The sequence below is a fragment of the Oncorhynchus nerka genome, linkage group LG10, assembly GCF_034236695.1.
Source record: "Oncorhynchus nerka isolate Pitt River linkage group LG10, Oner_Uvic_2.0, whole genome shotgun sequence".
Taxonomy (NCBI): domain Eukaryota; kingdom Metazoa; phylum Chordata; class Actinopteri; order Salmoniformes; family Salmonidae; genus Oncorhynchus; species Oncorhynchus nerka.
The window spans coordinates 64,925,186-64,996,211 of record NC_088405.1 but is presented as its reverse complement, the minus strand read 5'-3'; the positions used below and the strand labels follow the sequence as shown (position 1 = coordinate 64,996,211).

The window sequence follows — 71,026 nt, the reverse complement described above, 5'->3', positions numbered from 1 at the left end:
AGACAGTATAGTGGTTGTCTATAGGTCTGTAGTTTGGTTTAGACAGTATAACTGAATGTAACGTAGCCTGAGTGGTTGTCTATAGGTCTGTAGTTGGGTTTAGACAGTATAGTGGTTGTCTAATCTGTAATTGTAGACAGTAGTGGTTGTCTATAGGTCTGTAGTTGGGTTTAGACAGTATAACTGAATGTAACGTAGCCTGAGTGGTTGTCTATAGGTCTGTAGTTGGGTTTAGACAGTATAACTGAATGTAATGTAGCCTGAGTGGTTGTCTATAGGTCTGTAGTTGGGTTTAGACAGTATAGTGGTTGTCTATAGGTCTGTAGTTGGGTTTAGACAGTATAACTGAATGTAATGTAGCCTGAGTGGTTGTCTATAGGTCTGTAGTTGGGTTTAGACAGTATAGTGGTTGTCTATAGGTCTGTAGTTGGGTTTAGACAGTATAACTGAATGTAATGTAGCCTGAGTGGTTATCTATAGGTCTGTAGTTTGGTTGTATAGTGGTTGTCTATAGGTCTGTAGTTGGGTTTAGACAGTATAACTGAATGTAACGTAGCCTGAGTGGTTGTCTATAGGTCTGTAGTTGGTTTAGACAGTATAGTGGTTGTCTATAGGTCTGTAGTTGGGTTTAGACAGTATAACTGAATGTAACGTAGCCTGAGTGGTTGTCTATAGGTCTGTAGTTGGGTTTAGACAGTATAACTGAATGTAACGTAGTCTGAGTGGTTGTCTATAGGTCTGTAGTTGGGTTTAGACAGTATAACTGAATGTAACATAGCCTGAGTGGTTGTCTATAGGTCTGTAGTTGGGTTTAGACAGTATAACTGTGTAACATAGCCTGAGTGGTTGTCTATAGGTCTGTAGTTGGGTTTAGACAGTATAACTGAATGTAATGTAGCCTGAGTGGTTGTCTATAGGTCTGTAGTTGGGTTTAGACAGTATAACTGAATGTAACGTAGTCTGAGTGGTTGTCTATAGGTCTGTAGTTGGGTTTAGACAGTATAGTGGTTGTCTATAGGTCTGTAGTTGGGTTTAGACAGTATAACTGAATGTAACGTAGCCTGAGTGGTTGTCTATAGGTCTGTAGTTGGGTTTAGACAGTATAGTGGTTGTCTATAGGTCTGTAGTTGGGTTTAGACAGTATAACTGAATGTAACGTAGCCTGAGTGGTTGTCTATAGGTCTGTAGTTGGGTTTAGACAGTATAACTGAATGTAGTATAGTGGTTGTCTATAGGTCTGTAGTTGGGTTTAGACAGTATAACTGGTTGTCTATAGGTCTGTCTATAGTGGTTGTCTATAGGTCTGTAGTTGGGTTTAGACAGTATAACTGAATGTAACGTAGCCTGAGTGGTTGTCTATAGGTCTGTAGTTGGGTTTAGACATAACTGAATGTAACGTAGTGAGTGGTTGTCTATAGGTCTGTAGTTGGGTTTAGACAGTATAACTGAATGTAACATAGCCTGAGTGGTTGTCTATAGGTCTGTAGTTGGGTTTAGACAGTATAACTGAATGTAACGTAGCCTGAGTGGTTGTCTATAGGTCTGTAGTTGGGTTTAGACAGTATAACTGAATGTAACGTAGCCTGAGTGGTTGTCTATAGGTCTGTAGTTGGGTTTAGACAGTATAACTGAATGTAACATAGCCTGAGTGGTTGTCTATAGGTCTGTAGTTGGGTTTAGACAGTATAACTGAATGTAACATAGCCTAGTGGTTGTCTATAGGTCTGTAGTTGGGTTTAGACAGTATAACTGAATGTAACGTAGTCTGAGTGGTTGTCTATAGGTCTGTAGTTGGGTTTAGACAGTATAGTGGTTGTCTATAGGTCTGTAGTTGGGTTTAGACAGTATAACTGAATGTAATGTAGCCTGAGTGGTTGTCTATAGGTCTGTAGTTGGGTTTAGACAGTATAACTGTATGTTAGACAGTATAACTGCCTGAGTGGTTGTCTATAGGTCTGTAGTTGGGTTTAGACAGTATAGTGGTTGTCTATAGGTCTGTAGTTGGGTTTAGACAGTATAACTGAATGTAACGTAGCCTGAGTGGTTGTCTATAGGTCTGTAGTTGGGTTTAGACAGTATAACTGTCTATAGGTCTGTAATTGGGTAGCCTGTAGTGGTTGTCTATAGGTCTGTAGTTGGGTTTAGACAGTATAACTGAATGTAACGTAGCCTGAGTGGTTGTCTATAGGTCTGTAGTTGGGTTTAGACAGTATAACTGAATGTAATGTAGCCTGAGTGGTTGTCTATAGGTCTGTAGTTGGGTTTAGACAGTATAGTGGTTGTCTATAGGTCTGTAGTTGGGTTTAGACAGTATAACTGAATGTAATGTAGCCTGAGTGGTTGTCTATAGGTCTGTAGTTGGGTTTAGACAGTATAGTGGTTGTCTATAGGTCTGTAGTTGGGTTTAGACAGTATAACTGAATGTAACGTAGCCTGAGTGGTTGTCTATAGGTCTGTAGTTGGGTTTAGACAGTATAACTGAATGTAATGTAGCCTGAGTGGTTGTCTATAGGTCTGTAGTTGGGTTTAGACAGTATAGTGGTTGTCTATAGGTCTGTAGTTGGGTTTAGACAGTATAACTGAATGTAACATAGCCTGTGGTTGTCTATAGGTCTGTAGTTGGGTTTAGACAGTATAGTGGTTGTCTATAGGTCTGTAGTTTGGTTTAGACAGTATAACTGAATGTAACGTAGCCTGAGTGGTTATCTATAGGTCTGTAGTTGGGTTTAGACAGTATAGTGGTTGTCTATAGGTCTGTAGTTGGGTTTAGACAGTATAACTGAATGTAATGTAGCCTGAGTGGTTGTCTATAGGTCTGTAGTTGGGTTTAGACAGTATAGTGGTTGTCTAAGGTCTGTAGTTGGGTTTAGACAGTATAGGTCTGTAACTTAGACAGTATAGTGGTTGTCTATAGGTCTGTAGTTGGGTTTAGACAGTATAACTGAATGTAACGTAGCCTGAGTGGTTGTCTATAGGTCTGTAGTTGGGTTAAGACAGTATAACTGAATGTAATGTAGCCTGAGTGGTTGTCTACAGGTCTGTAGTTGGGTTTAGACAGTATAACTGAATGTAACATAGCCTGAGTGGTTGTCTATAGGTCGGTAGTTGGGTTTAGACAGTATAACTGAATGTAACATAGCCTGAGTGGTTGTCTATAGGTCTGTAGTTGGGTTTAGACAGTATAACTGAATGTAATGTAGCCTGAGTGGTTGTCTATAGGTCTGTAGTTGGGTTTAGACAGTATAACTGAATGTAACGTAGTCTGAGTGGTTGTCTATAGGTCTGTAGTTGGGTTTAGACAGTATAGTGGTTGTCTATAGGTCTGTAGTTGGGTTTAGACAGTATAACTGAATGTAATGTAGCCTGAGTGGTTGTCTATAGGTCTGTAGTTGGGTTTAGACAGTATAGTGGTTGTCTATAGGTCTGTAGTTTGGTTTAGACAGTATAACTGAATGTAACGTAGCCTGAGTGGTTGTCTATAGGTCTGTAGTTGGGTAGACAGTATAGTGGTTGTCTATAGGTCTGTAGTTGGGTTTAGACAGTATAGTGGTTGTCTATAGGTCTGTAGTTGGGTTTAGACAGTATAACTGAATGTAACGTAGCCTGAGTGGTTGTCTATAGGTCTGTAGTTGGGTTTAGACAGTATAACTGAATGTAATGTAGCCTGAGTGGTTGTCTATAGGTCTGTAGTTGGGTTTAGACAGTATAGTGGTTGTCTATAGGTCTGTAGTTGGGTTTAGACAGTATAACTGAATGTAATGTAGCCTGAGTGGTTGTCTATAGGTCTGTAGTTGGGTTTAGACAGTATAGTGGTTGTCTATAGGTCTGTAGTTGGGTTTAGACAGTATAACTGAATGTAACATAGCCTGAGTGGTTGTCTATAGGTCTGTAGTTGGGTTTAGACAGTATAACTGAATGTAATAGCCTGAGTGGTTGTCTATAGGTCTGTAGTTGGGTTTAGACAGTATAGTGGTTGTCTATAGGTCTGTAGTTGGGTTTAGACAGTATAACTGAATGTAACGTAGCCTGAGTGGTTGTCTATAGGTCTGTAGTTGGGTTTAGACAGTATAACTGAATGTCTATAGGTCTGTAGTTGGGTTTAGACTATAGTGGTTGTCTGTGGTTGTCTGGTCTGTAGTTGGGTTTAGACAGTATAACTGAATGTAACGTAGCCTGAGTGGTTGTCTATAGGTCTGTAGTTGGGTTTAGACAGTATAACTGTGTAATGTAGCCTGAGTGGTTGTCTATAGGTCTGTAGTTGGGTTTAGACAGTATAGTGGTTGTCTTAGGTCTGTACAGTATAACTGAATGTAATGTAGCCTGAGTGGTTGTCTATAGGTCTGTAGTTGGGTTTAGACAGTATAGTGGTTGTCTATAGGTCTGTAGTTGGGTTTAGACAGATAACTGAATGTAACGTAGCCTGAGTGGTTATCTATAGGTCTGTAGTTGGGTTTAGACAGTATAGTGGTTGTCTATAGGTCTGTAGTTGGGTTTAGACAGTATAACTGAATGTAACGTAGCCTGAGTGGTTGTCTATAGGTCTGTAGTTGGGTTTAGACAGTATAGTGGTTGTCTATAGGTCTGTAGTTGGGTTTAGACAGTATAACTGAATGTAACGTAGCCTGAGTGGTTGTCTATAGGTCTGTAGTTGGGTTTAGACAGTATAACTGTGGTTGTCTATAGGTCTGTAGTTGGGTTTAGACAGTATAACTGAATGTAACATAGCCTGAGTGGTTGTCTATAGGTCTGTAGTTGGGTTTAGACAGTATAACTGAATGTAACATAGCCTGAGTGGTTGTCTATAGGTCTGTAGTTGGGTTTAGACAGTATAACTGAATGTAATGTAGCCTGAGTGGTTGTCTATAGGTCTGTAGTTGGGTTTAGACAGTATAACTGAATGTAACGTAGTCTGAGTGGTTGTCTATAGGTCTGTAGTTGGGTTTAGACAGTATAGTGGTTGTCTATAGGTCTGTAGTTGGGTTTAGACAGTATAACTGAATGTAATGTAGCCTGAGTGGTTGTCTATAGGTCTGTAGTTGGGTTTAGACAGTATAGTGGTTGTCTATAGGTCTGTAGTTGGGTTTAGACAGTATAACTGAATGTAACGTAGCCTGAGTGGTTGTCTATAGGTCTGTAGTTGGGTTTAGACAGTATAACTGAATGTAATGTAGCCTGAGTGGTTGTCTATAGGTCTGTAGTTGGGTTTAGACAGTATAGTGGTTGTCTATAGGTCTGTAGTTGGGTTTAGACAGTATAGTGGTTGTCTATAGGTCTGTAGTTGGGTTTAGACAGTATAACTGAATGTAACGTAGCCTGGTGGTTGTCTATAGGTCTGTAGTTGGGTTTAGACAGTATAGTGGTTGTCTATAGGTCTGTAGTTTGGTTTAGACAGTATAACTGAATGTAACATAGCCTGAGTGGTTGTCTATAGGTCTGTAGTTGGGTTTAGACAGTATAACTGAATGTAACGTAGCCTGAGTGGTTGTCTATAGGTCTGTAGTTGGGTTTAGATAACAGTATAGTGGTTTGTCTATAGGTCTGTAGTTGGGTTTAGACAGTATAACTGAATGTAACATAGCCTGAGTGGTTGTCTATAGGTCTGTAGTTGGGTTTAGACAGTATAACTGAATGTAATGTCTATAGGTCTGTAGTTGGGTTTAGACAGTATAACTGAATGTAACGTAGTGGTTGTCTATAGGTCTGTAGTTGGGTTTAGACAGTATAGTGGTTGTCTATAGGTCTGTAGTTGGGTTTAGACAGTATAGTGGTTGTCTATAGGTCTGTAGTTGGGTTTAGACAGTATAACTGAATGTAACGTAGCCTGAGTGGTTGTCTATAGGTCTGTAGTTGGGTTTAGACAGTATAACTGAATGTAATGTAGCCTGAGTGGTTGTCTATAGGTCTGTAGTTGGGTTTAGACAGTATAGTGGTTGTCTATAGGTCTGTAGTTGGGTTTAGACAGTATAACTGTGGTTGTGGTTGTCTATAGGTCTGTAGTTGGGTTTAGACAGTATAGTGGTTGTCTATAGGTCTGTAGTTTGGTTTAGACAGTATAACTGAATGTAACGTGGTTGTCTATAGGTCTGTAGTTGGGTTTAGACAGTATAGTGGTTGTCTATAGGTCTGTAGTTGGGTTTAGACAGTATAACTGAATGTAACGTAGCCTGAGTGGTTGTCTATAGGTCTGTAGTTGGGTTTAGACAGTATAGTGGTTGTCTAATCTGTAGTTGGGTTTAGACAGTATAGTGGTTGTCTATAGGTCTGTAGTTGAGTGGTTGTCTATAGGTCTGTAGTTGGGTTTAGACAGTATAGTGGTTGTCTATAGGTCTGTAGTTGGGTTTAGACAGTATAGTGGTTGTCTATAGGTCTGTAGTTGGGTTTAGACAGTATAACTGAATGTAACGTAGCCTGAGTGGTTGTCTATAGGTCTGTAGTTGGGTTTAGACAGTATAACTGAATGTAACGTAGTCTGAGTGGTTGTCTATAGGTCTGTAGTTGGGTTTAGACAGTATAGTGGTTGTCTATAGGTCTGTAGTTGGGTTTAGACAGTATAACTGAATGTAATGTAGCCTGAGTGGTTGTCTATAGGTCTGTAGTTGGGTTTAGACAGTATAGTGGTTGTCTATAGGTCTGTAGTTTGGTTTAGACAGTATAACTGAATGTAACATAGCCTGAGTGGTTGTCTATAGGTCTGTAGTTGGGTTTAGACAGTATAGTGGTTGTCTATAGGTCTGTAGTTGGGTTTAGACAGTATAGTGGTTGTCTATAGGTCTGTAGTTGGGTTTAGACAGTATAACTGAATGTAACGTAGCCTGAGTGGTTGTCTATAGGTCTGTAGTTGGGTTTAGACAGTATAACTGAATGTAATGTAGCCTGAGTGGTTGTCTATAGGTCTGTAGTTGGGTTTAGACAGTATAGTGGTTGTCTATAGGTCTGTAGTTGGGTTTAGACAGTATAACTGAATGTAACATAGCCTGAGTGGTTGTCTATAGGTCTGTAGTTGGGTTTAGACAGTATAACTGAATGTAATGTAGTTGTGGTTGTCTATAGGTCTGTAGTTGGGTTTAGACAGTATAGTGGTTGTCTATAGGTCTGTAGTTGGGTTTAGACAGTATAACTGAATGTAACGTAGCCTGAGTGGTTGTCTATAGGTCTGTAGTTGGGTTTAGACAGTATAACTGTCTATAGGTCTGTAGTTGGGTTTAGACAGTATAGTGGTTGTCTATAGGTGTAGTTGTTTAGACTATAGTGGTTGTCTATAGGTCTGTAGTTGGGTTTAGACAGTATAGTGGTTGTCTAAGGTCTGTAGTTGGGTTTAGACAGTATAGTGGTTGTCTATAGGTCTGTAGTTGGGTTTAGACAGTATAGTGGTTGTCTATAGGTCTGTAGTTGGGTTTAGACAGTATAACTGAATGTAACGTAGCCTGAGTGGTTCTCTATAGGTCTGTAGTTGGGTTTAGACAGTATAGTCGTTGTCTATATGTCTGTAGTTGGGTTTAGACAGTATAGTGGTTGTCTATAGGTCTGTAGTTTGGTTTAGACAGTATAACTGAATGTAACATAGCCTGAGTGGTTGTCTATAGGTCTGTAGTTTGGTTTAGACAGTATAACTGAATGTAACGTAGTCTGAGTGGTTCTCTATAGGTCTGTAGTTGGGTTTAGACAGTATAGTCGTTGTCTATATGTCTGTAGTTGGGTTTAGACAGTATAGTGGTTGTCTATAGGTCTGTAGTTGGGTTTAGACAGTATAACTGAATGTAACATAGCCTGAGTGGTTGTCTATAGGTCTGTAGTTTGGTTTAGAGAGTATAACTGAATGTAACGTAGCCTGAGTGGTTGTCTATAGGTCTGTAGTTGGGTTTAGACAGTATAACTGAATGTAATGTAGCCTGAGTGGTTGTCTATAGGTCTGTAGTTGGGTTTAGACAGTATAGTGGTTGTCTATAGGTCTGTAGTTTGGTTTAGACAGTATAACTGAATGTAACATAGCCTGAGTGGTTGTCTATAGGTCTGTAGTTGGGTTTAGACAGTATAACTGAATGTAACGTAGCCTGAGTGGTTGTCTATAGGTCTGTAGTTTGGTTTAGACAGTATAATGGTTGTCTATAGGTCTGTAGTTGGGTTTAGACAGTATAGTGGTTGTCTATAGGTCTGTAGTTGGGTTTAGACAGTATAGTGGTTGTCTATAGGTCTGTAGTTGGGTTTAGACTGTATAACTGAATGTAACGTAGCCTGAGTGGTTGTCTATAGGTCTGTAGTTGGGTTTAGACAGTATAACTGAATGTAATGTAGCCTGAGTGGTTGTCTATAGGTCTGTAGTTGGGTTTAGACAGTATAGTGGTTGTCTATAGGTCTGTAGTTGGGTTTAGACAGTATAACTGAATGTAATGTAGCCTGAGTGGTTGTCTATAGGTCTGTAGTTGGGTTTAGACAGTATAGTGGTTGTCTATAGGTCTGTAGTTTGGTTTAGACAGTATAACTGAATGTAACATAGCCTGAGTGGTTGTCTATAGGTCTGTAGTTGGGTTTAGACAGTATAGTGGTTGTCTATAGGTCTGTAGTTGGGTTTAGACAGTATAGTGGTTGTCTATAGGTCTGTAGTTGGGTTTAGACAGTATAACTGAATGTAACGTAGCCTGAGTGGTTGTCTATAGGTCTGTAGTTGGGTTTAGACAGTATAACTGAATGTAATGTAGCCTGAGTGGTTGTCTATAGGTCTGTAGTTGGGTTTAGACAGTATAGTGGTTGTCTATAGGTCTGTAGTTGGGTTTAGACAGTATAACTGAATGTAATGTAGCCTGAGTGGTTGTCTATAGGTCTGTAGTTGGGTTTAGACAGTATAGTGGTTGTCTATAGGTCTGTAGTTTGGTTTAGACAGTATAACTGAATGTAACATAGCTTGAGTGGTTGTCTATAGGTCTGTAGTTGGGTTTAGACAGTATAGTGGTTGTCTATAGGTCTGTAGTTGGGTTTAGACAGTATAGTGGTTGTCTATAGGTCTGTAGTTGGGTTTAGACAGTATAACTGAATGTAACGTAGCCTGAGTGGTTGTCTATAGGTCTGTAGTTGGGTTTAGACAGTATAACTGAATGTAACGTAGCCTGAGTGGTTGTCTATAGGTCTGTAGTTGGGTTTAGACAGTATAGTGGTTGTCTATAGGTCTGTAGTTGGGTTTAGACAGTATAGTGGTTGTCTATAGGTGTAGTTTTAGACAGTATAGTGGTTGTCTATAGGTCTGTGGTTGTCTAGGTCTGTAGTTGTTTAGACAGTATAACTGAATGTAACGTAGTCTGAGTGGTTCTCTATAGGTCTGTAGTTGGGTTTAGACAGTATAGTCTTGTCTATATGTCTGTAGTTGGGTTTAGACAGTATAGTGGTTGTCTATAGGTCTGTAGTTGGGTTTAGACAGTATAACTGAATGTAACATAGCCTGAGTGGTTGTCTATAGGTCTGTAGTTTGGTTTAGACAGTATAACTGAATGTAACGTAGTCTGAGTGGTTCTCTATAGGTCTGTAGTTGGGTTTAGACAGTATAGTGGTCTATATGTCTGTAGTTGGGTTTAGACTATAGTGGTTGTCTATAGGTCTGTAGTTGGGTTTAGACAGTATAACTGAATGTAACGTAGCCTGGTGGTTGTCTATAGGTCTGTAGTTGGGTTTAGACAGTATAACTGAATGTAACATAGCCTGAGTGGTTGTCTATAGGTCTGTAGTTGGGTTTAGACAGTATAGTGGTTGTCTATAGGTCTGTAGTTGGGTTTAGACAGTATAACTGAATGTAATGTAGCCTGAGTGGTTGTCTATAGGTCTGTAGTTGGGTTTAGACAGTATAACTGAATGTAATGTAGCCTGTGGTTGTCTATAGGTCTGTAGTTTGGTTTAGACAGTATAACTGAATGTAATGTTGGGTTTAGACAGTATAGTGGTTGTCTATAGGTCTGTAGTTGGGTTTAGACAGTATAGTGGTTGTCTATAGGTCTGTAGTTGGGTTTAGACAGTATAACTGAATGTAACGTAGCCTGAGTGGTTGTCTATAGGTCTGTAGTTGGGTTTAGACAGTATAACTGAATGTAACGTAGCCTGAGTGGTTGTCTATAGGTCTGTAGTTGGGTTTAGACAGTATAGTGGTTGTCTATAGGTCTGTAGTTGGGTTTAGACTGAATGTAATGTAGCCTGAGTGGTTGTCTATAGGTCTGTAGTTGGGTTTAGACAGTATAGTGGTTGTCTATAGGTCTGTAGTTTGGTTTAGACAGTATAACTGAATGTAACGTAGCCTGAGTGGTTGTCTATAGGTCTGTAGTTGGGTTTAGACAGTATAGTGGTTGTCTATAGGTCTGTAGTTGGGTTTAGACAGTATAGTGGTTGTCTATAGGTCTGTAGTTGGGTTTAGACAGTATAACTGAATGTAACGTAGCCTGAGTGGTTGTCTATAGGTCTGTAGTTGGGTTTAGACAGTATAACTGAATGTAATGTAGCCTGAGTGGTTGTCTATAGGTCTGTAGTTGGGTTTAGACAGTATAGTGGTTGTCTATAGGTCTGTAGTTGGGTTTAGACAGTATAACTGAATGTAACATAGCCTGAGTGGTTGTCTATAGGTCTGTAGTTGGGTTTAGACAGTATAACTGAATGTAATGTAGCCTGAGTGGTTGTCTATAGGTCTGTAGTTGGGTTTAGACAGTATAGTGGTTGTCTATAGGTCTGTAGTTGGGTTTAGACAGTATAACTGAATGTAACATAGCCTGAGTGGTTGTCTATAGGTCTGTAGTTGGGTTTAGACAGTATAACTGAATGTAATGTAGCCTGAGTGGTTGTCTATAGGTCTGTAGTTGGGTTTAGACAGTATAACTGAATGTAACGTTGAGTGGTTGTCTATAGGTCTGTAGTTGGGTTTAGACAGTATAACTGAATGTAACATAGCCTGAGTGGTTGTCTATAGGTCTGTAGTTGGGTTTAGACAGTATAACTGGTTGTCTATAGGTCTGTAGTTGAATGTGGGTTTGTCTATAGGTCTGTAGTTGGGTTTAGACAGTATAGTGGTTGTCTATAGGTCTGTAGTTGGGTTTAGACAGTATAACTGAATGTAATGTAGCCTGAGTGGTTGTCTATAGGTCTGTAGTTGGGTTTAGACAGTATAGTGGTTGTCTATAGGTCTGTAGTTGGGTTTAGACAGTATAACTGAATGTAACGTAGCCTGAGTGGTTATCTATAGGTCTGTAGTTGGGTTTAGACAGTATAGTGGTTGTCTATAGGTCTGTAGTTGGGTTTAGACAGTATAACTGAATGTAACGTAGCCTGAGTGGTTGTCTATAGGTCTGTAGTTGGGTTTAGACAGTATAGTGGTTGTCTAATCTGTAATTGTTTAGACAGTATAGTGGTTGTCTATAGGTCTGTAGTTGGGTTTAGACAGTATAACTGAATGTAACGTAGCCTGAGTGGTTGTCTATAGGTCTGTAGTTGGGTTTAGACAGTATAACTGAATGTAATGTAGCCTGAGTGGTTGTCTATAGGTCTGTAGTTGGGTTTAGACAGTATAGTGGTTGTCTATAGGTCTGTAGTTGGGTTTAGACAGTATAACTGAATGTAATGTAGCCTGAGTGGTTGTCTATAGGTCTGTAGTTGTTTAGACAGTATAGTGGTTGTCTATAGGTCTGTAGTTGGGTTTAGACAGTATAACTGAATGTAACGTAGCCTGAGTGGTTGTCTATAGGTCTGTAGTTGGGTTTAGACAGTATAACTGAATGTAATGTAGCCTGAGTGGTTGTCTATAGGTCTGTAGTTGGGTTTAGACAGTATAGTGGTTGTCTATAGGTCTGTAGTTGGGTTTAGACAGTATAGTGGTTGTCTATAGGTCTGTAGTTGGGTTTAGACAGTATAACTGAATGTAACGTAGCCTGAGTGGTTGTCTATAGGTCTGTAGTTGGGTTTAGACAGTATAACTGAATGTAACGTAGTGAGTGGTTGTCTATAGGTCTGTAGTTGGGTTTAGACAGTATAACTGAATGTAACATAGCCTGAGTGGTTGTCTATAGGTCTGTAGTTGGGTTTAGACAGTATAACTGAATGTAATGTAGCCTGAGTGGTTGTCTATAGGTCTGTAGTTGGGTTTAGACAGTATAACTGAATGTAACGTAGTGGTGGTTGTCTATAGGTCTGTAGTTGGGTTTAGACAGTATAACTGAATGTAACATAGCCTGAGTGGTTGTCTATAGGTCTGTAGTTGGGTTTAGACAGTATAACTGAATGTAACGTAGCCTGAGTGGTTGTCTATAGGTCTGTAGTTGGGTTTAGACAGTATAACTGAATGTAATGTAGTCTGAGTGGTTGTCTATAGGTCTGTAGTTGGGTTTAGACAGTATAGTGGTTGTCTATAGGTCTGTAGTTGGGTTTAGACAGTATAACTGAATGTAATGTAGCCTGAGTGGTTGTCTATAGGTCTGTAGTTGGGTTTAGACAGTATAGTGGTTGTCTATAGGTCTGTAGTTTGGTTTAGACAGTATAACTGAATGTAAAGTAGCCTGAGTGGTTATCTATAGGTCTGTAGTTGGGTTTAGACAGTATAGTGGTTGTCTATAGGTCTGTAGTTTGGTTTAGACAGTATAACTGAATGTAACATAGCCTGAGTGGTTGTCTATAGGTCTGTAGTTGGGTTTAGACAGTATAGTGGTTGTCTATAGGTCTGTAGTTGGGTTTAGACAGTATAGTGGTTGTCTATAGGTCTGTAGTTGGGTTTAGACAGTATAGTGGTTGTCTATAGGTCTGTAGTTGGGTTTAGACAGTATAACTGTATGGGTTTAGACTGTATAACTGTAACGTAGCCTGAGTGGTTGTCTATAGGTCTGTAGTTGGGTTTAGACAGTATAACTGAATGTAATGTAGCCTGAGTGGTTGTCTATAGGTCTGTAGTTGGGTTTAGACAGTATAGTGGTTGTCTATAGGTCTGTAGTTGGGTTTAGACAGTATAACTGAATGTAATGTAGCCTGAGTGGTTGTCTATAGGTCTGTAGTTGGGTTTAGACAGTATAGTGGTTGTCTATAGGTCTGTAGTTTGGTTTAGACAGTATAACTGAATGTAACATAGCCTGAGTGGTTGTCTATAGGTCTGTAGTTGGGTTTAGACAGTATAGTGGTTGTCTATAGGTCTGTAGTTGGGTTTAGACAGTATAGTGGTTGTCTATAGGTCTGTAGTTGGGTTTAGACAGTATAACTGAATGTAACGTAGCCTGAGTGGTTGTCTATAGGTCTGTAGTTGGGTTTAGACAGTATAACTGAATGTAATGTAGCCTGAGTGGTTGTCTATAGGTCTGTAGTTGGGTTTAGACAGTATAGTGGTTGTCTATAGGTCTGTAGTTGGGTTTAGACAGTATAACTGAATGTAACATAGCCTGAGTGGTTGTCTATAGGTCGGTAGTTGGGTTTAGACAGTATAACTGAATGTAACATAGCCTGAGTGGTTGTCTATAGGTCTGTAGTTGGGTTTAGACAGTATAACTGAATGTAACGTAGTCTGAGTGGTTGTCTATAGGTCTGTAGTTGGGTTTAGACAGTATAGTGTTTGTCTATAGGTCTGTAGTTGGGTTTAGACAGTATAACTGAATGTAATGTAGCCTGAGTGGTTGTCTATAGGTCTGTAGTTGGGTTTAGACAGTATAGTGGTTGTCTATAGGTCTGTAGTTGGGTTTAGACAGTATAACTGAATGTAACGTAGCCTGAGTGGTTGTCTATAGGTCTGTAGTTGGGTTTAGACAGTATAACTGAATGTAATGTAGCCTGAGTGGTTGTCTATAGGTCTGTAGTTGGGTTTAGACAGTATAGTGGTTGTCTATAGGTCTGTAGTTGGGTTTAGACAGTATAGTGGTTGTCTATAGGTCTATAGTTGGGTTTAGACAGTATAACTGTGGTTGGTCTATAGGTCTGTAGTTGGGTTTAGACAGTATAACTGAATGTAACATAGTCTGAGTGGTTGTCTATAGGTCTGTAGTTGGGTTTAGACAGTATAACTGAATGTAACATAGCCTGAGTGGTTGTCTATAGGTCTGTAGTTGGGTTTAGAGTATAACAGTATAGTGGTTGTCTATAGGTCTGTAGTTGGGTTTAGACAGTATAACTGAATGTAACGTAGTCTGAGTGGTTGTCTATAGGTCTGTAGTTGGGTTTAGACAGTATAACTGAATGTAACATAGCCTGAGTGGTTGTCTATAGGTCTGTAGTTGGGTTTAGACAGTATAACTGAATGTAATGTAGCCTGAGTGGTTGTCTATAGGTCTGTAGTTGGGTTTAGACAGTATAACTGAATGTAACGTAGTCTGAGTGGTTGTCTATAGGTCTGTAGTTGGGTTTAGACAGTATAGTGGTTGTCTATAGGTCTGTAGTTGGGTTTAGACAGTATAACTGAATGTAATGTAGCCTGAGTGGTTGTCTATAGGTCTGTAGTTGGGTTTAGACAGTATAGTGGTTGTCTATAGGTCTGTAGTTTGGTTTAGACAGTATAACTGAATGTAAAGTAGCCTGAGTGGTTATCTATAGGTCTGTAGTTGGGTTTAGACAGTATAGTGGTTGTCTATAGGTCTGTAGTTTGGTTTAGACAGTATAACTGAATGTAACGTAGCCTGAGTGGTTGTCTATAGGTCTGTAGTTGGGTTTAGACAGTATAGTGGTTGTCTATAGGTCTGTAATTGGGTTTAGACAGTATAGTGGTTGTCTATAGGTCTGTAGTTGGGTTTAGACAGTATAACTGAATGTAACGTAGCCTGAGTGGTTGTCTATAGGTCTGTAGTTGGGTTTAGACAGTATAACTGAATGTAATGTAGCCTGAGTGGTTGTCTATAGGTCTGTAGTTGGGTTTAGACAGTATAGTGGTTGTCTATAGGTCTGTAGTTGGGTTTAGACAGTATAACTGAATGTAATGTAGCCTGAGTGGTTGTCTATAGGTCTGTAGTTGGGTTTAGACAGTATAGTGGTTGTCTATAGGTCTGTAGTTGGGTTTAGACAGTATAACTGAATGTAACATAGCCTGAGTGGTTGTCTATAGGTCTGTAGTTGGGTTTAGACAGTATAACTGAATGTAATGTAGCCTGAGTGGTTGTCTATAGGTCTGTAGTTGGGTTTAGACAGTATAGTGGTTGTCTATAGGTCTGTAGTTGGGTTTAGACAGTATAGTGGTTGTCTATAGGTCTATAGTTGGGTTTAGACAGTATAACTGAATGTAACGTAGCCTGAGTGGTTGTCTATAGGTCTGTAGTTGGGTTTAGACAGTATAACTGAATGTAACGTAGTCTGAGTGGTTGTCTATAGGTCTGTAGTTGGGTTTAGACAGTATAACTGAATGTAACATAGCCTGAGTGGTTGTCTATAGGTCTGTAGTTGGGTTTAGACAGTATAACTGAATGTAACGTAGCCTGAGTGGTTGTCTATAGGTCTGTAGTTGGGTTTAGACAGTATAGTGGTTGTCTATAGGTCTGTAGTTGGGTTTAGACAGTATAACTGAATGTAACATAGCCTGAGTGGTTGTCTATAGGTCTGTAGTTGGGTTTAGACAGTATAACTGAATGTAATGTAGCCTGAGTGGTTGTCTATAGGTCTGTAGTTGGGTTTAGACAGTATAACTGGTTGTAACGTAGTCTGAGTCTATAGGTCTGTAGTTGGGTTTAGACAGTATAGTGGTTGTCTATAGGTCTGTAGTTGGGTTTAGACAGTATAACTGAATGTAATGTAGCCTGAGTGGTTGTCTATAGGTCTGTAGTTGGGTTTAGACAGTATAGTGGTTGTCTATAGGTCTGTAGTTTGGTTTAGACAGTATAACTGAATGTAAAGTAGCCTGAGTGGTTATCTATAGTCTGTAGTTGGGTTTAGACAGTATAGTGGTTGTCTATAGGTCTGTAGTTTGGTTTAGACAGTATAACTGAATGTAACGTAGCCTGAGTGGTTGTCTATAGGTCTGTAGTTGGGTTTAGACAGTATAGTGGTTGTCTATAGGTCTGTAGTTGGGTTTAGACAGTATAGTGGTTGTCTATAGGTCTGTAGTTGGGTTTAGACAGTATAACTGAATGTAACGTAGCCTGAGTGGTTGTCTATAGGTCTGTAGTTGGGTTTAGACAGTATAACTGAATGTAATGTAGCCTGAGTGGTTGTCTATAGGTCTGTAGTTGGGTTTAGACAGTATAGTGGTTGTCTATAGGTCTGTAGTTGGGTTTAGACAGTATAACTGAATGTAATGTAGCCTGAGTGGTTGTCTATAGGTCTGTAGTTGGGTTTAGACAGTATAGTGGTTGTCTATAGGTCTGTAGTTGGGTTTAGACAGTATAACTGAATGTAACGTAGCCTGAGTGGTTGTCTATAGGTCTGTAGTTGGGTTTAGACAGTATAACTGAATGTAATGTAGCCTGAGTGGTTGTCTATAGGTCTGTAGTTGGGTTTAGACAGTATAGTGGTTGTCTATAGGTCTGTAGTTGGGTTTAGACAGTATAACTGAATGTAATGTAGCCTGAGTGGTTGTCTATAGGTCTGTAGTTGGGTTTAGACAGTATAGTGGTTGTCTATAGGTCTGTAGTTTGGTTTAGACAGTATAACTGAATGTAACATAGCCTGAGTGGTTGTCTATAGGTCTGTAGTTGGGTTTAGACAGTATAGTGGTTGTCTATAGGTCTGTAGTTGGGTTTAGACAGTATAGTGGTTGTCTATAGGTCTGTAGTTGGGTTTAGACAGTATAACTGAATGTAACGTAGCCTGAGTGGTTGTCTATAGGTCTGTAGTTGGGTTTAGACAGTATAACTGAATGTAATGTAGCCTGAGTGGTTGTCTATAGGTCTGTAGTTGGGTTTAGACAGTATAGTGGTTGTCTATAGGTCTGTAGTTGGGTTTAGACAGTATAACTGAATGTAACGTAGCCTGAGTGGTTGTCTATAGGTCTGTAGTTGGGTTTAGACAGTATAACTGAATGTAACATAGCCTGAGTGGTTGTCTATAGGTCTGTAGTTGGGTTTAGACAGTATAACTGAATGTAGTCTGATTGTCTATAGTAGCCTTTAGACAGTATAGTGTTGTCTATAGGTCTGTAGTTGGGTTTAGACAGTATAACTGAATGTAATGTAGCCTGAGTGGTTGTCTATAGGTCTGTAGTTGGGTTTAGACAGTATAGTGGTTGTCTATAGGTCTGTAGTTGGGTTTAGACAGTATAACTGAATGTAATGTAGCCTGAGTGGTTGTCTATAGGTCTGTAGTTGGGTTTAGACAGTATAACTGAATGTAATGTAGCCTGAGTGGTTGTCTATAGGTCTGTAGTTGGGTTTAGACAGTATAACTGGTTGTAGGTCTGTAGTTGGGTTTAGACAGTATAGTGGTTGTCTATAGGTCTGTAGTTGGGTTTAGACAGTATAACTGAATGTAATGTAGCCTGAGTGGTTGTCTATAGGTCTGTAGTTGGGTTTAGACAGTATAGTGGTTGTCTATAGGTCTGTAGTTGGGTTTAGACAGTATAGTGGTTGTCTATAGGTCTGTAGTTGGGTTTAGACAGTATAACTGAATGTAACGTAGCCTGAGTGGTTGTCTATAGGTCTGTAGTTGGGTTTAGACAGTATAACTGAATGTAACGTTGTGGTTGTCTATAGGTCTGTAGTTGGGTTTAGACAGTATAACTGAATGTAACGTAGCCTGAGTGGTTGTCTATAGGTCTGTAGTTGGGTTTAGACAGTATAACTGAATGTAACGTTGTCTATAGGTCTGTAGTTGGGTTTAGACAGTATAACTGAATGTAACAGTAGTGGTTGTCTATAGGTCTGTAGTGGTTGTCTATAGGTCTGTAGTTGGGTTTAGACAGTATAACTGAATGTAATGTAGCCTGAGTGGTTGTCTATAGGTCTGTAGTTGGGTTTAGACAGTATAGTGGTTGTCTATAGGTCTGTAGTTGGGTTTAGACAGTATAACTGAATGTAACATAGCCTGAGTGGTTGTCTATAGGTCTGTAGTTGGGTTTAGACAGTATAACTGAATGTAGTTTGGTTTAGACAGCCTGAGAGTGGTTGTCTATAGGTCTGTAGTTGGGTTTAGACAGTATAACTGAATGTAATGTAGCCTGTAGTGGTTGTCTATAGGTCTGTAGTATAACTGAATTTAACGTAGCCTGAGTGGTTGTCTATAGGTCTGTAGTTGGGTTTAGACAGTATAACTGAATGTAATGTAGCCTGAGTGGTTGTCTATAGGTCTGTAGTTGGGTTTAGACAGTATAGTGGTTGTCTATAGGTCTGTAGTTGGGTTTAGACAGTATAACTGAATGTAACATAGCCTGAGTGGTTGTCTATAGGTCTGTAGTTGGGTTTAGACAGTATAGTGGTTGTCTATAGGTCTGTAGTTGGGTTTAGACAGTATAGTGGTTGTCTATAGGTCTGTAGTTTGGTTTAGACAGTATAACTGAATGTAAAGGTTGTCTATAGGTCTGTAGTTGGGTTTAGACAGTGGTTGTCTATAGGTCTGTAGTTGGGTTTAGACAGTATAGTGGTTGTCTATAGGTCTGTAGTTGGGTTTAGACAGTATAACAATGTAACGTAGCCTGAGTGGTTGTCTATAGGTCTGTAGTTGGGTTTAGACAGTATAACTGAATGTAACGTAGCCTGAGTGGTTGTCTATAGGTCTGTAGTTGGGTTTAGACAGTATAACTGAATGTAATGTAGCCTGAGTGGTTGTCTATAGGTCTGTAGTTGGGTTTAGACAGTATAACTGAATGTAACATTGTGGTTGTCTATAGGTCTGTAGTTGGGTTTAGACAGTATAACTGAATGTAATGTAGCCTGAGTGGTTGTCTATAGGTCTGTAGTTGGGTTTAGACAGTATAACTGAATGTAATGTAGCCTGAGTGGTTGTCTATAGGTCTGTAGTTGGGTTTAGACAGTATAACTGAATGTAACATAGTCTTGAGTGGTTGTCTATAGGTCTGTAGTTGGGTTTAGACAGTATAACTGAATGTAATGTAGCCTGAGTGGTTGTCTATAGGTCTGTAGTTGGGTTTAGACAGTATAGTGGTTGTCTATAGGTCTGTAGTTTGGTTTAGACAGTATAACTGAATGTAAAGTAGCCTGAGTGGTTATCTATAGGTCTGTAGTTGGGTTTAGACAGTATAGTGGTTGTCTATAGGTCTGTAGTTTGGTTTAGACAGTATAACTGAATGTAACGTAGCCTGAGTGGTTGTCTATAGGTCTGTAGTTGGGTTTAGACAGTATAGTGGTTGTCTATAGGTCTGTAATTGGGTTTAGACAGTATAGTGGTTGTCTATAGGTCTGTAGTTGGGTTTAGACAGTATAACTGAATGTAACGTAGCCTGAGTGGTTGTCTATAGGTCTGTAGTTGGGTTTAGACAGTATAACTGAATGTAATGTAGCCTGAGTGGTTGTCTATAGGTCTGTAGTTGGGTTTAGACAGTATAGTGGTTGTCTATAGGTCTGTAGTTGGGTTTAGACAGTATAACTGAATGTAATGTAGCCTGAGTGGTTGTCTATAGGTCTGTAGTTGGGTTTAGACAGTATAGTGGTTGTCTATAGGTCTGTAGTTGGGTTTAGACAGTATAACTGAATGTAACGTAGCCTGAGTGGTTGTCTATAGGTCTGTAGTTGGGTTTAGACAGTATAACTGAATGTAATGTAGCCTGAGTGGTTGTCTATAGGTCTGTAGTTGGGTTTAGACAGTATAGTGGTTGTCTATAGGTCTGTAGTTGGGTTTAGACAGTATAACTGAATGTAATGTAGCCTGAGTGGTTGTCTATAGGTCTGTAGTTGGGTTTAGACAGTATAGTGGTTGTCTATAGGTCTGTAGTTTGGTTTAGACAGTATAACTGAATGTAACGTAGCCTGAGTGGTTATCTATAGGTCTGTAGTTGGGTTTAGACAGTATAGTGGTTGTCTATAGGTCTGTAGTTGGGTTTAGACAGTATAACTGAATGTAACGTAGCCTGAGTGGTTGTCTATAGGTCTGTAGTTGGGTTTAGACAGTATAGTGGTTGTCTATAGGTCTGTAGTTGGGTTTAGACAGTATAGTGGTTGTCTATAGGTCTGTAGTTGGGTTTAGACAGTATAGTGGTTGTCTATAGGTCTGTAGTTGGGTTTAGACAGTATAGTGGTTGTCTATAGGTCTGTAGTTGGGTTTAGACAGTATAGTGGTTGTCTATAGGTCTGTAGTTGGGTTTAGACAGTATAACTGAATGTAACGTAGCCTGAGTGGTTGTCTATAGGTCTGTAGTTGGGTTTAGACAGTATAACTGAATGTAATGTAGTCTGAGTGGTTGTCTATAGGTCTGTAGTTGGGTTTAGACAGTATAGTGGTTGTCTATAGGTCTGTAGTTGGGTTTAGACAGTATAACTGAATGTAATGTAGCCTGAGTGGTTGTCTATAGGTCTGTAGTTGGGTTTAGACAGTATAGTGGTTGTCTATAGGTCTGTAGTTTGGTTTAGACAGTATAACTGAATATAACATAGCCTGAGTGGTTGTCTATAGGTCTGTAGTTGGGTTTAGACAGTATAGTGGTTGTCTATAGGTCTGTAGTTGGGTTTAGACAGTATAGTGGTTGTCTATAGGTCTGTAGTTGGGTTTAGACAGTATAACTGAATGTAACGTAGCCTGAGAGGTTGTCTATAGGTCTGTAGTTGGGTTTAGACAGTATAACTGAATGTAACATAGCTTGAGTGGTTGTCTATAGGTCTGTAGTTGGGTTTAGACAGTATAGTGGTTGTCTATAGGTCTGTAGTTTTGTTTAGACAGTATAACTGAATGTAACGTAGCCTGAGTGGTTGTCTATAGGTCTGTAGTTGGGTTTAGACAGTATAGTGGTTGTCTATAGGTCTGTAGTTGGGTTTAGACAGTATAACTGAATGTAACGTAGGTTTGTCTATAGGTCTGTAGTTGGGTTTAGACAGTATAACTGAATGTAACAGTAGCCTGACAGTATAGTGGTTGTCTATAGGTCTGTAGTTGGGTTTAGACAGTATAACTGAATGTAATGTAGCCTGAGTGGTTGTCTATAGGTCTGTAGTGACAGTATAGTGGTTGTCTATAGGTCTGTAGTTGGGTTTAGTTATAACTGAATGTAACAGCCTATAGTGGTTGTCTATAGGTCTGTAGTTGGTTTAGACAGTATAGTGGTTGTCTATAGGTCTGTAGTTGCCTGACAGTGGTGGTGTCTATAGGTCTGTAGTTGGGTTTAGACAGTATAGTGGTTGTCTATAGGTCTGTAGTTGGGTTTAGACAGTATAACTGAATGTAACGTAGCCTGAGTGGTTGTCTATAGGTCTGTAGTTGGGTTTAGACAGTATAACTGAATGTAATGTAGCCTGAGTGGTTGTCTATAGGTCTGTAGTTGGGTTTAGACAGTATAGTGGTTGTCTATAGGTCTGTAGTTGGGTTTAGACAGTATAACTGAATGTAATGTAGCCTGAGTGGTTGTCTATAGGTCTGTAGTTGGGTTTAGACAGTATAGTGGTTGTCTATAGGTCTGTAGTTTGGTTTAGACAGTATAACTGAATGTAACGTAGCCTGAGTGGTTGTCTATAGGTCTGTAGTTGGGTTTAGACAGTATAACTGAATGTAACATAGCCTGAGTGGTTGTCTATAGGTCTGTAGTTTGGGTTTAGACAGTATAACTGAATGTAATGTAGCCTGAGTGGTTGTCTATAGGTCTGTACAGTATAACTGAATGTAACGTAGCTGAGTGGTTGTCTATAGGTCTGTAGTTGGGTTTAGACAGTATAGTGGTTGTCTATAGGTCTGTAGTTGGGTTTAGACAGTATAGTGGTTGTCTATAGGTCTGTAGTTGGGTTTAGACAGTATAGTGGTTGTCTATAGGTCTGTAGTTGGGTTTAGACAGTATAACTGAATGGTTGTCTATAGGTCTGTAGTTGGGTTTAGACAGTATAGTGGTTGTCTATAGGTCTGTAGTTGGGTTTAGACAGTATAACTGAATGTAACGTAGCCTGAGTGGTTGTCTATAGGTCTGTAGTTGGGTTTAGACAGTATAACTGAATGTAACGTAGTCTGACAGTATAGTGGTTGTCTATAGGTCTGTAGTTGGGTTTAGACAGTATAACTGGTTAACGTCCTGAGTGGTTGTCTAGGTCTGTAGTTGGGTTTAGACAGTATAACTGAATGTAATGTAGCCTGAGTGGTTGTCTATAGGTCTGTAGTTGGGTTTAGACAGTATAGTGGTTGTCTATAGGTCTGTAGTTTGGTTTAGACAGTATAACTGAATGTAATGTAGCCTGAGTGGTTGTCTATAGGTCTGTAGTTGGGTTTAGACAGTATAGTGGTTGTCTATAGGTCTGTAGTTGGGTTTAGACAGTATAACTGAATGTAACGTGCCTGTGGTTGTCTATAGGTCTGTAGTTGGGTTTAGACAGTATAACTGAATGTAATGTAGCCTGAGAGGTTGTCTATAGGTCTGTAGTTGGGTTTAGACAGTATAACTGAATGTAATGTAGCCTGAGTGGTTGTCTATAGGTCTGTAGTTGGGTTTAGACAGTATAGTGGTTGTCTATAGGTCTGTAGTTGGGTTTAGACAGTATAACTGAATGTAATGTAGCCTGAGTGGTTGTCTATAGGTCTGTAGTTGGGTTTAGACAGTATAGTGGTTGTCTATAGGTCTGTAGTTTGGTTTAGACAGTATAACTGAATGTAACATAGCCTGAGTGGTTGTCTATAGGTCTGTAGTTGGGTTTAGACAGTATAGTGGTTGTCTATAGGTCTGTAGTTGGGTTTAGACAGTATAGTGGTTGTCTATAGGTCTGTAGTTGGGTTTAGACAGTATAGTGGTTGTCTATAGGTCTGTAGTTGGGTTTAGACAGTATAGTGGTTGTCTATAGGTCTGTAGTTGGGTTTAGACAGTATAGTGGTTGTCTATAGGTCTGTAGTTGGGTTTAGACAGTATAACTGAATGTAACGTAGCCTGAGTGGTTGTCTATAGGTCTGTAGTTGGGTTTAGACAGTATAACTGAATGTAACGTAGTCTGAGTGGTTGTCTATAGGTCTGTAGTTGGGTTTAGACAGTATAGTGGTTGTCTATAGGTCTGTCAGTATAACTGAATGTCTGAGTGGTTGTCTATAGGTCTGTAGTTGGGTTTAGACAGTATAGTGGTTGTCTATAGGTCTGTAGTTTGGTTTAGACAGTATAACTGAATGTAACATAGCCTGAGTGGTTGTCTATAGGTCTGTAGTTGGGTTTAGACAGTATAGTGGTTGTCTATAGGTCTGTAGTTTGGTTTAGACAGTATAACTGAATGTAACGTAGTCTGAGTGGTTGTCTATAGGTCTGTAGTTGGGTTTAGACAGTATAGTGGTTGTCTATAGGTCTGTAGTTGGGTTTAGACAGTATAGTGGTTGTCTATAGGTCTGTAGTTGGGTTTAGACAGTATAACTGAATGTAACGTAGCCTGAGAGGTTGTCTATAGGTCTGTAGTTGGGTTTAGACAGTATAATAGGTCTGAGTTTGGTTTATATAACTGTGTAATGTAGCCTGAGTGGTTGTCTATAGGTCTGTAGTTGGGTTTAGACAGTATAGTGGTTGTCTATAGGTCTGTAGTTGGGTTTAGACAGTATAGTGGTTGTCTATAGGTCTGTAGTTGGGTTTAGACAGTATAACTGAATGTAACGTAGCCTGAGTGGTTGTCTATAGGTCTGTAGTTGGGTTTAGACAGTATAGTGGTTGTCTATAGGTCTGTAGTTGGGTTTAGACAGTATAGTGGTTGTCTATAGGTCTGTAGTTGGGTTTAGACAGTATAGTGGTTGTCTATAGGTCTGTAGTTGGGTTTAGACAGTATAACTGAATGTAACGTAGTCTGAGTGGTTCTCTATAGGTCTGTAGTTGGGATTAGACAGTATAGTCGTTGTCTATATGTCTGTAGTTGGGTTTAGACAGTATAGTGGTTGTCTATAGGTCTGTAGTTTGGTTTAGACAGTATAACTGAATGTAACATAGCCTGAGTGGTTGTCTATAGGTCTGTAGTTTGGTTTAGACAGTATAACTGAATGTAACGTAGTCTGAGTGGTTCTCTATAGGTCTGTAGTTGGGTTTAGACAGTATAGTGGTTGTCTATAGGTCTGTAGTTGGGTTTAGACAGTATAGTGGTTGTCTATAGGTCTGTAGTTGGGTTTAGACAGTATAACTGAATGTAACGTAGCCTGAGAGGTTGTCTATAGGTCTGTAGTTGGGTTTAGACAGTATAACTGAATGTAATGTAGCCTGAGTGGTTGTCTATAGGTCTGTAGTTGGGTTTAGACAGTATAGTGGTTGTCTATAGGTCTGTAGTTGGGTTTAGACAGTATAACTGAATGTAATGTAGCCTGAGTGGTTGTCTATAGGTCTGTAGTTGGGTTTAGACAGTATAGTGGTTGTCTATAGGTCTGTAGTTTGGTTTAGACAGTATAACTGAATGTAACAGCCTGAGCTATAGGTCTGTAGTTGGGTTTAGACAGTATAACTGAATGTAGCCTCTATAGGTCTGTAGTTGGGTTTAGACAGTATAGTGGTTGTCTATAGGTCTGTAGTTGGGTTTAGACAGTATAGTGGTTGTCTATAGGTCTGTAGTTTGGTTTAGACAGTATAACTGAATGTAACATAGCCTGAGTGGTTGTCTATAGGTCTGTAGTTGGGTTTAGACAGTATAGTGGTTGTCTATAGGTCTGTAGTTGGGTTTAGACAGTATAGTGGTTGTCTATAGGTCTGTAGTTGGGTTTAGACAGTATAACTGAATGTAATGTAGCCTGAGTGGTTGTCTATAGGTCTGTAGTTGGGTTTAGACAGTATAACTGAATGTAACGTAGCCTGAGTGGTTGTCTATAGGTCTGTAGTTGGGTTTAGACAGTATAACTGAATGTAACGTAGCCTGAGTGGTTGTCTATAGGTCTGTAGTTGGGTTTAGACAGTATAGTGGTTGTCTATAGGTCTGTAGTTGGGTTTAGACAGTATAGTGGTTGTCTATAGGTCTGTAGTTGGGTTTAGACAGTATAACTGAATGTAACGTAGCCTGAGAGGTTGTCTATAGGTCTGTAGTTGGGTTTAGACAGTATAACTGAATGTAATGTAGCCTGAGTGGTTGTCTAATGGTCTGTAGTTGGGTTTAGACAGTATAGTGGTTGTCTATAGGTCTGTAGTTGGGTTTAGACAGTATAACTGAATGTAATGTAGCCTGAGTGGTTGTCTATAGGTCTGTAGTTGGGTTTAGACAGTATAGTGGTTGTCTATAGGTCTGTAGTTTGGTTTAGACAGTATAACTGAATGTAACATAGCTTGAGTGGTTGTCTATAGGTCTGTAGTTGGGGTTAGACAGTATAGTGGTTGTCTATAGGTCTGTAGTTGGGTTTAGACAGTATAGTGGTTGTCTATAGGTCTGTAGTTGGGTTTAGACAGTATAACTGAATGTAACGTAGCCTGAGTGGTTGTCTATAGGTCTGTAGTTGGGTTTAGACAGTATAACTGAATGTAACGTAGCCTGAGTGGTTGTCTATAGGTCTGTAGTTGGGTTTAGACAGTATAGTGGTTGTCTATAGGTCTGTAGTTGGGTTTAGACAGTATAGTGGTTGTCTATAGGTCTGTAGTTGGGTTTAGACAGTATAGTGGTTGTCTATAGGTCTGTAGTTGGGTTTAGACAGTATAACTGAATGTAACGTAGTCTGAGTGGTTCTCTATAGGTCTGTAGTTGGGTTTAGACAGTATAGTCGTTGTCTATATGTCTGTAGTTGGGTTTAGACAGTATAACTGAATGTAATGTAGCCTGAGTGGTTGTCTATAGGTCTGTAGTTGGGTTTAGACAGTATAATTGAATGTAACGTAGCCTGAGTGGTTGTCTATAGGTCTGTAGTTTGGTTTAGACAGTATAACTGAATGTAACGTAGCCTGAGTGGTTATCTATAGGTCTGTAGTTGGGTTTAGACAGTATAACTGAATGTAACGTAGCCTGAGTGGTTGTCTATAGGTCTGTAGTTGGGTTTAGACAGTATAGTGGTTGTCTATAGGTCTGTAGTTGGGTTTAGACAGTATAGTGGTTGTCTATAGGTCTGTAGTTGGGTTTAGACAGTATAGTGGTTGTCTATAGGTCTGTAGTTGGGTTTAGACAGTATAGTGGTTGTCTATAGGTCTGTAGTTGGGTTTAGACAGTATAACTGAATGTAACGTAGTCTGAGTGGTTCTCTATAGGTCTGTAGTTGGGATTAGACAGTATAGTCGTTGTCTATATGTCTGTAGTTGGGTTTAGACAGTATAGTGGTTGTCTATAGGTCTGTAGTTTGGTTTAGACAGTATAACTGAATGTAACATAGCCTGAGTGGTTGTCTATAGGTCTGTAGTTTGGTTTAGACAGTATAACTGAATGTAACGTAGTCTGAGTGGTTCTCTATAGGTCTGTAGTTGGGTTTAGACAGTATAGTCGTTGTCTATATGTCTGTAGTTGGGTTTAGACAGTATAGTGGTTGTCTTTAGGTCTGTAGTTTGGTTTAGACAGTATAACTGAATGTAACGTAGCCTGAGTGGTTGTCTATAGGTCTGTAGTTGGGTTTAGACAGTATAACTGAATGTAACATAGTCTGAGTGGTTGTCTATAGGTCTGTAGTTGGGTTTAGACAGTATAGTGGTTGTCTATAGGTCTGTAGTTGGGTTTAGACAGTATAACTGAATGTAATGTAGCCTGAGTGGTTGTCTATAGGTCTGTAGTTGGGTTTAGACAGTATAACTGAATGTAACGTAGCCTGAGTGGTTGTCTATAGGTCTGTAGTTTGGTTTAGACAGTATAATGGTTGTCTATAGGTCTGTAGTTGGGTTTAGACAGTATAGTGGTTGTCTATAGGTCTGTAGTTGGGTTTAGACAGTATAGTGGTTGTCTATAGGTCTGTAGTTGGGTTTAGACAGTATAGTGGTTGTCTATAGGTCTGTAGTTGGGTTTAGACAGTATAGTGGTTGTCTATAGGTCTGTAGTTGGGTTTAGACAGTATAACTGAATGTAACGTAGCCTGAGTGGTTGTCTATAGGTCTGTAGTTGGGTTTAGACAGTATAGTGGTTGTCTATAGGTCTGTAGTTGGGTTTAGACAGTATAGTGGTTGTCTATAGGTCTGTAGTTGGGTTTAGACAGTATAGTGGTTGTCTATAGGTCTGTAGTTGGGTTTAGACAGTATAACTGAATGTAACGTAGTCTGAGTGGTTCTCTATAGGTCTGTAGTTGGGTTTAGACAGTATAGTCGTTGTCTATATGTCTGTAGTTGGGTTTAGACAGTATAACTGAATGTAATGTAGCCTGAGTGGTTGTCTATAGGTCTGTAGTTGGGTTTAGACAGTATAATTGAATGTAACGTAGCCTGAGTGGTTGTCTATAGGTCTGTAGTTTGGTTTAGACAGTATAACTGAATGTAACGTAGCCTGAGTGGTTATCTATAGGTCTGTAGTTGGGTTTAGACAGTATAACTGAATGTAATGTAGCCTGAGTGGTTGTCTATAGGTCTGTAGTTGGGTTTAGACAGTATAGTGGTTGTCTATAGGTCTGTAGTTGGGTTTAGACAGTATAACTGAATGTAATGTAGCCTGAGTGGTTGTCTATAGGTCTGTAGTTGGGTTTAGACAGTATAACTGAATGTAATGTAGCCTGAGTGGTTGTCTATAGGTCTGTAAATCAAATCAAATCAAATTGTATTTGTCACATACACATGGTTAGCAGATGTTAATGCGAGTGTAGCGAAATGCTTGTGCTTCTAGTTCCGACAATGCAGTGATAACCAACAAGTAATCTAACTAACAATTGCAAAACTACTGTCTTATACACAGTGTAAGGGGATAAGGAATATGTACATAAGGATATATGAATGAGTGATGGTACAGAGCAGCATACAGTAGATGGTATCGAGTACAGTATATACATATGAGATGAGTATGTAGACAAAGTAAACAAAGTGGCATAGTTAAAGTGGCTAGTGACATAAGAATGCAGTCGATGATCTAGAGTACAGTATATACATATGCATATGAGATGAATAATGTAGGGTAAGTAACATTATATAAGGTAGCATTGTTTAAAGTGGCTAGTGATATATTTACATCATTTCCCATCAATTCCCATTATTAAAGTGGCTGGAGTTGGGTCAGTGTCAATGACAGTGTGTTGGCAGCAGCCACTCAATGTTAGTGGTGGCTGTTTAACAGTCTGATGGCCTTGAGATAGAAGCTGTTTTTCAGTCTCTCGGTCCCAGCTTTGATGCACCTGTACTGACCTCGCCTTCTGGATGATAGCGGGGTGAACAGGCAGTGGTTCGGGTGGTTGATGTCCTTGATGATCTTTATGGCCTTCCTGTAACATCGGGTGGTGTAGGTGTCCTGGAGGGCAGGTAGTTTGCCCCGGTGATGCGTTGTGCAGACCTCACTACCCTCTGGAGAGCCTTACGGTTGAGGGCGGAGCAGTTGCCGTACCAGGCGGTGATACAGCCCGCCAGGATGCTCTCGATTGTGCATCTGTAGAAGTTTGTGAGTGCTTTTGGTGACAAGCCGAATTTCTTCAGCCTCCTGAGGTTGAAGAGGCGCTGCTGCGCCTTCTTCACGACGCTGTCAGTGTGAGTGGACCAATTCAGTTTGTCTGTGATGTGTATGCCGAGGAACTTAAAACTTGCTACCCTCTCCACTACTGATCCATCGATGTGGATAGGGGTGTTCCCTCTGCTGTTTCCTGAAGTCCACAATCATCTCCTTAGTTTTGTTGACGTTGAGTGTGAGGTTATTTTCCTGACACCACACTCCGAGGGCCCTCACCTCCTCCCTGTAGGCCGTCTCGTCGTTGTTGGTAATCAAGCCTACCACTGTTGTGTCGTCCGCAAACTTGATGATTGAGTTGGAGGCGTGCATGGCCACGCAGTCGTGGGTGAACAGGGAGTACAGGAGAGGGCTCAGAACGCACCCTTGTGGGGCCCCGTGTTGAGGATCAGCGGGGAGGAGATGTTGTTGCCTACCCTCACCACCTGTGGGCGGCCCGTCAGGAAGTCCAGTACCCAGTTGCACAGGGCGGGGTCGAGACCCAGGGTCTCGAGCTTGATGACGAGCTTGGAGGGTACTATGGTATTGAATGCCGAGCTGTAGTCGATGAACAGCATTCTCACATAGGTATTCCTCTTGTCCAGGTGGGTTAGGCAGTGTGCAGTGTGGTTGAGATTGCATCGTCTGTGGACCTATTTGGGCGGTAAGCAAATTGGAGTGGGTCTAGGGTGTCAGGTAGGGTGGAGGTGATATGGTCCTTGACTAGTCTCTCAAAGCACTTCATGATGACGGAAGTGAGTGCTACGGGGCGGTAGTCGTTTAGCTCAGTTACCTTAGCTTTCTTGGGAACAGGAACAATGGTGGCCCTCTTGAAGCATGTGGGAACAGCAGACTGGTATAGGGATTGATTGAATATGTCCGTAAACACACCGGCCAGCTGGTCTGCGCATGCTCTGAGGGCGCGGCTGGGGATGCCGTCTGGGCCTGCAGCCTTGCGAGGGTTAACACGTTTAAATGTCTTACTCACCTCGGCTGCAGTGAAGGAGAGACCGCATGTTTTCGTTGCAGGCCGTGTCAGTGGCACTGTATTGTCCTCAAAGCGGGCAAAAAGTTATTTAGTCTGCCTGGGAGCAAGACATCCTGGTCCGTGACTGGGCTGGGTTTCTTCTTGTAGTCCGTGATTGACTGTAGACCCTGCCACATGCCTCTTGTGTCTGAGCCATTGAATTGAGATTCCACTTTGTCTCTGTACTAACGCTTAGCTTGTTTAATAGCCTTGCGGAGGGAATAGCTGCATTGTTTATATTCGGACATATTACCAGACACCTTGCCCTGATTAAAAGCAGTGGTTCGCGCTTTCAGTTTCACGCGAATGCTGCCATCAATCCACGGTTTCTGGTTTGGGAATGTTTTTATCGTTGCTATGGGAACGACATCTTCGACGCACGTTCTAATGAACTCGCACACCGAATCAGCGTATTCGTCAATATTTCCATCTGACGCAATACGAAACATGTCCCAGTCCACGTGATGGAAGCAGTCTTGGAGTGTGGAGTCAGCTTGGTCTGACCAGCGTTGGACAGACCTCAGCGTGGGAGCCTCTTGTTTTAGTTTCTGCCTGTAGGCAGGGATCAGCAAAATGGAGTCGTGGTCAGCTTTTCCGAAAGGGGGCGGGGCAGGGCCTTATATGCGTCATGGAAGTTAGAGTAACAATGATCCAAGGTTTTACCACCCCTGGTTGCGCAATCGATATGCTGGTAAAATTTAGGGAGTCTTGTTTTCAGATTAGCTTTGTTAAAATCCCCAGCTACAATGAATGCAGCCTCCGGATAAATGGTTTCCAGTTTGCAAAGAGTTAAATAAAGTTCGTTCAGAGCCATCGATGTGTCTGCTTGGGGGATATATACGGCTGTGATTATAATCGAGGAGAATTCTCTTGGAAGATAATGCGGTCTACATTTGATTGTGAGGAATTCTAAATCAGGTGAACAGAAGGATTTGAGTTCCTGTATGTTTCCTTCATCACACCATGTCTCGTTAGTCATGAGGCATACGCCCCCGCCACTCTTCTTACCAGAAAGATGTTTGTTTCTGTCGGCGCGATGCGTGGAGAAACCCGTTGGCTGCACCGCATCGGATAGCGTCTTCCCAGTAAGCCATGTTTCTGTGAAGCAGAGAACGTTGCAGTCTCTGATGTCCCTCTGGAATGCTACCCTTGCTCGGATTTCGTCAACCTTGTTGTCAAGAGACTGGACATTGGCAAGAAGAATGCTGGGGAGTGGTGCGCGATGTGCCCTTTTTCGGAGTCTGACCAGAACACCGCCTCGTTTCCCTCTTTTTCGGAGTCGTTTCCTTGGGTCGCTGCATGCGATCCATTCCGTTGTCCTGTTTGTAAGGCAGAACACCGGATGCGTTGTGAGGGCCCTCGGAGACAGTATAGTGGTTGTCTATAGGTCTGTAGTTGGGTTTAGACAGTATAATTGAATGTAACGTAGCCTGAGTGGTTGTCTATAGGTCTGTAGTTGGGTTTAGACAGTATAACTGAATGCAATGTAGCCTGAGTGGTTGTCTATAGGTCTGTAGTTGGGTTTAGACAGTATAGTGGTTGTCTATAGGTCTGTAGTTGGGTTTAGACAGTATAACTGAATGTAATGTAGCCTGAGTGGTTGTCTATAGGTCTGTAGTTGGGTTTAGACAGTATATTGGTTGTCTATAGGTCTGTAGTTTGGTTTAGACAGTATAACTGAATGTAACGTAGCCTGAGTGGTTGTCTATAGGTCTGTAGTTGTGTTTAGACAGTATAGTGGTTGTCTATAGGTCTGTAGTTGGGTTTAGACAGTATAGTGGTTGTCTATAGGTCTGTAGTTGGGTTTAGACAGTATAACTGAATGTAACGTAGCCTGAGTGGTTGGTTATAGGTCTGTAGTTGGGTTTAGACAGTATAGTGGTTGTCTATAGGTCTGTAGTTGGGTTTAGACAGTATAGTGGTTGTCTATAGGTCTGTAGTTGGGTTTAGACAGTATAACTGAATGTAACGTAGTCTGAGTGGTTCTCTATAGGTCTGTAGTTGGGTTTAGACAGTATAGTCGTTGTCTATATGTCTGTAGTTGGGTTTAGACAGTATAGTGGTTGTCTATAGGTCTGTAGTTTGGTTTAGACAGTATAACTGAATGTAACGTAGCCTGAGTGGTTGTCTATAGGTCTGTAGTTTGGTTTAGACAGTATAACTGAATGTAACATAGCCTAAGTGGTTGTCTATAGGTCTGTAGTTGGGTTTAGACAGTATAGTGGTTGTCTATAGGTCTGTAGTTGGGTTTAGACAGTATAGTGGTTGTCTATAGGTCTGTAGTTTGGTTTAGACAGTATAACTGAGTTGGACTGATGTGCGTGTGTCAGCACTGGACTGCAGTGTGTTGTGTAACCTGATCCTGAGCGCCTAGCAGGGGAGCTGACCCACAGCTCTGGGGTTCTGCATCAGAGTGTTCACAGTGCATGCCTGTGGAACTGTGACAGTGGGACACACACAGCACAGAGTCCTGGCAGTAATGAATGACTTTGTCAGCTGTGTGCCGGTCGTTAACCAGGCCATTTAACATTGATCCTGCAGAACTCTCTCCATCCCTCCATCTCTCTATCCCTCCATCCACTCCTCTATACCCTCTATCCCTCCATCCACTCCTTTATACCCTCTATCTCTCCATCCACTCCCCTATACCCTCTATCCCTCCATCCACTCCTCTATACCCTCTATCCCTCCATCCACTCCTCTATACCCTCTATCCCTTCATCTTTCTATGCCTCCATCCACTCCTCAATACCCTCTATCCCTCCATCCACTCCTCTATACCCTCTATCCCTCCATCCTCTCCTCTATACTCTCTATCCCTCCATCCACTCCTCTATACCCTCTATCCCTCCATCTCTATATGCCTCCATCCACTCCTCTATACCCTCTATCCCTCCATCCACACCTCTATACCCTCTATCCCTCCATCCACTCCTCTATACCATCTATCCCTCCATCCACTCCTCTATACCCTCTATCCCTCCATCCACTCCTCTATACCCTCTATGCCTCCATCCACTCCTCTATACCATCTATCCCTCCATCTAATCCTCTATACCCTCTATCCCTCCATCTCTCTATGCCTCCATCCACTCCTCTATATCCTCTATCCACTCCATCCACTCTATCCCTCCACCCACTCCTCTATACCCTCTATCCCTCCATCCCATACCCTCCCCTCCATCTAATACCCTCTATCCCTCCATCCACTCCTCTATACCCTCTATCCCTCCATCTAATCCTCTATACCCTCTATCCCTCCATCCACTCCTCTATACCCTCTATCCCTCCATCCCTAACCCTCCCCTCCATCCATATACCCTCTATCCCTCCATCCACTCCCCTATACCCTCCCTCCATCCCTCCATCCCTCTATCCCTCCATCCCTCTATCCCTCCATCCACTCCCCCTATACCCTCTATCCCTCCATCCACTCCTCTATACCCTCTATCCCTCCATCCCTCCCCTCTAATACCCTCTATCCCTCCATCCACTCCTCTATACCCTCTCCCTCCATCCCTCTATCCCTCTATCCCTCCATCCACTCCCTCTATACCCTCTATCCCTCCATCATCCTCTATCTCTATCCCTCCATCCACTCCTCTATACCCTATCCCTCCATCCCTCCATCCACTCCTCTATACCCTCTATCCCTCCATCCACTCCTCTATACTCTCTATCCCTCCATCCACTCCTCTATACCCTCTATCCCTCCATCTCTCTATGCCTCCATCCACTCCTCTATACCCTCTATCCCTCCATCCACTCCTCTATACCCTCTATCCCTCCATCCACTCCTCTATACCCTCTATCCCTCCATCCATCCTCTATACCCTCTATCCCTTCCACTCTCTATGCCTCCATCCACTCCTCAATACCCTCTATCCCTCCATCCACTCCTCTATACCCTCTATCCCTCCATCCACTCCTCTATACCATCCCTCCATCCCTCCATCCCTAATATGCCTCCATCCATATACCCTCTATCCCTCCATCTCTCCCTATGCCTCCATCCACTCCTCTATACCTCTATCCCTCCATCCACTCCCCTATACCCTCTATCCCTCCACCCACTCCTCTATACCCTCTATCCCTCCATCCACTCCTCTATACCCTCTATCCCTCCATCTAATCCTCTATACCCTCTATCCCTCCATCCACTCCTCTATACCCTCTATCCCTCCATCTAATCCTCTATACCCTCTATCCCTCCATCCACTCCCCTATACCCTCTATCCCTCCATCCCTCTATACCCTCTATCCCTCCATCCACTCCTCTATACCCTCTATCCCTCCATCCACTCCTCTATACCCTCTATCCCTCCATCCACTCCTCTATACCCACTCTATCCCTCTATCCATCTCCTCTATACCCTCTATCCCTCCATCCACTCCTCTATACCCTCTATCCCTCCATCCACCATCCTCTATACCCTCTATCCCTCATCCACTCCTCTATACCCTATCCCTCCATCCCTCCTCCCATCTATCCCTTCATCCACTCCTCTATACCCTCTATCCCTCCATCCACTCCTCTATACCCTCTATCCCTCCATCCACTCTCCTCTATCCCTCCATCCATCCCTCCATCTCCATCCTCTATACCCTCTATCCCTCCATCTCTCTATGCCTTTATCCACTCCTCTATACCATCTATCCCTCCATCCACTCCTCTATACCCTCTATCCCTCCATCCACTCCTCTATATCCTCTATCCCTCCATCCACTCCTCTATACCCTCTATGCCTCCATCTCTCTATGCCTCCATCCACTCCTCTATACTCTCTATCCCTCCATCCACTCCTCTATACCCTCTATCCCTCCATCCACTCCCCTATACTATCTATCCCTCCATCTCTCTATGCCTCCATCCACTCCTCTATACCCTCTATCCCTCAATCCACTCCTCTATACCCTCTATGCCTCCATCCACTCCTCTATACCCTCTATCCCTCCATCCACTCCTCTATACCCTCTATCCCTCCATCCACTCCTCTATACCATCTACCCCTCCATCCACTCCTCTATACCCTCTATCCCTCCATCCACTCCTCTATACCCTCTATCCCTCCATCCACTCCTCTATACCCTCTATCCCTCCATCCACTCCTCCATCTCTCTATGCCTTCTTCCACTCCTCTATACCCTCTATCCCTCCATCTCTCTATGCCTCCATCCACTCCTCCATCTCTATGCCTTCTTCCACTCCTCTATACCCTCTATCCCTCCATCTCTCTATGCCTCCATCCACTCCTCCATCTCTCTATGCCTTCTTCCACTCCTCTATACCCTCTATCCCTCCATCTCTCTATCCCTCCATCCACTCCTCTATACCCTCTATCCCTCCTCCACCCCACAGTCCTCTCTACTCTCCATCATTCAATCCTTCAAACCTTCATTTGTCTTTATGCCCTCCATCCCTCTATGACTTTTCCAACTCCCCCTCTTTCTCATTGGGCATTCCTTCAAGATGACCAACCTGCCTCCTTTTCTCTCCTTTCTTTCCTCCTCGCTTCCCCCCTTTCTTTCCCTCACACGCCATGCACACACACACACACACACACACACACACACACACACACACACACACACACACACACAATATATATGATCAATATTGACCTTGACCGTTATTATTATTACCTAGAGTGCTGCTGACAAGGCTTTCCAGAATGACACCGGAAGTTATCAAATACTGTTTTCAAAATAAAGCAACTTAGAGCAACCATTTTGCCTTGAATGTGTTTTAGAGACTCTCGGGGCTGTGTCTGTGGGTGAGAGGACTCAGAGTGGCACAGAACCAATGACGTCTTGTATAAAGGTTGAGTGACAGCTTTGTGACAGGAGTGTCTGACCTGTGTGTCTTATGAGGGCTTTTGATAGTTCCTGTGGCTCCCCAACACCACTAACCTCTCTCTTTCCTGCTTACTCTCTTTCTCTCACTCTCTCTCTCTCTTCCCCTCTCTCCCTCTCCCTCCCTATCTCTCTTTCTTTCTCTCTCTTTCTCTTCCTCTCTCTAATACGGTCAGCCTAGTGAGGCTTTTTGACTTAACCCCGCTCAGTGCATTCCCCTCCAACCTCCTTATTTTCCCTCTTTCTCTTCTTCTCCCTTGCTCACCCCTTGCTCACCCCTTGCTCATCGCATGCTCACCCCTTGCTCACCCCTTGCTCACCCCTTGCTCATCGCATGCTCACCCATTGCTCACCCCTTGCTCACCCCTTGCTCACCCCTTGCTCATCGCATGCTCACCCCTTGCTCACCCCTTGCTCACCCCTTGCTCATCGCATGCTCACCCCTTGCTCACCCATTGCTCACCCCTTGCTCACCCCTTGCTCATTGCATGCTCACCCCTTGCTCACCCATTGCTCACCCCATGCTCACCCCTTGCTCACCCCTTGCTCACCCATTGCTCATCGCATGCTCTTTGGTCTTCCCTCTCTGTCTTCCTCGCTGTCTCCTTTTTTCTCCCACTCTCACTTCCTCTGTCTTTTCTCTCCCTCTCTTTTCTCTCTCTTTCTTGTGCTCACTCTCCCTTTTTCTCCCATTCTCTCTGTTACCTCTCTCTCTCTCTCTCTCTCTCTCTCTCTCTCTCTCTCTCTCTCTCTCTCTCTCTCGACAGGCTCTGCTCATAGACTCATATGGAACAGTACCGGAGGGAGAACAAATGAGAGATTCAGTTTCAGCCTGATGATGCCACTTAGCCATTAACTATCTGCAGCAAACATGTAACCTCCACGCTGAACAGAAGCCTCCCCTGCTTCCCTCTACCATTCATGTCCAACCCCCTCCCGTCCTCCCTCCCTCCATCTCTCCCTCTCTCTCTGTGTCTCTCATGCACTCACTTACACACACTCTCGGCTCGCAGAGAATGAGAGGATAAACGCACAGACAGGAAGGACTGACCCGAGAGAGTTAGAGTGAGAGACAGAGCTAGAGAGAGAGAGAGGGAGCAAGAGAGCAAGGGGGAGAGGAACAGAGAGAGTGAGAGAGACTATCCAGCATTCCGTCTTTATGCTTTCAGCGAGAGGAGAGAGAAAAACTACAGAGCCATACTACTGCAATCTCCCTGACTGCTGGGATATTGGAACTCCTTCACTTTTATTTGTTAACTTTTTTCACAAGCTTTCCTTATTTTTTAAGATTACAATTATTTGTTAATTCTGAAGCGGAGGACCTGGCTGTTACTTTTTCTTGTGTTCTCTGGGATATTTCTCACGACACTCTGCCCTCTGGTCTCCACACTGTGGACCAGAGACCTCTCTGCCCCTGCTGTGCCCCTGACAAGGCATTGTCCAACGGCTGCTTGTCATTTGGGCAATTGGTTGATTGTCGTCAGGGCTGGGTTGTTGCTTCTTCATCTTTGCGGGGAATGACCCTAGGAGGCGTGGGATTGGTTGTACTCCAGGGACGCTCCTGAAAAGACTGCGGAGGGGACTCAAGGCGCTGTGGCCCCACGGAACTGAGAGAGCCGCCCCTCCCCCTCATCAACCCCAAGACGCCCCATTTCACTGCAGCATGGATCTCCCCCCATTTAGAGGTAGGTACAAAACAACCCCCCTCCCAAAATACTGTACCAACCCACCCATCTCTATTTTATGAGAAAAAACACTAAAAGCAGATGATCAAAGAGCTTTTACCAGACTCTCACATGTATTCTTTATATGAAATGTAACTGTGTTGAAGTGGCCTACTTTCTGTAGGTTCTTTGCTATCCCTACTGTTTAAAGCTTTATATTGCTGGGATAGTGGTGTGGTTTGGTGTGTTTAACTGGGAGAGTGGTGTGGTGTGTTGTGTCTAACTGGGAGAGTGGTGTGGTGTGGTTTGGTCCGGTATGTTGTGTAACTGGTTTATTTTGCTGTGTCTAACTGGGAGAGTGGTTTGGTGTGGTGTGTCTAACTGGGAGAGTGGTTTGGTGTGGTGTGTCTAACTGGGAGAGTGGTTTGGTGTGTTTAACTGATGTGGTGTGTGTAAGTGGGATGGTGTGTAAACTGTAACTGGGATAGTTTAGTGTTGTGTGTTTAACTGGTGTGGTGTGTGTGTGTAAGTGGGATGGTGTGTAAACTGTAACTGGGATAGTTTAGTGTTGTGTGTTTAACTGGTGTGGTGTGTGTGTGTAACTGGGATAGTTTAGTGTTGTGTGTTTAACTGGTGTGGTGTGTGTGTGTAACTGGGATAGTTTATTGTTGTGTGTTTAACTGGTGTGGTGTGTGTGTGTAACTGGGATAGTTTAGTGTTGTGTGTTTAACTGGTGTGGTGTGTGTGTTTAACTGGTGTGGTGTGTGTGTGTAACTGGGATAGTTTAGTGTTGTGTGTTTAACTGGTGTGGTGTGTGTGTGTAACTGGGATAGTTTAGTGTTGTGTGTTTAACTGGTGTGGTGTGTGTGTAAGTGGGATAGGGACATGTGGGGTTGCCATTGATTGTTCTCAAGGTCGGATACTGTATGTCAATACCCATCTCCGCTGTGCCTGACTGGAGGGGCGGATGGATGAACGAGGGATAGAGGGATGGCATGAGTGGAGAGGGTTTTTTCTAACACCAGGCCAGAGGAGTGGCTGTTTGAAAGAATACTCTTGTGGAAAGTATTGAATTTGACAATTATGTATAAGTTTGGTTGTAAAATGCATACAAATGTATCTCTTCATGTTCCAAGGTTTAATGTTTGGAAATAGGGGCTGATATAAGCGAAATACGTACATACAAAATTATTAAGTCCATTTAAATAACTAATACGCTTTTAAGAATCTGCTAATTGAGTTTGATTTTTGTTTCTGCCTATTTTATAATGTTGCTGAAAACATCATTTTTTAGAGAAGTGAAGTATCACAAGTGTGTGTATAAGTTGTGAGAGAGAGAGGATGTTGCGTGGCGTGACTGGTATTACTGTTTGGAACCATTGGCCCACAGTGGAAAGGGGAAATCACTCACTGTGTCAGACAGGGCGATGTGAGGGGTGACTTATCTTTCTTACTCCTACTTACACAAGATGGTGGGTTACACACACACACACACATACACACACACACACACACACACACACACACACACACACACACATACAGGCATGTGAACGCACACACACGCACAAACGCATGGTTTCTCTCTATGCCTCAACTCCTTCGGTCTTTCTTATCTCTTACTGTCTCCAACTACTTCCAGTCTCTCCCACATTCCACGTTTTGTTCACGTTCACTATCTGCTACTTTATCTTTATTAGTATCACCCTCTCTCTCTCTCTCTCTCTCTCTCTCTCTCTCTCTCTCTCTCTCTCTCTCTCTCTGTCTCTCTCTCTCTCTCACTCTCTCTCGCTCTCTCTCTTTCTCGCTCTCTCTCTGACGTGGTCTTCCTATCTCTCTGTGTGCCTCCCTCCCTCTCACCTCCCTTTCTCTCTCTCCCTCTCTCTCCTGCCCGGACTTGCTGGTCTGCAGTGTCTATTTCAGTCCTTCCTGGGGGTCGGATTCGGCACATCCGGAATCTCATACAGTTTATTGTCATTCAATCCTGCTGCACTCCCGGAGGGGCCAGAGGGTGGCCCCTGGGTCCCGCTGCCTGACAGCTCACGCACAGGGGAACCAGACACACACACACAGACACACACACAGGCAGACAAATAGCCAGGGCCCCCATTCAAATGTGGGTGGGTTGTTTTCGTGTCTGCGACCCATCAAGTGCCAACCCAAATGAAGGCCTCAACTGCAAATATGCAAATCTGGAGGGGAGGAACGAAAGCGGGAGAGGGAGAAGCTGTGTGTGTGTGTGTGTGTGTGTGTGTGTGTGTGTGTGTGTGTGTGTGTGTGTGTGTGTGTGTGTGTGTGTGTGTGTGTGTGTGTGTGTGTGTGTGAGAAGAGAGAGAGAGAGGATTGGAAAATGGATATATCTAATGACATATTCCCTGTAGGAAGCTGTGGGCTGAGAGGAGGAGGGGAGAGAAGAGAAGAGAGACGAGGAGGCGAGAAGAGGAGAGAAAGGAGGGGGAGAGGAGAGATGAGGGGAGAGAAGGAGGAGGGGAGCGAGGAGAGGATAGATGAGGGGAGAGAAGAAGAGAACTGTTCCACTGTTATCAGCAATAACATCAGATCAGAGCGGAGTATAAAGAGAGGAGGGCCAGGGGAGGGCCAAGGGAGGGCCAGGGGAGGGCCAGGGCGACGGGCAAAAATAGCTCAACATCATGTTGTCATCTGCCAACCTCAGCCATTCACATCACCATTAACACCATGATACCACACTGGTCCAGCAGTCAAACCAGTATTTTGACTCACTGTGTGTGGGGGCTTTGTGTGTGTGTGAGAGACACACAGTAAATTAACACTAGGCCATCACTCTCTCTTTCTGTTTTGCACTCCAGATGTTGCTTTGGAGTCCCTCTCCCTCCCTCTCTAACTGAGCTGAGCTGAGAGGAGCAGGGTCCTATGTGGCGATTGTTGTGAGTAATATGTGCTGTGCAGCTCTCTCTAGTCTTCATCCTGTTCCTGCCACAGATTGGATTACTGTGCCAGGGAGGGCAGGGGAGCAGGGGAGCAGGGCAGCAGGCCCTGGCTGCAGAGAGAGAGCCCCAGGGCAGAGCAGCGAGGCAGGGCTAACTCACCACTGATACTCCCCTAGCGCACGGCCCTGTCTTCAGGTTACCTCTGACGGCAGACTGGCCCAGTAAACATCAGCCCTGAGCTCTCTCGCTTATCCTCTCTCTCTCTCTCTCTCTAAATACACTGAGTGCACAAAACATAAAGAACACCTTCCTCATATTGAGTTGAACCCATTTTGCCATCAGAACAGCCTCAATTCTTCTCCGCATGGACTCTACAAGGTGTCAAAAGCATTCCACAGGGATGCTGGGCCATGTTGACTCCAATGCTTCCCACAGTTGTGTCAAGTTGGCTGGATATCCTTTGGGTGATGGACCATTGTTGATACACACAGGAAACTGTTGAGAGTGAAAGACCCAGCAGCGTTGCAGTTCTTGACACAAACCGATATGCTTAAAAATACTTATTTAAACTGTCTCCTCCCCTCATCTACACTGATTGAACTGGATTTAACAAGTGACATCAATAAGGGACCATACCTTTCACCTGGATTCACCTGCTCAGTCTATCTCATGGAAATAGTTTTGTACAGAAGGTGTATGTATATACAGTACCTCCCTTGCTTTCTTTCTCACTTTCTCATTACCATTTACCCTCTTGCTTACCGTCCCCCTCACTCTCTTTCTCTCTCTCTCTGTTCTGTGCCTTGCTCTCTCCCTCACTACTCTCTCTCTAGTCATGTAATTGTTTCACTCTCTTCTTTCTCAATCCCCTTGTCTTTTTTACTCTCCTTTGTTTCTCTCTTTCTCTCCTATTTCTCTCTCTCTCTCTCTCTCTCTTTATCTCACTCTTTCTCTCTCTCTATCTATCCTGCAGCCCCTGTATCGATGTGCCTCCTGCCCAGACCTGAAAGGCGAAGTCTTGAATTCCTTCTCCTAATTATTATTATTTATTTTTTTTACATCTGAGGGCCTGAAAGTTGTGTGTGTGGCACACACAGAACGACAGAGTAAGGAGGAGGTGAAGCGATGAACAGATGAGTGAGAGGAAGGAGTGTGAATGCTGTTGATATCATGGAAGGAGTGAGTGTTGTGTCCCTCTGGGTTTGCATCCGACCCAGATGATAAAAGCAGGAGCAGACACATAAAACAGACCTCCCAGAGCCAGGCAGATACAGCAGGCAGAAATAACTCAGCCAAGTATAGGAGAGGAGCCATGTCTTGGCTAGATGCTGTATTGTAGAAACAGATCTGGGCTGTTCTACCTTTCCTCATGTTGCTGTATCTATGCTTTCTCACTATGTACTGACACCATGTGCCCCAGCTGCCCTAACCCTAACCCTAACCCCAGCCCCTGCCCCTGCCCTAATCCTAACCCTAACCCTAACCTTAACCTTAACCCTAACCCTAACCCTAACAATAACCCTAACCCTAACCCCAGCCCTAACCCTAACCCTAAAATGAACCCTAACCCTAACCCCTGCCCTAACCCTAACCCTAACCCTAACCTCTGCCCTAACCCTAAGCCTAACCCTAACCCTAATCCCAGCCCCTGCCCCTGCCCCTGCCCTAACCCTAACCCTAACCCCTGCTCTAACCCTAACCCTAACCCCTGCCCTAACCCTAACCCTTACCCTATCCCTAACCTTAACCCTAACCCCAGCCCCTACCTAACCCTAACCCTAACCCTAATCCCAGCCCCTACCCTAACCCTAACCCCAGCCCCTAATCCTAACCCTAATCCTAATCCTAACCCCATTCCCATCCCCTGCCCTAACCCTAACCCCAGCCCCTAACCCTAACCCTAACCCCAGCCCCTAACCCTAACCCTAACCCCAGCCCTAACCCTAACCCTAACCCCAGCCCTAACCTAATCCTAACCCTAACCCTAACCCCAACCATAACCCTAATCCTAACCCCAACCCTAACCCTAACCCTAACCCTAACCCCAACCCCAACCCCAGCCCCTTTCCTAACCCTAACCCAAACCCAACCCCAACCCCAACCCCCCCAACCCTAACCCTAACCCCAGCCCCTAACCCTAACCCCTGCCCTAACCCTAACCCCAGCCCCTGCCCTAACCCTAACCCTAACCCTAACCCCACCCCTTCCCTAACCCTAACCCCTTCCCTAACCCTAACCCCAGCCCCTTCCTTAACACTAACCCCTGCCCTAACCCCAGTCCTGTCCCCAACCCCAACCCCAGCCCCTGCCCTAACCCCAGTCCTGTCCCTAACCCCAACCCCTGCCCTAATCCCAACCCCTGCCCTAACCCCAGCCCCTGTCGTTATCCCAGCCCCTGCCGTATAACCCCCTTCCCTAGCCCCCTGCTCTAGCCCCAGCCCCTGTCGTTATCCCAGCCCCTGCCGTATAACCCCTTCCCTAGCCCCCTGCTCTAGCCCCAGCCCCTGTCGTTATCCCAGCCCCTGCCGTATAACCCCTTCCTAGCCCCCTGCTCTAGCCCCAGCCCCTGTCGTTATCCCAGCCCCTGCCGTATAACCCCTTTCCTAGCCCCCAGCTCTAGCCCCAGCCCCTGCCGTATAACCCCTCCCTAGCCCCTGCTCTAGACCCAGCCCCTGCCGTATAACCCCCTTCCCTAGCCCCCTGCTCTAGCCCCAGCCCCTGCCGTATAACCCCTCCCTAGCCCCCTGCTCTAGCCCCAGCCCCTGCCATATAACCCCCTTCCCTAGCCCCCTGCTCTATCCCCAGCCCCTGCTGTATAACCCCTTCCCTAGCCCCCTGCTCTAGCCCCAGCCCCTGCCGTATAACCCCCTACCCTAGCCCCCTGCTCTATCCCCAGCCCCTGCCGTATAACCCCCTTCCCTAGCCCCCTGCTCTAGCCCCAGCCCCTGCCGTATAACCCCTTCCCTAGCCCCCTTCTCTAGCCCCCTTCTCTAGCCCCCTGCTCTAGCCCCCTGCTCTAGCCCCCTTCCCCCTAGCCCCCCTTCTCTAGCCCCTGCTCTAGCCCCTTCTCTAGCCCCTGCTCTAGCCCCCTGCTCTAGCCCCCTGCTCTAGCCCCTGCTCTAGCCCCTGCTCTAGCCCCAGCCCCTGTAGTGAGCCTGGCCCCAATACGCTGCTCCTGCCACAATCCTATTCCCCATCCACATCCCCACCCACAGCCTGGGAGTGTCAGTTATCGATCCTCTGGCATCCACACTGGTTAGATGAGAGAAGGGGATGAACATGGAAGGATGGCTGGCTGCATTCTCTCTTACATCTCACTTTACAGAGCAGTCGGCCTGCTCAGCTGGTGGCGTTAGGGTGGGACGGAGCCCGGTGGGTAGGTGGAGGGGGAGAGGGAAGGATTCTGGGTAGTGGGAGTTGACTTCCCAAACATGGTTTCCAAGGCAACAGCTCCCACAAGGACAGGGCTTCCGACCCCTTAAGTGGGGGGAAAGAACAGCCAAGGATTCTAATGCTGCTCCAAATGCAACATGTAAACATTGCCGTACTGAATGAGTCAATAGTATTCACGCACAGCTGTCGCTCTCAGAAAGCATATCTGTTCTGTTATAAAGTGTTATAAATGTGTAATGCAGAAACAAATGAAACAGTAAAACAGAAAGTTTAACACTTGAGATAAAATGTCTGTGTGATTTACATTTTTGCAGATGCTCCTATCCAGAGAGACTTACAGTAGTGAGTGCATACATTTTCATACTTGTTCATATTGGTCGCCCGTGGGAATCAAACCTGGTGTTGGAAGTGCCATGCTCTACCAACTGAACAGGACTGTGTGTGATCAGAGCAGATTGAGTTATGTATCCAACAGGAAGTAAAGCAGATGTCAGTCTAGAGCAACAACAGGGCTAGCCCATCTTCCTCCTCAGGGGATACTCCCCTGGCTGCAGGGTTTGGTTCCAACCCTACTATAATACACCTTATGCTAATCAGCTGCTCCTCAGGACCCTGATTAGCCCTAGAGTCAGGTGAGTTATAGTAGGGTTGGAACAAAAGCCTGCACTCTATCCTCTTGTGACCCAGACCTAGACCGGTTTATGAGATCTGTGAGGAGACCAAGACCAGCTGAAATGTTTTTAGTCGTATTTTATCGGGAGTGGTCCAAGCCAGAGAAGAGCCCATCTCTTGCTCAGCGGTGAAGGGCTTGGTCACACGTTTATAGCCTGAACCCTGCCCTGGTCCGGACGACTCTACATGATGAGGTCATGGAAAGAGTCAAGCAGCCGGCTTCTCTTAACAATTAGATGGTCTGATAGCTGTGTAGTGGATGGGTGCTGCTTCATTTGAAGTGATTACTCTGAAGGACTTCCCTTCCCTCCTCCACCTAATTTGGAAATGCATTCTGAGCTTCCGGCCTTATCTTCACTGTATGGCTGCGGGGTGGTGGTGTGTCTGGGAGTGTGTAGATATACGTTTGTGTGTGTATCTCTGCACTTTTGTGTGTCTGTCTCAGTCTATCTACGTGTGTCTGTCTCAGTGTGTGAAGACATGTGTACGTGTAATCTGTCTTTGTCTACAGTATGTGTGTGTGAGGTTGGATGGTATCGTACCTTTTGCGAGAGCATCGTTGCCAGAAATTCTGACGGCAGATCCCCGGAAGGCTGGTACAGGTACAATATATACATTCTGTGGGCTGCCACAAAAAATATATATATATATTTTTAAATAAGTTCATAAGTAGAAAGTATTTAATCATTTTACATTGGAAACGTCCATCAACCTCACATCCCATTCCACCACCCCCACCTATCCAACATGTCTCCATCCAACCACATCCAACCGCCCTTCACTCTGCTATTCTTAATGGCTGTTTCTGACTATGGATTTCTGTTCCTGGCTATGTCCGTCCGTCCTTCCATCCCTCCATCTGTCCTCTCCCGTCTCTCTCCTCCATCTGCCCTCTCCCATCTCTCTCCTCTATCTGTCCTCTCCCGTCTCTCTCCTCCATCTGTCCTCTCCCGTCTCTCTCCTCCATCTGTCCTCTCCCGTCTCTCTCCTCCATCTGTCCTCTCCCGTCTCTCTCCTCCATCTGTCCTCTCCCATCTCTCTCCTCCATCTGTCCTCTCCCATCTCTCTCCTCCATCTGTCCTCTCCCGTCTCTCTCTCCATCTGTCCTCTCCCGTCTCTCTCCTCCATCTGTCCTCTCCCGTCTCTCTCCTCCATCTGTCCTCTCCCGTCTCTCTCCTCCATCTGTCCTCTCCCGTCTCTCTCCTCCATCTGTCCTCTCCCGTCTCTCTCCTCCATCTGTCCTCTCCCGTCTCTCTCCTCCATCTGTCCTCTCCCGTCTCTCTCCCTCTATCTGTCCTCTCCCGTCTCTCTCCTCTATCTGTCCTCTCCCGTCTCTCTCCTCCATCTGTCCTCTCCCCATCTCTCTCCTCCATCTGTCCTCTCCCGTCTCTCTCCTCCATCTGTCCTCTCCCGTCTCTCTCCTCCATCTGTCCTCTCCCGTCTCTCTCCTCCATCTGTCCTCTCCCGTCTCTCTCCTCCATCTGTCCTCTCCCGTCTCTCTCCTACATCTGTCCTCTCCCGTCTCTCTCCTCCATCTGTCCTCTCCCGTCTCTCTCCTCCATCTGTCCTCTCCCGTCTCTCTCCTCTATCTGTCCTCTCCCGTCTCTCTCCTCCATCTGTCCTCTCCCGTCTCTCTCCTCCATCTGTCCTCTCCCGTCTCTCTCCTCCATCTGTCCTCTCCCGTCTCTCTCCTCCATCTGTCCTCTCCCGTCTCTCTCCTCCATCTGTCCTCTCCCGTCTCTCTCCTCTATCTGTCCTCTCCCGTCTCTCTCCTCCATCTGTCCTCTCCCGTCTCTCTCTCTCCATCTGTCCTCTCCCCGTCTCTCTCCTCCATCTGTCCTCTCCCGTCTCTCTCCTCCATCTGTCCTCTCCGTCTCTCTCCTCCATCTGTCCTCTCCCGTCTCTCTCCTCTATCTGTCCTCTCCCGTCTCTCTCCTCCATCTGTCCTCTCCCGTCTCTCTCCTCCATCTAATCTGCACATCTGGCTTTCTGCTTTAAATGCTTCTCCATTTGGCCTGATTACTCTGATTACGCTCCTGTCTCCCTCCCTCCCTCTCTCTTTGTCTGTCTCTCTCTCTCTTTGTTTGTCTCATTCTCTGCGAGGGCTTGCTGGCCTCTCACAGGGAAATGAAGGGAACTATCCCCTCAGGCCATTTGGCATGGGTGCAACAAGAGGAGAGTAGGTAAAAGACCTAAAAATCAGAACCAGATGTATCAGGGTATGGAATAAAGCACGTAACAGCCTGTTGAACACATAACAGAAGATTCTGCTGCATCTGTTGTCGTTAGGATTTGTAGCAGATATTCAGAGGCTATTTTTGTAGGTGCAACATCATCTTTACAAAAACTCACATACTGTATTATTCAAATAAAATATGAAAAACGTTATTGTCCACAGAATGTGGAGTCGTTCCCTGCTACATTACGTCCCTGTGATGAAACAAGCCCATGTGTTTGTGTGTTAATCCCAGGATACTGTTTTCCATCTACATTCCAATATCCACGTTGTTCCTGTTCGTGGAGGATAAGGCTGAAACAAAAGGAACTTTTTAAGAGGGGCAATTTCTCTCTCCCTTCCACACCCCAGATTGGGTTACTACAATGACAACCTTAGTGACACTCATAGCAACTAACACACTGCAGCGTTCTCCCCAATTCATCTCTGTATATCTTCGGATAGGCGGACATACAGGCAGGCGGATCCAATGCCCTTCCTTTCTTCAGAGTGAGTGTGTGAGTGAGTGTGTGTGAGTGAGTGTGCATGTGAGTGTGCGTGAGTGAGTGAGTGAGTGAGTGAGTGAGTGAGTGAGTGAGTGAGTGTGTGTGTGAGTGTGCATGTGAGTGGGTGTGAGTGAGTGTGAGTGGGTGTGAGTGTGTGTGAGTGGGTGTGAGTGGGTGTGTGAGTGGGTGTGAGTGGGTGTGTGAGTGAGTGTGAGTGTGTGAGTGAGTGTGCATGTGAGTGTGCGTGAGTGTGCGTGAGTGAGTGAGTGAGTGAGTGAGTGAGTGAGTGAGTGAGTGAGTGAGTGTGTGTGTGTGAGTGAGTGTGCATGTGAGTGGGTGTGAGTGGGTGTGAGTGGGTGTGAGTGGGTGTGTGAGTGAGTGTGAGTGTGTGAGTGTGCATGTGAGTGTGCGTGAGTGAGTGGGTGTGAGTGGGTGTGAGTGTGTGTGAGTGGGTGTGAGTGGGTGTGTGAGTGAGTGAGTGAGTGTGGCTGAGTTTACAGAGACGCTGAGTTTACACAGCCAGCTCAATTCTGATCTTTTTTCACTAATTTGACTTTTGACCAATCACATCAGATCTTTTTTAGATCTATTAGTGAAAAAAATATCAGAATTGGACTGCGTATCTCAACGCAGCCAGAGAGTGAGCTGTGTAGGGGAACAGATGCTAAATTACAGGCCAGACTAATCACTTTATCTCTTTGGCCCTGCTTGGATAATAATAGTTATACTCTCAGCACTAGAGAATTTCAAAATCAAATCAAACTTTAATTGCCACATGCGCCAAATACAACAAGTGTAGACTTTACAGTGAAATGCTTACTTACAAGCCCTTAACCAACAGTGCAGTTCAATGTTCATAATGATGTTGATAATATTGCCTATGTGGATATTGGGTCTATTTGTGTCCAGTTTATATAACTCAGTCACGTTGCTCAGGTCAGGTCTGCCTAACTGCAGTATAGATCCACTCTACTGCATGTACAGTTTACCAAACATGGGAAGTGAAATATTGAAGCTGTCTGCATAAATGAGTTGTGAGAAAGTGAAAGTACGTTGACTTCCGGCTTTCCAGATGTGTTGTAAGTGGTAAAGAGTAAGGAAGAGTGATGAGCTGTTTGATGTGGTTTCTTTTAGGGGTAAAGAGGTGTGAGTTTCCTCAACGTGTTCTGGGATGAAATGTAACAGTGTTCTAAAATGTCTATCTCTCCTTCTGTTCCAGGTCTCTCTGATGTGCCGTGAGAGGTGTGACTCCCCCATCCCTGCCCCAGTCCCGACCCCATCTCCCTCCCTCGTGCCCCTCCTTCAAGGATGGACCCTCCCCCGGGTCGTGGCCCTGCCCCAGTCAGGAGGGACCTGGATGGGCTGGACCTCCAGCAGGTGCCTGTCCTCTCCCTGGACCAGATTCGCTCCATCCGGGCCAGCAATGACTATGTGGAACGCCCCGTGGCCCTGGACCACACCTCACATTCTGGATTATTTTACGCCCACGACGACCGCTACCCCATCACCCATGGGTACCCCCCTCAAGGTTACCTTCATGGTTACTCTCAGGGGTACCCGTCCCACGCCCCTCTCCCCCGGAGCCAGAGCCAGCAGCAACACGCCCACCTGACCCATCTGAGTCGCTCCAGTACAGCCAGCTCAGCCATGTCCCGGACCAGCGCTGCCTCCGACCAGAGACTCCTGGCGGGCCTGACGCCCTCCCACTCTGGCCTGGCCTCAGTGGTGCGCTCCCAGCCTAAAGGAGAACTCAAGCCTGAGGCTTCCCTAGGTAAAGGCCTGGAGGAGGGAGAGGACCTGGGCTTGCACCTGTTTATCTGTGAGCGCTGTGGGAGGTGTAAGTGTCAGGAGTGCTGCGCTCCGCGGAGCCTGCCGTCCTACTGGGTCTGTAGGCAGCGCTGCCTCTGCTCTGCTCAGAGTGTTGTGGAGTACGGCACCTGTCTGTGCTGCGTTAAGGGCCTGTTCTACCACTGCTCCGCTCAGGATGACGAGGACAACTGTGCCGACCGGCCCTGTGCTTGCACGCCCGCCCACGCCTGCGCTCGCTGGGGTACCATTGGCCTTCTGGCGCTGTGCCTGCCCTGTCTCTGCTGCTACCCACCTGCCAGACTGTGTCTCGCCCTGTGCCAGCGGGCCCACGACCGAGCCACCCGCCCTGGCTGCCGCTGCAGCAACACCAACACCGTGTGCCGCAAGATCTCCACCTCCAACCCCAACCCCGGGCATGCCCCCTTCCGCAGCAAGTCCCTGGAGAAGCCTGTATGACAGTGGTGCACCTGGAGTCAGTCGTCGCCTGGACAACGCAGTCTTTGACAACATTGCCATGACAATGCAATCGCCCCGCCCAGCCCGTCGTGATCTACCTACTGTGACCTTTCACCTTACGTACTTTCCATACTTCTTCTTTTCCTCCTGCCTGAAGAGAAATGACCAAAAGCCTTACTGTACTTTACTGTAACTGTATTGTACGTGTGGAGACTCGAGCCGAAACCTGAAACCGCCTGGTGCTTTTTGCTGAACTGACTGCCAAACTTAACCTTACTGTGTTACTGTGTGGGCATACTGTCTCTACCTTCCCCTTACTGTGTGGGCATGCAGTCTCTACCTTCCCCTTACTGTGTGGGCATACTGTCTCTACCTTTCCCTTACTGTGTGGGCATACTGTCTCTACCTTTCCCTTACTGTGTGGGCATACTGTCTCTACCTTCCCCTTACTGTGTGGGCATACTGTCTCTACCTTCCCCTTACTGTGTAGGCATACTGTCTCTACCTTCCCCTTACTGTGTGGGCATGCAGTCTCTACTTTCCCCTTACTGTGTGGGCATACTGTCTCTACCTTCCCCTTACTGTGTGGGCATACTGTCTCTACCTTCCCCTTACTGTGTGGGCATACTGTCTCTACCTTCCCCTTACTGTGTGGGCATACAGTCTCTACCTTTCCCTTACTGTGTGGGCATACTGTCTCTACCTTCCCCTTACTGTGTGGGCATACTGTCTCTACCTTCCCCTTACTGTGTGGGCATACTGTCTCTACCTTTCCCTTACTGTGTGGGCATGCAGTCTCTACCTTCCCCTTACTGTGTGGGCATACTGTCTCTACCTTCCCCTTACTGTATGGGCATACTGTCTCTACCTTTCCCTTACTGTGTGGGCATGCAGTCTCTACCTTCCCCTTACTGTGTGGGCATACTGTCTCTACCTTCCCCTTACTGTGTGGGCATACTGTCTCTACCTTTCCCTTACTGTGTGGGCATACTGTCTCTACCTTCCCCTTACTGTGTGGGCATACTGTCTCTACCTTCCCCTTACTGTGTGGGCATACTGTCTCTACCTTCCCCTTACTGTGTGGGCATACTGTCTCTACCTTCCCCTTACTGTGTGGGCCACTCTACTGTAGATAGTACTGTGGCTATTCTCTGTGTGCGCCTGCCTGGCCGACCAGACCGTTACTCAACAGACCAACCTCACTGTGCTGTGTGATGGGCTGGGGTTTGCTCTGTTAGACTTGACCTATTTATTTATTGGACTTCCTCTTCAGTGAGGTAGAGCGATAGAGAGAGACATAGGTAGAGAGGTAGAGAGAGAGTGAGGTAGAGAGAGATAGAGAGACATAGGTAGAGAGGTAGAGAGAGAGTGAGGTAGAGAGAGAGAGACATAGGTAGAGAGGTAGAGAGAGAGTGAGGTAGAGAGAGAGAGAGAGACATAGGTAGAGAGGTAGAGAGAGAGTGAGATAGAGAGAGACATAGGTAGAGAGGTAGAGAGAGAGTGAGGTAGAGAGAGAGAGACATAGGTAGAGAGGTAGAGAGAGAGTGAGGTAGAGAGAGAGAGACATAGGTAGAGAGGTAGAGAGAGAGTGAGGTAGAGAGATAGAGAGAGCGGACCATGTGTTACATGTGAGTACAGTGAGCAAGCTACTAGTACAAATCCTAACACAGCCATTAAATAAAAGGGGTCTCTAGCAAATGTGTATTCCAGGCATGACAGAGACAGAGACAGGGTGGTCTACAGGGAGTCTACAGGTGTGGGCCTCCTCCCCTCCCTCTCTGAAGAGGCATCCTGGAGCCGACAGACTGAATGGACATACAAGATGTGGCAACGAGCGGCCATGGCAGACATTTTGTCTGAGACTGATGCAAAGACCCTTTCCTAATGGTGGAACAAAGACACAAACTCTGAAACACAAACATGTATTACTGTTTGACACACCAAAAAGGGACCATGATGTACCCGGAGAATCTAAAGTGATTAAGCTCATTTAATATGGAAAGCACTGTGAGATATAGAGGTGAATCGTCAGTAGTGTTGCCCAGCTGTCTAACTAACAGACTAACCTGGGGGGCCTCCCTTATGACCAGGCAGTGTGTGTGTGTGTGTGTGTGTGTGTGTGTGTGTGTGTGTGTGTGTATGTGTGCTTGCACGAGCATGTGTATGTGCACAAATGTTTGTGTGTAAGTGTGTGTTCTTACCTGTGTATGTACAGTATACACTATATATATGCAAAAGTATGTGGACACCCCTTCAAATATGTGGATTTGGCTATTTCAGGCACACCCGTTGCTGACAGGTGTATAAAATGGAGCACACAGCCATGCAATTTCCATAGAGAAACATTGGCAGTAGAATGGCCTTACTGAAGAGCTCACTGACTTTCAACATGGCACCATCATTGGATGCCACCTTTCCAACATGCCAGTTTGTAACATTTTTGCCCAACTACAGCTGCCCTGGTCAACTGTAAGTCCTGTTATTGTGAAGTGGAAAAGTCTAGGAGCAACAACGGCTCAGCCGCAAAGTGGTAGGCCACACAAGCTCACAGAACAGGACCGCGAAGTGCTGAAGCACGTAGTGCATAAAAAAGTGTCTGTCCTCGGTTGCAACACTCACTACCAAGTTCCAAACTGCTTCTGGAAGAAACATCAGCACAATAACTGTTCGTTAGGAACTTATGAAGTGGGTTTCCATGGCCGAGCAGCCGCACACAAGCCTAAGATCACCATGCGCAATGCCAAGCGTTGGTTGGAGTGGTGTAAAGCTTGGAACTTATGGACTCTGGAGCAGTGGAAACGCGTTCTCTGTAGTGATGAATCACGCTTCACCATCTGTCAGTCTGATGGACGAATGTGGTTTGGCGCATTCCAGGAGAACGCTACCTGTCCCAATGCATAGTGCCAACTGTAAAGTTTGGTAGAGGAGGAATAATGGTCTGGGGCTGATTTTCATGGTTTGAGCTAGGCCCCTTAATTCCAGTTAAGGGAAATCATAACGCTACAGCATGCAATGACATTCTAGATGACTGTGCTTCCAACTTTGTGGCAACAGTTTGGGGAAGGTCCTTTCCTGGTTCAGCATGACAATGCCCTCCATGCACAAAGCGAGGTCCATACAGAAATGGTTTGTCGATCGTGTGGAAGAACTTGACTGGCCTGCACAGAGCCCTGACCTCAACCCCAATGAACACCTTTGGGATGAATTAGAATTCTGACTGCTAGCCAGGCCTAATCACCCAACTTCAGTACCCGACCTCACTAATGCTCTTGTGTCTGAATGGAAGGAAGTCCCTGCAGCAACATTCCAATATCTATTGGAAAACCTTCCCAGAAAAGTAGAGGCTGTTATAGCAGCAAATGGGGGACCATCTCCATATTAATGCCCATGATTTTGGAATGAAATGTTCGACGAGCAGGTGGTCACGTACTTTTGGTCATGTAGTGTATATGTGAGTATGTGTGTGTGGGTGTCATGTCCCCTCCTGTGTTAGTGTGTGTCGGGCCTGTGTATGTTTGCTGTCAGCAGAAGCCTCCTGTGTTAGTGTGTGTCGGGCCTGTGTATGTTTGCTGTCAGCAGAAGCCTCCTGTGTTAGTGTGTGTCGGGCCTGTGTATGTTTGCTGTCAGCAGAAGCCTCCTGTTTTATTTTTAGCGCCGCTGCTTCAGAGGACCCAGAGTCTGGTCAGGTTTCCTCTCCGCGGCAGGCTGACGCCAGACTTCCCTGACCCCTCACCGCCTGTCTCTCCTCTCCTCACCTCCCCTGCCTGTACCCATCCCTCAGCCTCCCCTAACCCATTCCTTCCTCCCCTCTCCTCTATTCCTCCCTCCATCCTGATAGCGTTGCTGTCTACCGTGCACCAAAGAGATGGAGCTACCCCAAATTCCCAATACAGAGGGATATCATAGGGGATGGACAGTAAGCCAGATAAGGCTTAGGAAAGGGAGCCAAATAAGAAATGTTACCTCCGTTATAGATCCTTACCACTGCGTCCACAACACATTATGCATTTTGCATGGTCAGGGCTTTCCTCTTCTTGACAGATTCCTCTGGCCAGTTTGATCAACCTCAGGCAAGTCCTTCCCCCGACCCCACCGGGGGGTGGAGGGGTCTAGCTAACACCTTCCAGCATCACATCTTAGCACCCCTTCCCTCCCAGTTACATTCCTACTAACTGTATGGACTAAGTAAAGGTGTCAGTGTGCTTCAGGTTGGCAGTTCAGCAGGTCAAACTGAACAAGTGCGCTCACATACTCTATTAGAAGACCATCACTTGATAAATGAGAAAGAAGCAGCAATAGTACTGTTTGTCCATTCTGAGACGCTGTAGCCAGAATACACTTCCTAAAAATAGTCAGATAACTCAAGGAATTTGTCATTAATTTTGACGTTTTTGCAGAGGAGATCTTAGTTGCTCAATTTGACATCTAACTAAGATGTTAGGTGCAGTATTTCTCCAGCGGAAAAATTTGAATGAAAACTATTCGTCTCACGTTGAATGACAACAAACAATCCTTACTGTTGTCCAATCACCGATGAAGTGGCCTAGACTTCGGGTACCGATTTCTACTTGTCTCAAGAAAAAGTTTAGTTTGCCCGAACAACCGAAAACACCCTTGCCGAAGACCAAAACGAACAAAAACGTCAAAAAATGTCGTCATAATATATGCAGGAACTATTCCAAACTGTTTCGGCTGGGAAGCATGCAGACGCCTTAATAGGTTCCAGTCCTCCTTCTCTGAGAGTTGATCTCTGAGAGGAGGCAATTAGCTGTATGATAGCTTCTAATGGGGAAGGAGGGAGGGTTGGAGGTGAATGGAGGAAAGTAGAGTGTGGGAGAGAGCTGTGGAAGTGGAGAAGGGAGGAAAGAAAAGGAAGGGAAGGAGGAGGTTGTGGACAGGGTGACTGTCCGTTAGAAGGACTGATGTTGGAGTGAGTGAAGCTGTGGGAGTGAGGTCATACCATTCCAACATTGGAAGATGAAGAACAGGCGAGGAGGGATGGAGGGACTGAGGGACTGAGTCTGGGGGGGGTCTGGTTGTCTTCTGTACTGATATCCAAACCGGATGTGAAACGTAACACGCTGTGTCAAGCATGTGTGTTTGTGTGTGTGTGTGATTGTATGTGCATGCACGTGTGTGCTTGTATTCACCTATGAACACACACACTCATCCGATTTGTTGAAGTTACTTTGCTATATTTTTATATGTGCATACAGACTGTTATTGTATACATGTATGTATTGTATCCCCCTTTTTATTATGATTGATGTTGCTATGATTATTTTCTATTATAGTGAACATTTACCTTGAGTCACAGACCTGGTCAATACTTCTAACGATTCTTCTAGAGGTTTTGCACTGTGGAGGAGAAGTTCATTTACTATGTGCCACACCTTTTATGATGTACCTCAACTTCACTATTTGCTCCGTGATTCATTTCACGAATACACACACACACACACACACACACACACACACACACACACACACACACACACACACACACACACACACACACACACACACACACAAATACACACACACAAACACAAATACACACACACAAACACAAATACACACACACAAACACAAATACACACACACAAACACAAATACACACACAAACAAATACACACCCATACACTTCATGGCCAATGTGTAAGGCCCAGGTGTATGTCCTCTCCTCTACAGTCCTTCCCCTGAAGAGCTCTATCTCCCAGGTGGTCAGGTGTTGAGGGGAAGGGCTCCGTGTGTAGGTAGGTACTGTACTATACATGCATTTCTGCAGAATAACAACCAACCAACCCTCTCGGGTGCTGTATGCAGGCTACAAGTTAACCACTAAACTTCCCCATGTTGTATTAGTAAGTATTGCTTTGGTACAATTGGCATCTTGTATGTTGTAAAATCATTTAAGGAGAATATATGGACATATATATATATATACATATATATATATATAGAAATCTATCTAAATGAATATATTATATATATTAAATATACATTTCACACTTATTTTTTTCCGTTGCTGATATTACCGATGCGTCACAGATATTTATTTAATGGTTGCGATGAGAGAAAAGTATTTATTTGACTGCGGAAGTTGCGAGGATGATATTTGAGGCTTTTTGGTTTGGTTTCTCTTGGAGTGGTGTGGCGGCTGCAGCCCTCATGGCTAAAGATAACCAATAAAAGGTGTTTCCAAACGGCCTGTGTCTGGCTGCCTCTTCTCTGGTGTGTGTGTGTGCGTGCGTGTGTGGCTGTTTGCATCACTGTGTGTTTGTGTGTTTGTGAGATGCTCATACTGTGTTAACCCTAGTGTTGTAGACTGTCAGGTTGGATGACCAGAGTAGTCACGTCCATATCCCGTTAGTCAAAAAGACTGGTGAGGCCTTTCCTTGCCCTGCCCATTTGCAATGCAGAAAATGTGTGTATGTGTGCGTGTATGTATGTATGTGTGTGTGTGTGTGTGTGTGTGTGTGTGTGTGTGTGTGTGTGTATGTATGTATGTATGTATGTATGTATGTATGTATGTATGTATGTATGTATGTATGTATGTATGTGTGTGTGTGTGTATGTATGTATGTATGTATGTATGTATGTATGTATGTATGTATGTATGTATGTATGTATGTATGTATGTATGTATGTATGTATGTGTGTGTGTATGTGTGTGTGTGTGTGTGTGTATTTGTGCTGTATAGACTGCTGTATGTTCATGATGTTGCAGTGGTCAGGGGGAGCCTTTGTCCGTAGTTCTTCACTCCACTCCTCGACGGCCCCATAAATAAGTAATCAAGGCCAGCTCACACTAATGGCTTCTTAGAGGAGTGAATACAGATGTATGTGTGTGTGTGTGTGTGTGTGTGTGTGTGTGTGTGTGTTGTGAGTGACTGTCTGTCTGTGTGACTGTGTTTGTGACTGTCTGTGTGACCGTCTGTGTTTTTGTGTGTGTGACCGTGTGTGTGACCGTCTGTGTTTTGGTGTGTGTGACCGTGTGTATGACTGTGTGTGTGTGTATATGTCTTCCCACTGGGCAAAAACTGGTTGCATCAATGATATTTCGACCTCATTTCAACAACAAAAGTCAATCTGATGTTGACTCAACGTGGAAAACGGATTGGATTTTGGTCTTTTTTGTTGAATGTTTTTGTTGATTTCATGTTGAATTCATAGTAGTTGACATCTCAATCAAATGTCAATCAAAACTAGTTGAAATGTTGAAATGACGTCTGTGCCCAGTGGGTTAGCATGCATGCACTTGAGAAAACCCACCCTTTCTGCTCATCATCAAAAACTGAAGTGCATTAAAGCAGACCTCTTACCCTCTCTCACTCTCCTGCCTACCCCTGGAGAGAGAAAGAGAGAGAACAGTTTACAAGGAGGGAGGAAATCACCCATCTCTCCCTGTTCTCCTCTTTCCCATTGTCTCCCTACGCACGCACACACACACGCACGCACACACACACACAAACGCACGCACGCACGCACGCACGCACGCACACACACACACACACACACACACACACACACACACACACACACACACACACACACACACACACACACACACACACAGTGATCAGAATACCTTCATACCCCCCATACCCCCGGTGATGTGTTGGACCGACCGCACCACCCTCCACCCATAACCACAGGGCTCTTCAGAGGGTGTGGCGGCCGGCCCAAAGCATCACCGGGGATACACGGACAGCTCCCGATATCACAGTGAGGCCAAAAAGATCATCAAGGACATCAACCTCCCGAGCCACGGCCTGTCCACCCCGCTATCATCCAGAAGGTGAGGTCAGTACAGGTGCATCAAAGCTGGGACCGAGAGACTAAAAAACAGCTTCTATCTCAAGGCCATCAGACTGTTAAATAGTCATCACTAGCCGGCTACCACCCCTGCACCTTAGAATCACTGGTCACTTCAATAATGGAACACTAGTCACTTTAATAGTGTTTACAAACTGCTTTACTCATTTCATATGTACAATAGAAGTCGGAAGTTTACATACACCTTAGCCAAATACTTTTAAACTCAGTTTTCACAATTCCTGATATTTAATCCCAGTAAAAATTCCCTGTCTTAGGTCAGGTAGGATCACCACTTTATTTTAAGAATGTTAAATGTCAGAATAATAGTAGAGAGAATGATTTATTTCAGCTTCAATTTCTTTTATCACATTCCCAGTGGGTCAGAAGTTTAAATGCACTCAATTAGTATTTGGTAGCATGGCCTTAAAATTGTTTAACATGGGTCAAACGTTTCAGGTAGCCTTCCACAAGCTTCCAACAATAAGTTGGGTGAATTTCAGCCCATTCCTTCTGACAGAGCTGGTGTAACTGAGTCAGGTTTGTAGGCCTTCTTGCTCGCACATGCTTTTTCAGTTCTTTCCACACATTTTCTATGTGATTGAGGTCAGGGCTTTGTGTTGGCCACTCCAATACCTTGACATGGTTGTCCTTAAGCCATTTTGCCACAACTTTGGAAGTATGCTTGGGGTCATTGTCCATTTGGAAGACCCATTTGCGACCAAGCTTTAACTTCCTGACTGATGTCTTGAGATGTTGCTTCAATATATCCACATAATTTTCCTTCCTCATGATGCCATCAATTTTGTGAAGTGCACCAATCCCTCCTGCAGCAAAGCACCCCAACAACATGATGCTGCCACCCCTGTGCTTCACGGCTGGGATGGTGTTCTTCGGCTTGCAAGCCTCCCCCTTTTTTTCACTGTATCACAATTCCAGTGGGTTAGAAGTTTACATACACTAAGTTGACTGTGCCTTTAAACACCTTGTAAAATGGCTTTATAAGCTTCTGATTGGCTAATTGACATCATTTGAGTCAATTGGAGGTGTATCTGTGGATGTCTTTCAAGGCCTACCTTCAAACTCAGTGCCTCTTTGCTTGATATCAAGCAAAATCTAAAGAAAATTCAACCAATTTATTATGGGGAGCTTGTGGAAGGCTACCCGAAACGTTTGACCCAAGTTAAACAATTTAAAGGCAATGCTACCAAATACTAATTGAGTGTATGTAAACTTCTGACCCACTGGGAATGTGATGAAAAAAATAATAGCTGAAATGAATCATTCTCTCTACAATTATTCTGACATTTAACATTCTTAAAATAAAGTGGTTAACCTAACTAACCTAAGACAGTACATTTTTTACTTAGATTAAATATCAGGAATTGTGAAAAACGGAGTTTAACGTATTTGGCTAAGATGTACGTAAACTTCCGACTTCAACTGTAGGTTGTAATCTCATTGCTAAACCTCTCAACCATATATTAGCCAATTATCCAGATTGAAATAAAGTGGTGTGCCCAGTGGGAAGCTCATGAGTGATACTACTTCCACCCTTAACCTTTAACCACTGTGTTAAAGCAATAGGCGTTAGGGGTTTGGCGCGTTCCTCTCCCTGCTCGACCCCCTACCCCGGCTGCCTTATGCATCTCCTATGTGGCCCTTGTTGTTTCTATACAGGCACTGTCCTGGATGCCTGGGGAGTCAGTCTCAAAGGCCTAGAGGAACAAAAGCACCTGTCTGTCAAGTTTCCATACAGCTGTCAGTCACAATGAATGCATTCCTAGAGCCCAAACAGAACATTCACACAGTATACTACACCAGTGTGTGTGTGTGTGTGTGTGTGTGTGTGTGTGTGTGTGTGTGTGTGTGTGTTTGTGCGTGCGTGTTTGCAGTTAGCGGTTAGCAGTTCCCAAACAGGTTATGAGAGCAGAGCAGGCCGTGACCCCTAGCTCAGCCTTATCGGTGTGTTGGTGAGTGGCCCGGTCTGTGAATCCTGAGCCTGGGATGTGGTTGGAGCTGAGGCTTCCAGGATGGACATACACATTATCTCTATTGGAACTGTTGTGAGTAGACCGTCTTCTTTATGTATACAATATCGCTTACAATAATACATGTTTTGTTTACTATCCCTTTAATGTCTGTCTATTCATACAGGCCTGTACACTTATTGTAAAGTATTTAAAGAGAAACATTAGCCTATTATTGTTGGTTCTTGTTGGTTGTCTGCATTGTCGCACTCAGTAGCACAATGGGGATAAATAATGTATAGGGAATTGAATTGAATGGAATAACCCTCCAACCTACCACTCCAGCATTCCGACCCGCTGCTTGGGGCCTTCACGGCGGGCTCCTGAGCCTGGCGTCCTGGGGCATGTGTGTGTGTGTCAGCTGCAGCCTGGAGCTGTTGACAGGTGGAGGTGTCGTGGAGGGGCAGGCGCCAGAGAGGACCCAGTGGGGCCAGAGGGGCCGGGGTCCTGGGGTACGCTGGAGCCATCCCGAGAAGTGCCTGACTATGTACTGCTAGACACAACACAGAGAGGAGAGTGAGTGGAGAGGGGGAGGGGGGAGAAGAAAGACTACTCTCCTCCACTATAATAGTACTACTAAATGAGTAAACCACATCCTTTCTCATTCACACGTTTCTTCAAGTCGGGACTGTTCCCCCTCAGAATATTGAGAAGTGCTTCACACATGGGAGTCATCTGGCAACCAGAATCACTGGATAATCGTTCCAATTAGGGTCAGTGAAATGGGACTAAAGTATGGGCCTGGGCACAGTGGCTAACCAGACTCCTTCCACACAGCACCACCATTAGCATGGATACCATGGGAATCAAGCAGGATAAACTTTGAGAAGTTTCCGTGTGTGTGTGTTGGTGTGTGTGAGTGTGTGTTTGTGGGGGAGAAAGAGGCTTCTCTGCTGTGGCTGGTAGTTGCAGTGTGTGGAATGTGTGTCAGGGAGGGAGGAATGGTGGGAGGAAGGGAGGGAAGGATAGAAGGAGGGAAGGATGGAAGGAGGGAGGGATGGAAGGAGGAAGGGATGTTGGGAGCGTTGGTAAACAGACGATAATTTGCCGCACATCTGCGGATCCTTCTCGTGTGTGTGTGTGTGTGTGTGTGTGTGTGTGTGTGTGTGTGTGTGTGTGTGTGTGTGTGTGTGTGTGTGTGTAAAGACAAAGGGATCATTTTTCAGAGAAATAACAAAAACAGAATAACATAATAGATAGTTGGAGAGAGTTGATTGCAGTGTAAAATCTGTATAATGATCATTACTATAATGACTTTGATGAATAGTTATGCTAATTTTCAGGACTTGAATAGAAAGGAGTGGAGTAGACAGGCTATGTAGTCAGGATCAGGAAGTCATGTAAGGATGGAGAGAAGAGAGTAGAGAGAAAAGAAAGAAAGAAACATATTGTTTTAACTGGGATGCCAAAGGATAGCATTTGAGAGGGGGAAGGGAAAGAGTTGGAAGCTATTCCCGAAAACAAGTATAGATGTGTTTTTTGCCAATAACTGAGAGAGAGAGCGCAAGGCAGAGAAGAGAGAAGATTGTGTGTGTGTGCGTGTGTGTGTTTGAGTGTGTGAGTGTAGACAGCTGGAGGAGGAGATGATGGGAATGGTATCTCAGAGGTCGGGGTCAGCAAAGAGGTTTAACACACTTCCTCTCGCTGCTGCTGCCTGGATGACAACACTCCTCTCCTCCTTAACACAGCTAACAACTCCTCCCCCTATCTCCTTCTCCCTCCCTATCTCCTTCTCCCTCCCTGTCTCCTTCTCCCTCCCTATCTCCTTCTCCCTCCCTGTCTCCTTCTCCCTCCCTGTCTCCTTCTCCATCCCTATCTCCTTCTCCCTCCATGTCTCCTTCTCCATCCCTAAATCCTTCTCCCTCCATGTCTCCTTCTCCCTCCCTGTCTCCTTCTCCCTCCCTGTATCCTTCTCCCTCCCTATCTCCTTCTCCCTCCCTGTCTCCTTCTACCTCCCTGTCTCCTTCTCCCTCCCTATCTCCTTCTTCCTCCCTGTCTCCTTCTCCCTCCCTATCTCCTTCTCCCTCCCTATCTCCTTCTTCCTCCCTGTCTCCTTCTCCTCCCTATCTCCTTCTCCCTCCCTGTCTCCTTCTCCCTCCCTGTCTCCTTCTCCTCCATGTCTCCTTCTCCCTCCCTGTCTCATTCGCCCTCCCTGTCTCCTCCTCCCTCCCTGTCTCCTTCTCCCTCCCTGTCTCCTTCTTCCTCCCTATCTCCTTCTCCTCCCTCCCTATCTCCTTCTCCCTCCCTATCTCCTTCTCCCTCCATGTCTCCTTCTCCCTCCCTATCTCCTTCTCCCTCCCTGTCTCCTCCTCCCTCCCTGTCTCCTTCTCCCTCCCTGTCTCCTTCTTCCTCCCTATCTCCTTCTCCCCCCTGTCTCCTTCTCCCTCCATATCTCCTTCTCCCTCCCTGTCTCCTTCTCCCTCCCTATCTCCTTCTCCTCCCTATCTCCTTCTCCCTCCCTGTCTCCTTCTCCCTCCCTATCTCCTTCTCTCTACCTGTCTCCTTCTCCCTCCCTCCTTTCTCCTTCTCCCTCCATATCTCCTTCTCCCTCCCTATCTCCTTCTCCCTCCCTATCTCCTTCTCCCTCCCTGTCTCCTTCTCCATCCCTATCTCCTTCTCCCTCCATGTCTCCTTCTCCATCCCTGTCTCCTTCTCCCTCCATGTCTCCTTCTCCCTCCCTATCTCCTTCTTCCTCCCTGTCTCCTTCTCCCTCCCTATCTCCTTCTCCCTCCCTGTCTCCTTCTCCCTCCCTGTCTCCTTCTCCCTCCCTATCTCCTTCTCCCTCCCTATCTCCTTCTCCCCCTGTCTCCTTCTCCTCCATATCTCCTTCTCCCTCCCTGTCTCCTTCTCCCTCCCTATCTCCTTCTCCCTCCCTTTCTCCTTCTCCCTCCCTATCTCCTTCTCCCTCCCTGTCTCCTTCTCCCTCCCTATCTCCTTCTCTCTACCTGTCTCCTTCTCCCTCCCTCCCTTTCTCCTTCTCCCTCCATATCTCCTTCTCCTCCCTGTCTCCTTCTCCCTCCCTATGTTCTTTTCCCTCCCTGTCTTCTTCTCTCTCCCTATCTCCTTCTCCCTCCCTGTCTCCTTCTTCCTCCCTGTCTCCTCCTCCCTCCCTGTCTCCTCCTCCCTCCCTGTCTCCTTCTCCCTCCCTATCTCCTTCCCCCTCCCTATCTCCTTCTCCCTCCCTGTCTCCTTCTCCCTCCCTGTCTCCTCCTCCCTCCCTGTCTCCTCCTCCCTCCCTGTCTCCTTCTCCCTCGCTATCTCCTTCTCCCTCCCTATCTCCTTCTCCCTCCCTTTCTCCTTCTCCCTCCCTATCTCCTTCTCCCTCCCTCCCTCCTCCTCCCTCCATGACTCCTTCTCCATCCCTATCTCCTGCTCCCTCCCTATCTCCTTCTCCCTCCCTGTCTCCTTCTCCCTCCCTATCTCCTTCTCCCTCCCTATCTCCTTCTCCCTCCCTATCTCCTTCTCCCTCCCTGTCTCCTTCTCCCTCCCTGTCTCCTTCTCCCTCCCTGTCTCCTTCTTCCTCCCTGTCTCCTTCTCCCTCCCTATCTCCTTCTCCCTCCCTGTCTCCTTCTCCCTCCCTATCTCCTTCTCCCTCCATGTCTCCTTCTCCCTCCCTGTCTCCTTCTCCCTCCCTGTCTCCTCCTCCCTCCCTGTCTCCTTCTCCCTCCCTGTCTCCTTCTCCCCCTCCATGTCTCCTTCTCCCTCCCTTTCTCCTTCTCCCTCCCTATCTCCTTCTCCCTCCCTGTCTCCTTCTCCCTCCCTATCTCCTTCTCTCTACCTGTCTCCTTCTCCCTCCTCCCTTTCTCCTTCTCCCTCCATATCTCCTTCTCCTCCCTGTCTCCTTCTCCCTCCCTATGTTCTTTTCCCTCCCTGTCTTCTTCTCTCTCCCTATCTCCTTCTCCCTCCCTGTCTCCTTCTCCTCCCTGTCTCCTCCTCCCTCCCTGTCTCCTCCTCCCTCCCTGTCTCCTTCTCCTCCCTATCTCCTTCCCCCTCCCTATCTCCTTCTCCCTCCCTGTCTCCTTCTCCCTCCCTGTCTCCTCCTCCCTCCCTGTCTCCTCCTCCCTCCCTGTCTCCTTCTCCCTCGCTATCTCCTTCTCCCTCCCTATCTCCTTCTCCTCCCTTTCTCCTTCTCCTCCCTATCTCCTTCTCCCTCCTCCCTCCTCCTCCCTCCATGACTCCTTCTCCATCCCTATCTCCTGCTCCCTCCCTATCTCCTTCTCCCTCCCTGTCTCCTTCTCCTCCTATCTCCTTCTCCCTCCCTATCTCCTTCTCCCTCCCTATCTCCTTCTCCTCCCTGTCTCCTTCTCCCTCCCTGTCTCCTTCTCCCTCCCTGTCTCCTTCTTCCTCCCTGTCTCCTTCTCCCTCCCTATCTCCTTCTCCCTCCCTGTCTCCTTCTCCCTCCCTATCTCCTTCTCCCTCCCTGTCTCCTTCTCCCTCCCTATCTCCTTCTCCCCCTGTCTCCTTCTCCCTCCCTGTCTCCTTCTCCCTCCCTATCTCCTTCTCCCTCCTTTCTCCTTCTCCCTCCCTGTCTCCTTCTTCCTCCCTGTCTCCTTCTCCCTCCTATCTCCTTCTCCCTCCCTGTCTCCCTTCTCCCTCCCTATCTCCTTCTCCCTCCATGTCTCCTTCTCCCTCCCTGTCTCCTTCTCCCTCCCTGTCTCCTTCTCCCTCCCTATCTCCTTCTCCCTCCTTTCTCCTTCTCCCTCCCTATCTCCTTCTCCCTCCCTGTCTCCTTCTCCCTCCCTGTCTCCTTCTCCCTCCCTATCTCATTCTCCCTACCTGTCTCCTTCTCCCTCCCTCCCTTTCTCCTTCTCCCTCCATATCTCCTCCTCCCTCCCTGTCTCCTTCTCCCTCGCTATCTCCTTCTCCCTCCCTGTCTCCTCCTGCCTCCCTGTCTCCTTCTCCCTCGCTATCTCCTTCTCCCTCCCTTTCTCCTTCTCCCTCCCTATCTCCTTCTCCCTCCCTCCCTCCTCCTCCCTCCATGACTCCTTCTCCATCCCTATCTCCTTCTCCCTCCCTATCTCCTTCTCCCTCCTGTCTCCTTCTCCCTCCCTCCCTTTCTCCTTCTCCCTCCATATCTCCTTCTCCTCCCTGTCTCCTTCTCCCTCCCTATGTTCTTTTCCCTCCCTGTCTTCTTCTCTCTCCCTATCTCCTTCTCCCCTCCCTGTCTCCTTCTCCCTCCCTGTCTCCTCCTCCCTCCCTGTCTCCTCCTCCCTCCCTGTCTCCTTCTCCTCCCTATCTCCTTCCCCTCCCTATCTCCTTCTCCCTCCCTGTCTCCTTCTCCCTCCCTGTCTCCTCCTCCCTCCCTGTCTCCTCCTCCCTCCCTGTCTCTTTCTCCCTCGCTATCTCCTTCTCCCTCCCTATCTCCTTCTCCCTCCCTTTCTCCTTCTCCCTCCTATCTCCTTCTCCCTCCCTCCCTCCCTCCTCCTCCCTCCATGACTCCTTCTCCATCCCTATCTCCTGCTCCTCCCTATCTCCTTCTCCCTCCTTTCTCCTTCTCCTCCCTGTCTCCTTCTTCCTCCCTGTCTCCTTCTCCCTCCTATCTCCTTCTCCCCCTGTCTCCTTCTCCTCCCTATCTCCTTCTCCCTCCATGTCTCCTTCTCCCTCCCTGTCTCCTTCTCCCTCCCTGTCTCCTTCTCCTCCCTGTCTCCTTCTCCCTCCCTATCTCCTTCTCCCTCCCTTTCTCCTTCTCCCTCCCTATCTCCTTCTCCTCCTGTCTCCTTCTCCCTCCCTGTCTCCTTCTCCCCTCCCTATCTCATTCTCCCTACCTGTCTCCTTCTCCCTCCCTCCTTTCTCCTTCTCCCTCCATATCTCCTCCTCCTCCCTGTCTCCTGCTCCTCGCTATCTCCTTCTCCCTCCCTGTCTCCTCCTGCCTCCCTGTCTCCTTCTCCTCGCTATCTCCTTCTCCCTCCCTTTCTCCTTCTCCCTCCCTATCTCCTTCTCCCTCCCTCCCTCCTCCTCCCTCCATGACTCCTTCTCCATCCCTATCTCCTTCTCCCTCCCTATCTCCTTCTCCCTCCCTGTCTCCTTCTCCCTCCCCTATCTCCTTCTCCCTCCCTATCTCCTTCTCCCTCCCTGTCTCCTTCTCCCTCCCTGTCTCCTTCTCCCTCCCTGTCTCCTCCTCCCTCCCTGTCTCCTCCTCCCTCCTGTCTCCTTCTCCCTCCCTACCTCCTTCTCCCTCCCTATCTCCTTCTCCCTCCCTTTCTCCTTCTCCTCCCTATCTCCTTTTCCCTCCCTGTCTCCTTCTCCCTCCCTGTCTCCTTCTCCCTCCCTGTCTCCTTCTCCCCGCTATCTCCTTCTCCCTCCTTTCTCCTTCTCCTCCCTATCTCCTTTTCCCTCCCTGTCTCCTTCTCCCTCCCTGTCTCCTTCTCCCTCCATGTCTCCTTCTCCCTCCCTATCTCCTTCTCCCTCCCCATCTCCTTCTCCCTCCCTCCCTCCCTATCTCCTTCTCCCTCCCTGTCTCCTTCTCCCTCCCTGTCTCCTTCTCCCTCCCTATCTCCTTCTCCCTCCCTGTCTGCTTCTCCCTCCCTGTCTCCTTCTCCCTCCCTGTCTCCTTCTCCCTCCCGGTCTCCTTCTCCCTCCCTGTCTCCTTCTCCCTCCCTGTCGCTTTCTCTTTCTTTTCCGCCATTCACACCTCCCTTCTGTTCTGTCACTCATGCCATTTCTGCATCTTTGCTTGCTGCTGGCCTTGATCTTTCATCTCTCTCTCTCCTCTCTCTTATTGTTGTCCTATATCGGTCATATCTCTTGTTATTTCTCATCTCTATAGAGTTTAGTTTTCCTCTATTATCACACTCACATGCTTCTTTATGCAGCTTAAAGTACAATATTCCTCTCCCCCTCTCTCATTCTCTCTGCCCATAATGCACCTCTGTGCCCTCAGTTAATCAATGAGCAGCATCGAGGTCCATCCTGCTCTGTCTATAGATCTGCCCTGTCGATCCATGCTGCCTGGCCCAGCAGGCCTCTCCACAGCGGAAACAATTACAGGGAGCGCACAGGGATCACACCCCAGTCCAGCGCTGTATCGAGTGGGTGCCTTAGTCAAATGTTACCAGGACTAGCTCTACAGTATATTGTATTGAATTGGTGCCATAGTGAAACACTTCATGAGTTTCCCCAGCTCTACACTATGTTACAGGGAGGTCTATCTAACTCATAGTGTATTGAGTAGGCACCAGAGTCCCAATCACAGTCCCAGTGCCAGCCCTAGCCCCAGTCCCTGACCCAGCCTCATCCCGAGCCTCAGTCCCTGCTCCAGCCTCATCCCGGGCCTCAGTCCCTGCCACAGCCTCAGCCCGAACCCCAGTTCCTGCCCCAGTCCCAGCCCTAGCCCCAGTCCCTGCCCCAGTCCCTGCACCAGTTCCAGTCCTAGCCCCAGTCCCTGCCCCAGTCCCAGGCCCAGCACCAGTCCCAGTCCTAGCCACAGCCCCAGTCCCAGTCCCAGCCTCATCCCTAGCCCCAGTCCCTGCCCCAGTCCCAGCCCTAGCCCCAGTACCAGTTCTAGCCCCAGTCCCAGCCCTAGCAATAGTCCCTGCTCCAGCCTCATCCCGAGTCTCAGTCCCTGCCCCAGCCTCATCCCGAGCCTCAGTCCCTGCCCCAGTCCCAGTCCCTGCCCCAGTCCCTGCCGCAGTCCCAGGCCCAGCACCAGTCCCATTCCTAGCCGCAGAACCTGCCCCAGTCCCAGCCCCAGCCTTATCCTGAGCCTCAGTCCCTGCAACAGTCCCTGCCCCAGTCCCAGCCCTAGCACCAGTGCCTGCCCCAGCCTCATCCCGAGCCTCAGTCCCTGCCACAGCCCCAGTCCCAGTCCCAGCCTCATCCCTAGCCCCAGTCCCTGCCCCAGTCCGAGCCCTAGCACCAGTCCCTGCCCCAGGCTTATCCTGAGCCTCAGTCCCTGCCACAGTCCCTGCCCCAGTCCCAGTCCTAGCCCCATTCCCATTCCCAGTCCTAGCCCCAGTCCCAGCCCCAGCCTCATCCCTAGCTGCAGTCTAAGCCCCAGCCCCAGTCCCAGCCTCATCCCTAGCCCCAGTCCCAGACTCATCCTAGTCCCAGCCCTAGCCCAAGTCTCAGCCTCATCCCTAGCCTCAGCCCTAGCCCCAGTCCCAGCCTCAGCCTCATCCCTAGCATAATCCCTAGTCCCAGCCCCAGTCCCAGGCCCAGTACCAACCTCATCTTTAGCCCCAGTCCCAGCCTCATCCCTAGCCTAAACCCTTAGCTTCAGCCCCAGCTTCAGCTCCAGTCCCAGCCCCAGTCTCAGCCCTAGCCTCATCCCTAGCCTAATCCCTAGTCCCAGCCTCATCCCAAACCTAATCCCTTGTCCCATCCTCATCCCTAGCCCAATCCCTATCCCAGACCCAGTCCCAACCTCATCCCAAACCTAATCCCTTGTCCCAGCCTCATCTCTAGCCTAATCCCTAGTCCCAGTCTCAATCCCAGGCCCAGTCCCAGCCCCAGCCCCAGCCTCATCCCTAGCCTAATCCTCAATCCCAGCCCCAGTCCCAGTCCCAGTCCTAGTCCAGCAGTGAATGTATTGAGCGTGTGCCACCATGAGCTCCAGAGACAGAGACAGTACAGGTGAGTCAGGCAGAGAGGCTACACAGCCATGTGGATAATATCCTGTGGAACATATGTGGGATTCACTTGAACAGAATGTAAATCTGGACTGCTGTTAAAGGGTGTTTTGTGTGTGTGTGTGTGTGTGTGTGTGTGTGTGTGTGTGTGTGTGTGTGTGTGTGTGTGTGTGTGTGTGTGTGTGTGTGTGTGTGTGTGTGTGTGTGTGTGTGTGTCAGTGGCGGTCAGTGGCGGTCAGTGCCGTTTAAGATGAGGGAGGACAATGTTTTGTTCATGAGCATGACCTTATTTCTATTACAGCATATTGGATGATCCTCATTCATATTCCATTCACCCAGCTCAGTGTAACAGCAATAGGTTTAGGCTATAACATGATACTTGAATTTTTGTGCCTTGCACACTCTTGCCTGCATCTAGCTGACATAGGGTGTAATCGTTAGTCCAGCAGTTGCAAACAAGTTTCTATTTGACAAATTTAGGTACCTTTATCCCTGTTTTGTTCTGTTTGCTTCCATTTAAAAGAAATGTTTTTCAACAGAATTGGCGGAATGAAAACACCCCAGATTTTGCCTAAAAACAGTTCACTTTCATAGCAGCCACATTGTATTCCTTCTCACATCTATGCGCTCTCCTCCTCTCACCTTTTCCCTTCGCTTGTGGACTTCAATGCACAACACATCAGCTGAATGTGACCAGGCGAAAAAACCTTTCCAAACCATGTCATAACCGCTACACACAGCATACATAGTTATCACCATATTAGCTAAAGTAACGTCATAGTCAGCATAGCTAATAGAACTAATGGGTCAGTAAACCCGCTACAATCATGCAGTAATGTTACAGTAACAGTCAGTTGGCAGTTACACTGACAAGCACCGGTAGCAATAAATGAGCTAACTTTGACTTTGAAGAGTTCCAGTGTTGTGTTGGAAAATCATAGCCAGCTAGCTAACATAGCATCCCTCTGTTTGAGCAGGGTGTTTCAGTAGGCTAAAATAGCTATCTGCATTTGCTAGCTAAGTAAGTGAAACTGAAAGTGAAAAATATATGATGATATTTCTCTGTCTATCTATATCTCTCTTGCTTGTCCTTCATTTTAGAAGAAATATATTTGTTCAACTATTGTCTTTCTCTTTGAGTCAACTACTCACCACATTTTATACACTACAGTGCTAGCTAGCTGTAGCTTATGCTTTCAGTATTAGATTAATTATCTGATCCTTTGATTGGGTGGACAAAATGTCAGTTCCTGCTGAAAGAGCTCTGATAGGCTGGAGGACATCCTCCAGAAGTTGTCATAATTACTGTGTAAGTCTATGGAAGGGGGTGAGAACCATGAGCATCCTAGGTTTTGTATTGAAGTCAATGTACCCAGAGGAGTACGGAAGCTAGCTGTCCTCCAGCTACACCATGGTGCTACCCTACAGAGTGCTGTTGAGGCTACTGTAGACCTTCTTTGCAAAATAGTGTGTTTTAATCAATTATTTGGTGACATGTGATTACATGTAGTATAGTTTTATCTATATATATGTCAAATTCATTGGGGAGGATGGTCCTCCCCTTTCTCCTCTGAAGAGCATCCACTGGTGTGTGTTTGTGTAGCGTGTGTGTGTGTAGTGTGTGTGTGTGTGTGTGTTTGTGTATCTGTAAGAGGAAGTGTTTGTGTGTATCATTATGTATACACTCTTCACAGATGTTCTCCAATACCCTCCTTGACTCTGACCAAAACCACCCTGAAAGGTTCCTCTGTCGTGGGGGCATGTGGAGGGCTGGGGTGACCCGAGGAATAGGAAGCAGATCTGCGTTCAATTTATTTTCTTTCACATAATTTATCTGCATTTGATCAAGCTTGCCTGATGCAACAGAACCAATGGAATGGTCCCAAGCAGTCTCAATCAAAAGCTCAACTTAAATTGAGATACAATAACTACTATTTGAATCCAGGATAGGATAGGGAGAGGGAGAGCTAGCTGGAGGTGGGATGATTCTCACAGTGATGGAGCTGATCTGGGGTCTGGTCCTCTGAGGGTTCCTGCAGTATTTCTGTACCAGTATGTTTTGCTTAGTGCCTGGCCTGTTTCCATCTCCCTGGGTTCTGGCCACTGTCTGGAGCAGGGTCTGTATCTGGAGGCCTGAGATGTTATGAGAGACCCAGATGTTCCTGTTGTTCCATGGAACTGTGTTATGTTCCTCCACGGCTGGGCTGTACTCTGCTCTGCTGTTCTCTCTGGGGGCATTTATTGGATGCACTGAGGATGTGGAAATACCCACAGAAGGGTGCAGGCACTGTGTGTGTGTGTGTGATTGTTGCTTGTGTAATATTTTGTATGTGTGTTTTCTTGTGTAAGAATGTTTTTTGTGTGTGTGTGTATTTGTATTTGAGTTTTTTACATTTGAAAGTTTGTGTATGTGTTTCAGAGCGAGTATGTGATCTCTAATCCTGTGTGGTTTGTCGGCTGGAAACAGGAAACGCTGATGCATTCCTTGCATTTTTCAAAATGTTACAAATTGCTGAGTGCATCGATTCAACCGGACACAGCCACTGACCTGGAAGGGAGAGAGAAAGAGGGAGCGAGAGAGGGAGGGGGAGAGTGAGGTAGGAAGGGAGGGAGGGCTAGGATGTGGGTGCGAGTGGTGGTGTTGGAGTCATTGCTGCAGTGATGGGAGCTGGGTTGTGATAATCACTGCTTGTTAGCCATTGTTTGTGTCAGATGTTTACTACTGTCTCTGTGTGTGTGTGTGTGTGTGTGTGTGTGTGTGTGTGTGTGTGTGTGTGTGTGTGTGTGTGTGTGTGTAGTGTCAACAACGCAGTCACTGCCAGCTAGCCTACAAAGTCAACAACGCAGCCACTGCCAGCTAGCCTACTTCAGCAGTACTGTATCATTTTAATCATTTTAGTCAATAAGATTCTTGCTACGTAAGCTTAACTTTCTGAACATTCGAGACGTGTTGTCCACTTGTCATTCCAATCTCCTTTGCATTAGCGTAGCCTCTTCTGTAGCCTGTCAACTATGTGTCTGTCTATCCCTGTTCTCTCCTCTCTGCACAGACCATACAAACGCTCCACACCGCGTGGCCGCGGCCACCCTAATCTGGTGGTCCCAGCGCGCACGACCCACGTGGAGTTCCAGGTCTCCGGTAGCCTCTGGAACTGCCGATCTGCGGCCAACAAGGCAGAGTTCATCTCAGCCTATGCCTCCCTCCAGTCCCTCGACTTCTTGGCACTGACGGAAACATGGATCACCACAGATAACACTGCTACTCCTACTGCTCTCTCTTCGTCCGCCCACGTGTTCTCGCACACCCCGAGAGCTTCTGGTCAGCGGGGTGGTGGAACCGGGATCCTCATCTCTCCCAAGTGGTCATTCTCTCTTTCTCCCCTTACCCATCTGTCTATCGCCTCCTTTGAATTCCATGCTGTCACAGTTACCAGCCCTTTCAAGCTTAACACCCTTATCATTTATCGCCCTCCAGGTTCCCTCGGAGAGTTCATCAATGAGCTTGATGCCTTGATAAGCTCCTTTCCTGAGGACGGCTCACCTCTCACAGTTCTGGGCGACTTTAACCTCAACACGTCTACCTTTGACTCATTCCT

General features: G+C 45.8%; 1 protein-coding gene across 1 annotated transcript; it reads left to right on the top strand.

The window, feature by feature from the left end:
* The first annotated feature begins 36,279 nt into the window (after nt 1-36,279).
* Nucleotides 36,280-55,224, top strand: LOC115135841 (protein sprouty homolog 3-like). Its single transcript, XM_029670970.2, has 2 exons — nt 36,280-37,076; nt 47,970-55,224. Exon 2 carries the CDS (start codon nt 48,059-48,061, stop codon nt 49,013-49,015), a length of 957 nt encoding a protein of 318 aa, XP_029526830.1. The 5' UTR covers nt 36,280-37,076; nt 47,970-48,058; the 3' UTR covers nt 49,016-55,224.
* The last annotated feature ends 15,802 nt before the right edge of the window (nt 55,225-71,026 follow it).

What these genes read in the sequence shown, in the direction of transcription:
- LOC115135841 (XM_029670970.2), top strand. Translation starts at nt 48,059, where the DNA reads ATGGACCCTCCCCCGGGTCGTGGCCCTGCCCCAGTCAGGAGGGACCTG.